This window comes from Netta rufina (genome assembly GCF_964035555.1).
Source record: "Netta rufina genome assembly, chromosome: 1".
In the NCBI taxonomy this organism is placed as follows: Eukaryota; Metazoa; Chordata; class Aves; order Anseriformes; family Anatidae; genus Netta; species Netta rufina.
In genome coordinates, this window is record NC_140123.1 from 169,713,390 (window position 1) to 169,785,231 (window position 71,842).

At 40.6% G+C, this 71,842-nt stretch overlaps 3 protein-coding genes across 3 annotated transcripts in view; all 3 read left to right on the forward strand.

Annotated features, from left to right (window-relative positions):
- The first annotated feature begins 19,481 nt into the window (after positions 1–19,481).
- MDM1 (Mdm1 nuclear protein) lies at positions 19,482–43,329 on the forward strand. The gene is made up of 15 exons (XM_084291908.1): positions 19,482–19,538; positions 19,980–20,085; positions 22,475–22,833; positions 23,267–23,401; positions 25,421–25,564; positions 27,593–27,726; positions 29,688–29,787; positions 33,956–33,994; positions 34,371–34,546; positions 35,825–36,103; positions 37,793–37,938; positions 38,066–38,196; positions 38,603–38,861; positions 39,870–39,938; positions 42,166–43,329. The coding sequence occupies exons 1-15, from the start codon at positions 19,521–19,523 to the stop codon at positions 42,273–42,275; spliced, it is 2,205 nt and encodes a 734-aa protein (XP_084148034.1). The 5' UTR covers positions 19,482–19,520; the 3' UTR covers positions 42,276–43,329.
- An 11,254-nt stretch (positions 43,330–54,583) lies between these two features.
- On the forward strand, positions 54,584–56,684 carry IL22 (interleukin 22; the record flags this gene model as incomplete). Its single annotated transcript, XM_084303228.1, has 5 exons — positions 54,584–54,787; positions 55,529–55,594; positions 55,690–55,833; positions 56,092–56,157; positions 56,571–56,684. The coding sequence occupies 5 exons, from the start codon at positions 54,584–54,586 to the stop codon at positions 56,682–56,684; spliced, it is 594 nt and encodes a 197-aa protein (XP_084159354.1).
- Positions 56,685–71,790: 15,106 nt separating this feature from the next.
- IL26 (interleukin 26) overlaps positions 71,791–71,842 on the forward strand; it is a gene marked incomplete at both ends in the record, with an annotated part of 6,952 nt that continues 6,900 nt past the window's right edge. Inside the window, one exon of the mRNA XM_084306114.1 lies at positions 71,791–71,842. This exon is cut by the window's right edge and continues 119 nt beyond it. Coding sequence (XP_084162240.1) covers positions 71,791–71,842 — 52 coding nt within the window.

Below are 71,842 nucleotides of genomic sequence, written 5' to 3' on the forward strand. Positions count from 1 at the left end.
CACGGCGTGCCCTTGGGGGAGTCAAGGGAGCATCAGGGGGCTCCGTGCTGCGTTTTGCCTAGGACAGCACTTTGCCATAGCCCAGCTGCGCTCCTGCATAATGCAGACACAAGGTGTGTTAGCCTCCCGTGCACCGGTGTCTTGTGTTCTCCCCCTCTATTGGCAATGCACCATGTGGACAAAAACTGTTTTGCAGCTTCATAATAAAATATTGGAGAAACTGATAATGGAGTTTCCTCTCCCCTGAAGCAAAGTGATGAAGAAATGAGTATCCCAACCTCATTTAAATATTTGCTGGCTCTGTTGACACTGGAACATGGAGCTAAGTCCCTAATTAAATGAGAAAACAATAAACACAACTAGAAAGCTATTGGTTTTCATTAATTCTCATCTAGAATATCCTCAAACAGTGTCTAACAAAATGAGCATCATATTTTAGAAATTCACTCTCCAGATCTCTCAAGCATAATCAGTGGTGTTTATCATGTCCTCTCCCTTTCTCCACTGCAGGAGCAGAGGAAGGCAGGGATGCTGTTCCTAGGATGTGGGCAAGGTGCAACAGGGATTTCTAGCATGTGTGCACTGGAAACACGTGGAAGTCAGGAGGGTGGACCCTTGTGCACGGGGTCCACAGACAAGCTCCATCCAGCACAGCTGGTCCTGGCACCAGGAGCAGAGCTCATGAGACACCAGCTCTAGTTAGGAGGGACATCGATGCATCATCCATCCCTGAAGATCACCATCCCTGGAGGTCTTTAAAAGACGTTTAGATGTTGAACTTAGCGATATGGGTTAGTGGAGGACTGGTTAGTGTTAGGTCAGAGGTTGGACTCGGTGATCTTGGAGGTCTCTTCCAACCTAGATGATTCTGTGATTCTGTGATCACTGTGTTATCACCACTGTGTTATGTTTTATTCTGTATTAAAACTTGACTGACTCCTCCCATTATGTATTTTAATTTTACCTTGCACTGGCTCACACATGATAGCAGAGCTTTTTCTCATTTTCATGTTGTCTTCAAGCCTGCATTGGCAACTGGGTACCTACCTCTCCTTGGTTAATGTTCATGAATTTAGATCTAAGGTTGAAGTGTTAATGATTCCCAGACGCATTGGCCAACATTTTAACACTATCAGACGAAGATTCATACTTGAAGTTTATCAGAGCTGGTGACCAAAATGGAAGGGAGTGGTGAAGTATTGCTAAATCATCTCCAGAAAGTATCCATTTTGTGAATGCCTGAGGTTTTTTTTTTTGTTTTTTTTTTTTTGTTTGTTTTTTTTTTTTAAATTGATATTTGACATTTCAACCAAGTCTGAAAGATTCAGAACTTAATTGCAGTAAAATCAATGGTGCACCAGAATTAATGAAGTGTGCCTGAATTATTCTGACATAGATTTAATTGCCATAAAACTCCCCCAGCAGGTCCCTGTCCCCCCATCACAGTCAGCGTCTCGCTGTTTGCCAAGAGTGAAGATGTCAAGAGCCAGAGGGACAGACTGCAATTAGCCAGGGTGATCTCACTGCCTGCTTCTCTGCTTTTGAATGACATGTAGCAAACAGCATCTGTGAAGAGGAAAGGGTGCTGGAAGAAGGAGTTGTCTTGCTGGTGTCCTGAGGATGCTTCACCCTCCAGTGGTGGGGAAGATGAGCACAGAGGTGTGAGGCAGGGGTGGAGCAAGCACTGGTGCAGAGGGCTTTGCTCAGCTGAGAGGTCTGGGTAGAAAAAATTGGTGTTCTCCATTAGGACTGAGTTTTGACTGTCACTGCAGTATGGAAAAATGCCCGCTATAGCCCAGGATGAAATGCTCTGTAAAGGATCAGCTGTCACCTATTAGAGCCATGGCATTGTGCAGACCTGGGGGGGAATAAGGCACCGGGCCAGGGGAGTGATAAAAGCCACTGCGACTGGGGAGTCTGTCCTCCTAAGGGACTCTGTGGTGACAGTGTCCCTGCTCAGGCTTTCTGCTGCATTATCTCTGCTGCCTGGAGAGAAACCTGCCCGAGACATGGTGACGGCAGGCTGAAAGTCTTCCCTGGCCTGAGGGTGCTTGACTCCACACCTCCTCTGCTGGAGACAAGCAAGGCACCGGCTTTCAACTCATTTCACAGCATGAGGGTTTTTTTCAGCCTCTCCTATTGCAGAGGCTCCCTTATACAGGGGATAATGATGCCTTAATTAAGAGCACTCGGCTGGGGAGGCAGGACGAGAAGGTGGGATGTGGTGTAGGCCTGCCTTCTGCTGCAACCACTGAGCTACAGGGGCAGCTGCTGCGGCCCCTCAGTGTTCGGCTACAACGTGGATGAAACACATTTTAGAAAGATAATTTGATAAATTTCTATTAAGCCTTCCTTTTCTCTTGTTTTACAAATAGATCATTTACAAGCCCAGGGAGATGTAATGGGGATACACAGTCATCTGGACTTTTACTAAAAATAATACCGGATAAATTTAGTTAATGAGTTCAGCATGTATATGTTTTAATGACTTTCCTCTGCTGCAGTCTCATACTGGCTCCTATCGTACATCACTGCTTCTTTCAGCACGCGTAAATAATACACAGAGCACAATTCAGATTCCCACAGAAAACAACTTGCTTTTAGTTGCAAACAAAAACAAATGCAGAAGCAATCACACAGAACCACTCAGGCAGTATATAAAAAGTCGGGCCAAATTCTGCACGTTTTATTCATGAAAATAATCCTCACTGTCTTCCTAACGCCAGTGTGTTAAACAGGGCTACATTTTCTGAAGGAGCTTTATGTTGCAATATATTTCATATTAGCTCCCAATGCCAAAGGCACTTTTAAAACCTTGTTGTTTAAAACCTATGCCTAGCTAAAACATAGTGGATGAGCTCCCTATAATAGAGAACATAACCAATCAATTAGTATAAGGACTCTCTCTCCCTAATCACCCCTGACTTGCTCATACGTCATCTAACTACAGTGCTGCTAATGCAAGACTTTTTTAATAGCCTGCATTTGTCAACGAGATCAACATTTGCAAGCAAGTTCCCTGTATCTATCAGGATAAGTTACACGTACAGCTTGCCCAAAGTTCTCAATGTTGGATAAAACCTTGAGATGTAAGTTAAATTACCTCCAAGGTGTGAGCTGGGTCCACTCTTTGCACCTGTGTCTGCTTATTAGAGAGGGTCATACCTGCATTGCTCGAAGAACCAGAGCACGGTGTGTTATTCCTGGCCATGTGCAATATTTGTTCCCTGCAGGGACCATCCTAACTCACAAGAGTCACTGGGCACCATCAGGTACCAACAGTCTCCACTCCGCTAGAGTTATCGCCAATCTAAACCTAAACTTACTCTGTGGTCATGTTCTTGTTTGCACTTCCAAGTTGTGCTTGCAAAAATGTGTGAAGAAAATAACTTTCAGGCAGGCCTTCTTGAATATTGGTGGTTAGGCTCATGAGAGTATCAGTAATAGTGTAACCCTTTGCTTCTACCTTTGGATCTAAGTGTTGTGAGGTGTGTTTCCTTTCTTTCCACAGGACCATTATTTTGTTTCATCGTGTTTTCTGTTTCTATGATGATGCCCCACTTTTTAATCCAGGAATCAGCTGAGAATGAGCTGGTAGGGGTAAAGGGTGGAGTACAGAAGTTTGCTGTCCAATCTTTTGCAACAGCATCGCTTCTTCCAAAGCATTTTCCCCTTGATGAAGCAATTTATCATACATTTGCTACTGGAAAGAGGCTTCCAATATGAAGCTGTGAAGCTGAAGTTTATGTCTCTCTCCTTCACCTTGATCTTAATCTACTTCTTCAAAGTTTGATCTTGTCCACATGAAGATGGCTGCTGTTGACTTCAGTGGGATTAGGTATTAGAAACGTTTCACAGCCAGTCTGCACAGAAAGAACTGAAAATGCCAGGTGCAAGTTCAGGACAAAGATGCAGATGTTGCTTTTGCTGTGTTTAGAAATACATGGCCAAAAATCAATATTCTTTATACATAGCTCTGAAATATGCTGCCTAAGGTGACTTGGGCTCTGCAGTGATGTGTGTCCTAGAAGTCTGATCGATACAACATCTGCTCCAAAGGTCTACCTTGGTGAAAACAGGTGTAACTCCCGACCCTCAGAACGTGGGCAACTCCTGCAGAAAGCAAGCACAGATGCACTCTCTAATCAAATGTGATTATTGGGAATAACACTTCAGATACAATTCGCCATTCAGATAACCCACTTATTGCAGTAAGTTCTGCAAAGACCAGACTTATATGGGAGATATTTCGTAAAATGTAGAAAATACTCAGTGCAGGAAGCCTGGCTGATAAACATATTGCTTCATTCAAATGCATATATTTGTTCTTTTTCTCCTCCAAACCTAGGCTCATTGTATAGGTATATGTCATAAATACACCAGTTTCATGTGGCATCTTTCCTAGTACTTCTTGTCTTCTGCTATGACCTTAGAAGTCTTTCAAATTGAAATATGGTGGGAAGCAGCAAGGCAGAGATTACAGATGATGAGCTTGGAGGGCAATGGAAAATCCCTCAGGCATTCCCAAAATATTTCCACGTTCAAAGGAATTCCTTTTATCTTGAGGCTGATACTGTACCAGAACATTTTCCATTTTATGCCATTTTTATTCGTGTTCATCCAATCACCAGCTTTCCTAGGAAACCCACACATAAAACCTGGGGCTAGATTTGCCAGAACTGCAGAAACCATGGAGACTGAATGTGTAGGAGGACTCTAGTGTGTAAGGCTTTTCCGGCCTCTTGCGTATTGGGTGAGGTCCACTAAGATAGATATTCACATCTTCCTACTTCATAGAAAATAAAATATGCTAGAATTTCCGATCCTTAACACAATCATCAGGGAGAAGTAGAATAACAATCCCAAAATTCACCATTGCTCCCCAATGGCAGTGCACAGAACCCAATCTTTTCTGCATACAACTGCTTCCTTTCTAAAAAATATTCGCAGTGCAACTCTCTGAACTCAATTAAAAACAAATCTGATAGGAACAATGACTTCAAAGGCAGAATTCCCCCACCATCAGCTGTGTTTAGGGGCAGTGGTTAGAAATGTTCTGTGCATGTTTGGGGTCTTCTTTCAGTTAAATACCTGCTTTCTTTAGCTCAGATGAAAGGTCTTGGCACTACAAGAACCCTGTGTAGTGGCAACCCTAGCCAGAAAATGTCAAGCCTTGGTACTGGAGTGGATGAATGATACAAAGAAAGCCATTTCCATTCAAAAAGATTTTTTTAGGTGATTGTTTTTTTGGTGGGGATGGAGAGAGAGCCTGTCCAAATGCACCACCCAAACAAAGCACGGTGCTATCTAGTCCGTTTACTTAATACATTGGCAAGATGCTGCAGTTTCAAAGGGGTATTAGAAAAAAATGAGAATATGCCATTTGAAAGAGCCACTCTGCTCTCAGGAGCTGAGGCAAATGCATTTTTTTTTTTTTTAAATGAGGCTGTGGGGAAACGCTTTCTGAGAGGGGCATATTTGAGTGCAGCACTATTATTCCTAACAAATTAGTCATATTGTATCACCAAAATGCAAAACAATGAAACTAAGGAGCCAGGGCCTTAATTTGCTTTCATGCATGCTGGTGTAACTCCACGGGGCCTGATTTTCTGGCACGCCTGAGCTGGGACGAGCTGTATCAGAACAGCTACTTGCAGCCTGGAGGCTTCTCCATCCTCCCAAGGCTGGGAGGACCACGAGCAGCCACCTTCCTCCTGCCTTTCCCCTCTCTGTAGGGGGACACGGAAGTTCCTCAGGGGAGGGCAGCGAGCCCAGGAGGCCACCTTCCACCTCCCTGTGGGCTAGTGGAGTGATGCAAAGCAGGGAGGCAGATGGGCACTGCTGCATCACTGCAATCAGTTGAAACTCCCCTTCCTGGAGCTGCATCGTTTCTTATGCCTGCTGAAAAGTAAGAAAGAAATCAGTCTGTTATGGTAGAGTGTGTTGAAAGATACCCTCCTGCTCTGTTCAAGTAACGTAGTGATCTGTGTCCTGATTGACCTTTGTGGTATTAACATCTTTAACACGCATGTTTTAATTAAAATGGGCTGGAACCAATTTCCATTCTCAGTCCCAGATTGCGCCAGAGTTCACGAGCGGGTCTCTGCTGCAACCTGAATCAATACGCTGAAGACCAAAGACTCACGCTTGGACTGGAACCTCAGTGAGATTTCCAACAAAGCAGGACATTCGACAAAGCATGGCATCACTTCAGAGAAGTGAGATGAAAATTTGCCCTTGACATCTGAGCCTGTCCCTAGTTTAGACCAGGAGTTTTGACTCTGCCAGATTCAAGACCAGCATTTCATTCTATTTCTGCTCTCAAAAAAAACGTCCTCTAAGCTCTTTTTTATCGTCTTTGCAGTGTCATGCCTGTGTATAAACTATAGAGTAAAAAGTAAAGCTAGTAACTAAATTAGCAGGGACATGATATACTAAGCATCGTCATCATCTGAGCAGTTCTTCTCCCTTCCCCCACTTGCCTGCTTGTTGCAGAGTATTAAATCACTCGGAGAGCACTGCCCTACAAAAAGCTCCCCAGGAAAGCAGCTGTAGTAAGCTAGGGCTGGCTTCTTCTTTCCGTGTGTATTTGTAACCATGGTGGATGAGGGTGAGGGAGCTACGTGGGCAGGGAAATAATTGGAAGCAATCACAAAACAGACTTACATAAGTGAAATGATGCACACAAGTAGTCTTTGGAGATTAAAGATATTTGGGTTGGGAAAGGAGCTTTAATTGGAACTGACCTTGTAAAACATGCTCCCTTATGCTCAGCCTTATAATCATGGGTGGGCTGGATGATCTATTTTAAAAATGCCTGGTTCACATTAACCACCCAGTTTTTAGAGAGTTTTTAGATGCTTGTCGCTATCGTGGAGAGCAAGTGACCCTGTTTGAATATCGATCTGGCACGCGAGCAATTAATGGGAACACATACAGATGTTTTGTGTAGCACCTCAGACAGCACTCCCATGCAATGTTTTGACACAAGAAAAGGCTTTCCTTCAGAAAATAATATATTAATAATAGAAGGGCTGCTACTAGGACAGCAGATTTCCAGTTGCTGATCTGTATTTATTTTTAGAAGGAACAGAAATCAGAGAAAAAGAAGATCTAATAAGCAGGGAGATTCTCCCAGGAAGATTTGGTCGAAATTAGTTCCTTTGATTATAGCACAAACCTGAATCTGATCAGCCCTTCAATAACAGACAGGCTGTTTTGCTCAGGAAAGTTGTGCAGCAAAATGCTGCGTCGTTCTGAACTTTGGGTGGAGGCAAAGGGTTGGGCTGGAAAGGGGCAAAGCAGACTTGATGAGGAAGTCCAGGGCTGTGCTTTTTGGGCTCTGGCTGCAACAGCGAGTGCCTCTCCCTGGATTTCTTTGGTGCTCTGAAATAGCACAGACCGACTGCATGTGGAATAGCCCAGATTCCAGCCTCTCTTTCTAAAGGAAGAGCATGAATAGTGGATATTTTGAATTTTTTCAGGTTTTGATTAGGCATCCCTGATGTGAGCATTTATGCTTTTCTTTTTTTTTCTCCTTTCTTTTTTGGCAACTACCGACTCCCAGCAATCACTCTGTGCCTTTGCTCCAGGCATAAGTTGTGCAGGTGTACGGTTCTGCTTCCTGCAGATGAGCTGGACTCTGAGCCTGAGCTCAGATTCAGGGCTATGCCCTATAGCCCAGCCTTTTAAACCACAGTGGTCCTTCTCAGGCAAGGCACGTGCAGTGTGACAATTCATCTACATGCTTTAGAAATGTTTGTTGCTGAATAAAACTTATGCTGACAAAAAAAAAAAAAAAAAAAAAAAAATCAGTTTTGGGAAAAATGAAAAATTTCTCAAAAATAGTTTGGTTTCCTCTGTGATTCACAAAACAAGAATATTTTACCCTGCCCTGCCCCCCCCTCATTTTTTTTTTTTGGAAAAAACTCTTCGACCAAAATTGAGACCATGGTGAGTTTTCTGGCAAAAATCAAGTTTCCTGTAAGGAACCTCTTTCTTACTCCTGCACGCAACTTCTGACTGTGTTCATGTATATAACCTTCGTCACCGTAGTGTCTGAATGTAGCATCACACTTCCAGGAAACCAACCCAAATTCACATTTGACACAGATGACTCAGGAACTTACATAAGAGCAATGTATTAAAACACGCTGTCTCTATAAGAAATAGGTATTGTTAAAAGTGTTTCCAGAGGACCAGTCTCTGATCTCTTGCTTCCTGCAACCTCAGACTCCCTTAAAATCCTTTGCTGTGACTCAGATTTTTTTTTTTTTCAGCCACTCTTCTATTGCTAACCTCTACACAGGCTTTCAAAGTGGATGCTGTCCAGAAATCCTATTACAATAAATTTACTGTATTAAAAAAAATCTAAAGAGGAAATAAGATATGGTCATATTATTAAGTCTGACTGTTTCCCATTGCCAGCCTTTCATCTAGCCCTTTGTTTATTGTCATTTTATCCTGCGCTTAATCTCATTTAAAGTATAGGTGCTTTGGTACAAGGACCTTCCATTTGCTTACTTTCAAGTGCCTCCTGCATATATGATACCACATTTAAAGCACAGTTATTTTAGAAAAAGGGCCTGCAGTATTTATTCTTGAAGGTGCTCTCCACATCTGCGATACTGAAGAAATAAAATTTTATTACAACAGCTTAACCAACAGTTGTAAGCCTAACGAGAACTTATTTCTGTAGCTGTCTCCTGCATTGTAAGCGGCGTGGCCAACCTTGTGTTTTAGGGGAGACTGATCATCATAATCACCTACAAATGCTGTGTGAAGTAATGGATTAGGTACCAGCGAATCTGAATAAAAGATAAGTTGTGTAAGATATGAGGAGTGCGTATCCCTGAAGAAATGGGGGTTGCTTGGAGGCACTGAGGGATCTGCCCAGCCTAAAAGCGGTGCTGTGAGGCTGGTGTGTACAACCTCGAGGCTGAAAGCAAGCCTGGAGCCAACCAGAGGTGTGGCTGTGGCTGCGGGGAACGGGACAGCAGTGTCGGTCAGCTGGGCGAGCTTTTATGGTGCTGCCGTGCTCTGCACATCGCTCCAACTCCAAGCCGGAAAAAGAAAAAAAAGTGCGCTTCAAAGGCCTGGCTGCGGCGACATGCAGAAAACTTCAGTCACAGCAGTGACTTTTCACGCAGTCCTGTCGCGAACACACTCCTCCTTCCCCTGCTATGCAGCAAACCGCGGATCACATCGCAGCCCAGCGGGCTCTCCTCAGCAGCCCGGCCCTGCCGGTGTGGCGGCCGCGGGCTCCCCCCCGCCGGCCGCCCGCCGCATGGCGCCCCGCGGCCCTCCCGCCGCATCGGCTTCGTGCCACCTAGCGGCGGCGCCGCCATTTTGCCGCGTCCCGGCCGTGGCGCAGAGCCCGGCTCTCAAATCTAATGAGAAATAATCGCGCTCCCAATGCGCTTTCACTCGCTTAAGTCCGAGGTTACCGGTCCGTGCCCTGTATGCCCAAGTCAAGTTTTGGCTTTTCGCTGTCAAACTGCACGTTAGCCCGCAGACAACCGCGGGTAATAACCTCTTTGAAAGAAAATGCCGGAGGCAAGCGTTAATATCTGTCAATTTGCCTGCCCACTACAGCTGGCCTCTGCCTGGGCCTGAAAGCCAGAGGCGGTGTGGTAATAAAAAAGCAAAATACAGACTCATGCTGTCCTCCCTCGTTGCCACTTCTGCAGCTTTCTTCATTTGCCCAAGTCATAACACAGCTGTCAACAGTCCATATATTGCCTGGGAACCCTGGAAGGTATAGCTTAAAACGAAATGTTTCTAAACATCTTTATTTAACGGAGCTTGTATTTCGCTTTGATTTATGATTATTGTCTAAACTCCACTCTGAAGAGATCTGCTTAACAACCAGTTGTCAGCAAATCCTCAGCAAATTTTAAATTAAAATTTTTCCATTTGTCTTTGTTCAGTGACATTTCCAGCAGAATACTTTTGAAGGTTTGTCATCTTTTTGGTTGTACAATTTTACTCAGGGAGTGAGAAAAAAACATTGCAGCATTGGAGTTACACCAGGAATGAATCTGGACCAGGATATTTATTGACCAAAACTCAACACAAGGAATTGTTGACTTCAATCTCTCTGCACTGAACAAGCCAGAAAACAGACTGTAGTTATAATGAATTGGCTGCAGTGGAAAATTTCTGGTATTGTACATTCATGCACAGTTTAGTGGATGCAGGCCAATACTGAAAAGAAAGTCAGCACTCAAGTCTTCAGAGAAGCTGTTGTGCCATAAAATCTGCATTGTCCCCACACAGAGATTAAATATTTGATTTACCCTGGTGAGGAAGTAGGAGCCATCCAAAACCCCAGGCTGCTTTAGAAGCCTGGTGGACAGGAAAGCATGGCACTGCTTCCATTCTTTTCTGGAAACTGCTATTTTATAATCTTATATATTATGAGATTAGCTTTAAATTAAACCTAGGATCTCTTATGACTTTCTCTGAGAGAAACTGCTGATAAAAGGTCTTGTTGGACCTAACCCTTACTCCATCACCTCAGTTCCTGCACCCTGTGGGATGTGTGGGCCTTCATTTCCTTCTTCCAGCAAGCCTTTATGCCACTGGGATTAGCCAAAGTTCCCAGGAAAAACGATTAGGCAAAGTGTCCAGGAAAAACAAGTACGACTTCTTTGTCTGTTAGAAGTGATATCATACCAATAAAGGTTTTCAGGCATTTTCTCAGTACTTCTTAAATAATCCAATTCAAAACACAACCAGAAGTATGCCTGAGAGATGAGCAATGGCTCTCAATAAATGTAAAAAAAAAAAAAAAAAAAAAAAAAGATTAGAAAAGCATCATTTATTGAGGATTAAGCATCGAATAGACAGAAGAAATGTGAGAAATATGCCTTCTTTAAGCTGTCTTAATACCATGCTTTCAGTGTTCAGTGAGTATTGGGTGGAGTAAGTGCAGATGTAGAAAGAGTAGGAGGAAAATCACTTGGAAGAGCTGCTGCATTACAGTTACATTTTAAAGTTATAGTTAGGAGGACAGATGCAGTGTGTTATGACAGGAACTAATGTAACACCTTCAACAGCAAATTGTTGATTTGAGGTTGACTGTGTCTGGGAGGAAGATAAGGCTGTGAGTTGAAATAAAAAATCAAACATATTAACTCTCAAATAATTCTTCTAAGCTTGAAAAGGCAACAATTTCATGGAGACTGCCAGCCTGACCCATGCTTAAAGGAGAGATCCAAAATGGAGAGGAAAACAAAAACACCCATTTTCTCAAGCAAGACCAAAACACCAGCTGTGATAATGGAGTCAAGCTGGATTGCCTTCTTGGATCCTGTTGCTATTGTTCAATTAACACGTCAAATGATTTTCAAACTTTTTTCCTTATACTATTTCTACTAAGTCCAATTTCTGATAAGAACAGAGCAGCTGGATACTTTCCAATTCCTTTCTTCCTTTCCTTTCCTTTCCTTTCCTTTCCTTTCCTTTCCTTTCCTTTCCTTTCCTTTCCTTTCCTTTCCTTTCCTTTCCTTTCCTTTCCTTTCCTTTCCTTTCCTTTCCTTTCCTTTCCTTTCCTTTCCTTTCCTTTCCTTTCCTTTCCTTTCCTTTCCTTTCCTTTCCTTTCCTTTCCTTTCCTTTCTTTCCCTCAACACAGATTAAAGTTTTTGGAAAATTTGAAGCTTTTTAAATTGGAAAATTGTGATTTTTTTTTTTTTTTAATCAGGTGATTGCACATGAAATACTTAACTTCCAATTGTTTCTACACAGCACTGTATCTACCAGACAAAATACTCTGAGGGAGGTTAATGTCACACTGGAGGCTATGTGTGGACAGATAGATAGCTAAGTATTTTACTACTGTTCAGCAGTCCTGAACAGTAAAAGTTCAGTAAAACAGTTTAAAAAAGTAAAAAAGTAAAACAGTAAAAAAGTAAAACAGTAAAAAAGTTCAGTAAAGCTGTGCTAACAGTAAAAGTGTTGCCCTGAACACTTTTCTCCAAATATAAGGTGGGATATAGGTTTTCGGCTTGGTGTGGTGGCCCCAACAGTTTCACAAATGGGTGTTAATTAGTCACAATTAGCCTGTCATTACCATGCTGCTACACTAGAGAAAGTGCAGATTGGGAGTTGAAAAAAAAAAGAGAGAATATTCTGAAAAAGTTGACCCTATTTTTTTGGATGTGCAAATCCAAAACCAAATGGAAACTTCCATCGTAAGTCAACCAAGACAACGAGTTTTTCCTATGCATTTGTATTTTAAAACTGGCATTTAAAAATCTACCTAATGTTCACATGGCTTCTTTCCTGCAACTTTTACACCCCTGTTGGGATGAAGAACCAATTTCAACTTGTTCATGCTACCAGGAGTGGTGGAACATCTGCCTGAACTATGCTTTAAAAACAGTAGGTATCACCACCATTGCTAGTTTTAACTTACTGCAATATTGCTCCTTACATGAATGCTTTCATCATCCCTGTCTTCATGATATCTCCAGGGATGGGGCATCCAGAGCTTCTGTGGGCAACCTGTTCTAGTGCCTCACCAACCTCTGAGGGAAGAATTTCATCCAAGACTTAGTGATATCTTTCTGGACACAACTTAGAACTGTTCTTGGAAATTCGAGATATCTTTTCATGGATATTATAATCAAATGGGCTGGATTTTGACACCTTACCTCCAACTGGTGATAGTGAGACCCAGCAGTTCTGCAGGTGGGGAGATCTACATTTTGTTCACAAACTTTTTACAGATACTCCAGAAACTAAAAAGCTATTTTTTTTCCCTTCCAAATTTTACATAGGACAACCTATTTACTTGAGGAAAAGTTTTACTAGAATTTACAACTGCAGAGTGATCCCGTAAATGACATCAAGCCATTGCTCACGCAGACCAAGTTCCAGCCAGTGACAGGAAGACAAAAGGTTATCATACATAATCCTTTTTAGATCTCTTAGTGAGGTGATGAGCCAGTGATGCTGTGGCTAGATCTGGCCTGCAAAGCAGCTAATCAGGTCTGTGGAAAGAAGAGATACCTTCAGTAGACTGTGCCACTGAGGTCACTCCATTGATTTTAGCAGAAACTACGCAAGAGAAGAAAATTGCAGATTTTTTTTTCAAGGTCCTGTTATGGAAAGAAAAACCCAAATGAAATTATCTTTGGAACTGTACTGCTGCAAGTCAGGTATTTTGAAATGAATCTAATGTACCATAGTTAATGGCATATATTTTCTCAAAAGTACTGAAAGCTCTGGTACGTCTGAAATTGAAAAGGCCTGCAGGATTAAGTTGACTGAAACTTGCCTTGTGGACACTGAGACTGAGCAGGTGCGATAAGGACCAGCCTGCTGGTTGGGTGGCGTTTTCCTTTCCAATAGTAAATGGGAGCTTTAGATTTTGCTACAAATACAAAGAAAATACTAGAAAGCATCATGTTTGTGCAGACCAGCTGCAAACAAGGCCATGCCCAATGTGCCTGTTTTGTGAAGGCCCTGAGAGCTTCCCCCCACTGGGAGCTCTGGACAAGGCACAGCCATGGATGAGGCCCTCCGGGAACACCCTCATCTTGCTCAGTTTCTCTGGTGGGCATTATCTTGAGGAAATAATTTTCTCAAGAAAGTCGAGATAACGTGTCACAGTGATGTCGTATTTGCCTTTGAAGGGACTTTAGGATTTTTGCCAAGTGCTGTTTACACAGAACTCTATTAGGATGGTGTCCCGGGGGGCTACAGGCGGGGAAGGAGGTAGGAAACAGCTGCTCTGGTAAATATTAGATTTCTTTGTGTTCACATGTGTGCCAGACAGAAGAGAGGCCGAGACAATTAAGAAATCCCAGTTACAGTAAAGACATACTGACAGGACCACTAAGGTTTGATTTGTGTGGTACTGGATCACCTAGCAGTCTGAATGGCTTGTGCAGGAGCACACGATTGCACTGCTGCTGAATTATCCACAATATGGTATTTGTACTGACTTTACGTTGTCTGTGGGGGACTGGCAGTATCTAGTCTGACATAAAACCAGAGCGGTATGGACAGAATATACTCAAACTAATACAAAAGTGAACTTTTTTTAGCACATACAAGTCACACGCCTGTGGCACTTCGCACCTGCAGTGTTTTAGTGCAGCATTAAGTGCCCTAAAACTTGTTGATTACCTAACGTAATCCCAACTGAAACGCTGAACTGCGGTAACCAGAAGCTTACATAGCCTTCAAAAGCTCTTGACCTTGTGAACGGCCCATCAGAAACAGGTACACAGTAAAACAGACTCCTTGCAATAGCTAAAGGAGGCTGAGACGTGTTTACCTGACCTGCTGTGTGTACCTAGCGCAGACGAGCACCAGGAGAACAAAGGCTTGTGGTTGGTAGTCCAGGACTACGGGATCCTCGGTAGCTGCAGGTTTGAGCTGGGCTAGCTAAAGGTTGCTAAAGCTCATTCAGATGCCCTGGTTACCCTCTTTGAGGGGAAAGAAATTTCTAAATGTGGCTGTCACAAACTTTTAAAGCAAGGTATCGCCTCTGGTGGTTATGCTGGTGGCAGGGACCGCCACCAGCAGCAGTGGCGGTGGCCACAGGTAATGAAAGCAACTCCTATACTGTCCTGCAAACCATGCGTGCTTGGGGAGAATGCATGAACAGTTTGGGAACCCCTCTTCTAAGCTACTGTAATCAGTGTCTTCAGATAACCTGATTAGATTACACTGGAGCTAATCGAGTAATTGTGCACAGCAAATCTAGTTTCGCTAAGACATGTTGTAGCTGGCACAGTAATATTTATCAATTTGTGTAGTTTATGGATAGATGTAGGATTGTGTAGCTAACTGCTGGAGCATTATTCTTAATCCTGTGTGCTGGTAGGAGTCAGGAAGAGGCACCCATTGAAAAAGGCTGAAGAATCAAAGTCTGGCCTGTGTTTGGTACAGGTAAATTGTTGAGCTGTACCAGTGAAGGCTGGCCAGCTGCTGATGGTTTGCTTAACCAAAAGTGAAAACAAGAATAAGGACATTTGCACTACAGTTACTGCAGGGTTAATGGATAAAATGGTAGGTAAATAAAAAAGCTGATCTGACTTCAGGATCTTACCACAAAATAATTCTGTGCGTCTCTGCCACAGAAAACCATCACCACAAACTGGTGTGGTGACCTAAGAAGTTGGCACAGGCCAGATGCATACTACAGCGGAATAATCAGCTTCTCCAGATCCCATCTGTAAAGCAGAAAGTGGGTAATGAGCTGTCTGTCTGGAGGCAGGTACCCTTGGTACCTAGAGAGAAGCAGCTCATGATAATGAAGGGAAATACATGATCTACACAAATGCCACTAATGGCTTTTCCTGCAGCTGGGTGCCCAAGTTCTTTCCCCTTTGATAATATTGTCCTCTTCCCAATCTGGGGAAATCATGCTCCTGAACACCATTACAACTACTGGTACAGTGTATTTTAAGATATTAATGCAATCTCTTTCAGTATTTACTCTTGTAAAAAAGAGTTTCACATACATTTTATTCAGAACATTACCTCTGTTCCTTACATTCTTTTTTTATAGATAACAGGTAAGATACAGATATTAGCACGGATAACAGGCACTAGCAAATTGCACTGATAGATCATTACTAGCAGAGCAAAAACAATTTTGTACTAGTGTTACAGTGGATTATTGTTACAGAGGGCATACAGAGCAGAGTGAGACATAACTAAAGTTTAATTCTACCGAAACTTCAGCAGGTCTCTTGTAAAAGCTTTTCTAGATATAGCATAGGGAGTTTGGGTCATCTAGCAGCTGGCTACCTCTGCAGTGACCACTAGCCACTTCTTCTGTTTTGGTGTTGAGCTGCACTGCCTTGCCAACAGCTGAGCCCGCCAAGCCAAGCCATGCGACACCCGAGGCCACGCTCACGTTTCCATTGTTACCGTGCCGTTACCAGTGCAGCAGGCCAGCCAGGGATTACACGCACACTGCCAACAGGAGTTGCTCCCTGAGGGGTTGTCATAACACATTATTCATGCCAGCATTGCACAATTTTGCTACTGTGGTGTGTAAATCTCACGCACTTTTAGAAACGGAAAGGAGATTATTACTGCATTATGAACAGCCATGGAGACTGGCAATGCCGCCACACAAATACAACAAAGTGATGCCCTGTGCTGCCCACAGGAACAGATCTCTATTGCTTATAGCCACAAGTTGGGTATGTGCATCTTCACTGCAGGATGAGCAGCTGTGGGTGTGTTGTGCTCTCAAGGCAAACATTAGATCAAAATTAGATCACAATTACACACGCTTTCCTACTTTTCCTACTTTGCGCTTTCTTCTGAACTGAAGTTGGTCACTGTCACCCTTTCATCAGCCACACACATTTGAGATTGTTCTGTTTCTGAACTTGAATTCTATGTATGTATTTATTTTTTTAACCTTTTACTTCTATAATCAAAATAAGCTCATGATTAGCAGATACCAAACTATAACTAGGAATTTCATATTATTCTCATTTTAGTGAGGGGAGAATTACAGAAAGGCTAAGGATGCCGATTTCAAGAGTGGTCTGATCTGAGGCACTGTGGAGTTTCAAGATCACCCAGGGTTGCCATGAAGGCTGGTGGCTCCTGGCTATGGGAAGCTCTGCAGTATGTGCCTGCCCTTGGGTGGCTAAAAAATTAAGTTCTCAAAGGCAGCAGTCACTTTTGACAGTGTTTTGCCTTGAGAGAGCTCAAAGTGTACAAAAAAGTGGATGGTGGGCCCAGAGTTGAACCTGCTTTCCATGTTTTATATTCACTTTATGACCTCTTGCTGCTAAAAAGATGAACTGTGTAGGCTTGTCAGCTATTCAGAATGAAATTGTATCAGACTGACAGACTAGTTTAAGGTAACAGTTAACGCATTTACTAGCGCTCAAGAACCATTATTGAGGCACAAATCCAGGATCTTTGAATCCAGATCTCTGTAAGCAACAGAACGCTACCCTTTAATGACTGCTGGATCAGCTCTATAACTTGAAAAGTGGATTGAAATGAGTAGTGAAGCTAGAGTAGTTTTAACACTGCAGTTTCTAAATGAGTTGTAAAATAAGCTGGAACAAGTTTGCACTAGAAACATTTGCTATTAAGACTAAAACCATGGGACTGGAGCCAGGCCAGCTGTGCTACTCCTCCTTTGCTTATGTACCAGTAGGTGCTAGAGGCTACAGGCACTGGAGGTAGAAGACATGTTTCATTGCTCTCATTTGATTCCCTCAGGCTGACACATGGAGTTGACAGGCTCCACGGCAAGCTGCGTCTAGCCTTCTTTGGCTGCAGGGAGGATTGCTGACAAATCGTGCGTTTTGGCAGGAGAGACCATCAACGCTAAAGCAAAAGAAAGGAAAAAGACTTCAGGTTACCGATTCTTTAAGGCAGGGTTGCTTGTAGTATGCAAGTTTACAAGCAGCGTGAGCAACAGGTCATGAAGAGGTCCTCATTTACTTAGATGTAATAGAAAGCTTTTCACAGGCTGATGTTCAAGTGACAGGTTCTCAGGGAAAATCTAATCAAACACTTGAAGTCAGGACTCCAGAGAGCTTGGGTCAAGAGACAGAGAAGGTCAGAGATAAGGGTCACAATATGCAGCAAGAGGCAGTCAAGCTAACTGGCAAACAATTTGAAAAGAAAAATACATGGCTCACAAATTATCCACTTAAAATTACATATGTAAAAATTAAAGAGAATTTTCATGTGTGATTTAGCAAATTACATCTGTTAAGTCATTTGAAGAACAGCAACAGCAAGATCTAAATCTAGAATGAATATCAGTAAAGCAAAATAAAATACTTGCATGTTTTATGGGCAACAACGGAGGAAAACAGTCACCCTCCCAAGTGTTGAGGAAATCTGAAATGACTTGAATCACGCTTAAAACTGTTTAACTGTGTTGTGTAGAAACACAAGCCTTAATTTATTATTATTTATTTATTTATTTATTTTAAGCAATAGGATCCAATAAATAATACAGACCAGTTACCAATGGACTTATGTTTGTGTCAGTCCCAGCTAATTTATTTTCCAGAAAACTCTATAGGCTTTGGGACACAATATTTTCTTTCTTTTCAGTGCAATGAGTTTGTGCATATGCTGTAACTTTTCCTGCATGTGGATTCATTTTCATGATTGCATTATTTATTTGGCACTGACACGAAAATATTCTTAGCAGCCTAAGCATTTTAGCATTCTTGCATCATATTGTCTTGACTAACTGTGTGTTCAGTAATGCATATACATTGAACTTGAAGTAGCTAATATGCATCAGCAGTGGTAAAGGGCATCAAGTAGCTCAGTGGTTGACATATTTACTGAAATACTTCCTCCACATCAGCTAAAGCTATCTCTTAGCTATAAGGAGATTTAAAACACAATTTAAAGGAATCAATGCATATAGATGAATATGTATTCCATCGTTTCAGGATAACGTATTTTGCTTTATCTTAAAAAAGATAGGGAAGACATTGTTAAGAAATATAATACCCAGCATTTCAGGATGGTGTGGTGTCATGTTATGTTTTTGGATTAAAAATTCAAACCCACCTCTGAATCCAGACAGCCCCAAACCATCTATAAATGTATTATTACAGCTTGGCTAATTGGAAAACACCCTATAAATATACTGAAATTATGTTTGGCTTGGTTTCCATACATATCAAAGAAGAAGGATTCCTGGCAAACCTGGAATCTATGTTGAAAGACTTTGCCAGCTGGATTTTCATATTCTATAAGAAGTTTAGCATTATTTTAGAAAACGTAAACTAGACCTGCCTGAAAACAAACCACTGTAATAACAAAACAAACCAGTTGATTTGGGGGAACCTAATGGTTTCAAGGGTAATCGATCAGTAACTTCTAACAGAATGGTTGTCTTGACATTTGTTAACAAAGAGGTGCGTAAAGAGATGGCAAAGCCCTTGCTCAAGCAGCTTAGGCTGTGCTGGAGAACAGCAACAGGCTGCACCCAGCAGTCAGAGGGAGAGCCAGCAGCCAAGGGCAGAGGGAGTACAGACTGCCTAAGCCATTTTGCTTAATATTTCTGTTTTATTTTTTAAAATCTTTTCTTCTTGTTAATTCAGCGTAGCCAAAGAGAGGGTGTCGGCGGGAGACCAGCAGCGGGCAGCCAGCCGGAGGAGGACGCGGCCCTGAAGATGGATTAGGGTCTGAGGGCGGGCGGTGCGCCGGGAGGGCGGCTGAGGCGAAGGACCTTATTTTTCCGCCACCAGAAGCCCTCGGCAGCCTCTGCCAGAGCTCCCGGGGCCAAACCAGCAGCAGCAAAACGACGCCGTGCCGCTTTCGGGGCTCGGTGGGCAGCGCGCAGGCCTCCGTGAGGCGCGGGGCCAACATGGCCCCTGCGGGCAGCGCCCTGAAGGGAGGGAGGGAGGTGGCGGCGGCCGCCCGGCCCCGGGCCATGGCGCTCCCCGCCCCCGTGCTGCAGCCGCCGCGCAGGCGCCCGGGGAAGGGGGCCGGCGGCTCTGCCGGGGCAGCGGCGGCGGTGGAGGCCGGGGGCCGGCACCCAGCGCTCCGCCATGCCCGTGCGCTTCAGGGTGAGGCGGAGAGGGGGTCCCGGGGGCGGCCGGGGGCGGCGGTGGGGGGCCCGGCCCGGGAGAGGGGGAGCCTTGTGCTGAGGGGAAGCGGCCCCAAACGGCAGAAGGAGCGCCGTGGTGGGCGTGGAAGAGGTTGTTTAAAGCGTGATTTTGTATGCTTTTTGTGTGCGTGACGCTATTCCACGCTTATGGTTTTTTTTTTTTTTTTTTTTTTTTTTTTTTTTTTGTTTTTGTTTTTGTTTGTTTTTTTTTTCCTCATGCAGTTCGGAGGGTAGTTTTTTGTCTCTGTGGGGTTTGGCTTGGGACGTGGAGAGCAGCCTCCTACTCTAAGTGCTTCGTGCAGGCGTCTTGTGAGGTGTTTCCTCGCAGATCGCGTCCCCACAGGTGCTAGAAGCACGGCAGGCAGCACTCCCTTGACAGACACCTCTCTGTTTGCTGCAGGGCTTGAGCGAATATAAGAGAAACTTCAGGTGGAAAACCCCAGAGTTGTGTAGCCCAGACCAAGAGCAGAAATCCCAGTGGGCAGGACTTCGGTCGGATCAGCTAGGTAAGCATCCCCAAAACTGCCCCTCGATTGCAAAACCCAGCGCCACCTGAGTCAGCCCTGGCCAAAATCAGCCTTACCTGCCCTGGGTCTTGAGAGGTTCGCTGTGGTGGGGTGTGTGACCACAGCAAACCAGTAATGTTGGTAGCTTGGACTCTTTACACAATTGAACGTGTATTCCCAGTTACCATTTGTAGGAATGCGTGTTTGAATGCCATATTCCTTCAGGCTACGATGAAACTTTCTTTTAATGTTAGTTCTGTTTATACAAAACCTGAAAAACGTGGTTTCTGTCGTGCAGCATAACCTAAATCCCAAACGTGAAGCACAGGTGCAGTGTTAACCCATACAGAGCGAGTTGACGGATGCATTGGTTTACCTGTGGTGTATAGAAACACTAAGTAAAACTTTGTATTAAGAAAAGACTAATTTGATCAAAGTCTAATACAAAGTAAAATTGTTAAGAAGAGTTATCAGGGCAGTTGGGTGGGACAAACAAAAAAGACGGACATTAAATGCGATTTAGTGTTATAGATGTTATCATGACAGGGAAATGTGGGATTGGAAAGCAGGGGAGAAAGGAAATAGCATCTGGATTGGAAGACCCATAGGTAGTTGAGGAAAAGGAGCAAGCTGTAGAGTGATGACAACTCAGTGCTTTGAAAAGGAGCATTAAAACAATATGAATTATGGTAGTGGCACAAAGCAGATTAACAAAGTTGTGCAATTGCACTGCACAGTCTGTGTAATTGGAGTCCAATATATTCATTAGACAATACAATAAGTGATCTCTGTTATGGCCTAGTAATTAAGAACCAACTGTTGGGAGTATGGTTTGTTTTCATCTGAGATTCTAGACATTTCAGTAAATAATTTAATCTTGTCAAAGATTTTACTTGAATATTACCGCTTTCTTCGTTACTTCAAGATACGTCTTTCTTTAACCTTGCTTTCCTTGCACATGCCTGGAGGTGCGAGTACCTGTATTTAAGAGAGTAACTTCCACAAATTCTGAAACAGGGGCATATCCACACATATTAATCTCTTTCGAAAATTGTGAGCTATGCATTGCCTCCTCTCACGTGTAGGATGGTGAAACTTCATACAACAAATATTGTAAGACTCGCAATAAAGTCATGAGTTAGCAGTACAGCAATTTCTCCTTTTCACATTGTAGCTGTGATTTTGTGTGTGCTTGCTGTAGTTTTCCTACATTTTTGTATTCATTTGCACTCACACATATTTTGTGGCCATTTAACAGCGTGCATCTTTGAATGTCACTCTTGACACCTTGTAGGACTTTGTCATCTGTGCAGTTCGCTGTTGTTAATGCACTTACTGTTCTTCCTGTTGAAATGCACAATTGACAGTTTTAAGAATGACTTGGAATACTGGCAGAAAAAGTTAAGAGGTGCTCTGAGTTCTTTCCTGTTACTTTTCCAGTGTCTCTCCACTGGAATTATTTCCTAATACCTGTATATACAGTTGGGCATACAGACGTTCTATATAGATCTTTCACTGAAGTTTATATCTTTTTTTTTTTTTTTTTTTCATGAGACAGGAGTTTCTTTCTCCTAGAAATCGTTTCTTTCAGCCAGTTATAGGCCTTCAATTATTTTTCTATCACATATGCACACTTAATGTTTGGATTGTGGTTTTCCAATTTAACTGCATTCAGCCTTGTCTTAAAATGGTAGGGTAATTCTATTTGCATCTGCATGTGTAAATGTTAGCAATTTTTAAAAATAACTTTATACCTTGTTTTGTTAGGAGGTCTCTTTAGAATTTTGGAATTTATTTCATGGTTGTACTATAAAGAGTTACCAGCTATCTGAGATAATACAGTCTTTAAGATACTTAAAAGTGGAAGTTGGTTCAAGTATCTCTTCTTTAATGGCCCACAATTGTATTAGGGGTCTGTCATGGTCCATGCACAATAAATGAGAACCTGTCTAGCAAGGTAAATAGCGCACGTGTAATTCAAAGTGCTCATGATATTCTTTATCACTATAGGCTGGTTATTCTTTACCTGTGTTAACATCATTCTCTTCACTGGCTCTGTTAATTTTGTTGTTGTTTTCCTTTTCCCAGAATCAACTTGCAAAAGATTGTTCTGTGGCCATGTTTTCTTTACAGGGTTTTACCCAACATGGTCCTGGGGCACGGTTTTGCTGTCCCTCTTGAGTAGAAAGGAAAGGCATTTGCAGACGTGAAAAAAGCCATAATTACGTGGTTGTGCCCATAACTAATAGGTTGTCATTGCTCAAAGATACTAGAATATTTTTTGTCTAACAGTCTGTTGTATAATATGCTTTCTGTTTCTTCTTGTGGTAGAGTGTTATTATGTATTCAGGATAAAGTTTTAGTTCAACCTTGTATGTCTTTTTATTAGGAATCACAAGAGAACCAAACTTCATTTCCAAGAGAAGGGTACCATACCATAATCCACAAATTTCAAAGTCCTTTGAGTGGACAGCAGATTGTGATTTAGATGACCCACTTGAAACTGAGGCTCTTAAGACTGCAGAGTTGCACGCAGACCATAATAATGATGTGAATCAGGAAAAAATTGAAACACCGGAAGGACCAAGGCTCCCCCCAAAAGTTCGGTCACATTCTGCAGATTCTAGAGTTGAAACTGCTCCTGCCCTTCCAGAAAACAAAATGAAGAGATCACCAACTGTAGCTCCACCAAATAAAAACGAAGCATTGGTGTCTTCAAAAAAGGAATCAGAAAAAATGGATAATGGGGTAAGGGAAGATTATTTTTTAATTGACTGGTATAAAAATTGCTAATCTGATATTTACAGAAACTTAGCACACATACATCACCTCTGTTGTCTAGCTTTTCTTGGTTCTGTGTTTTGATGTTGTTCTACGTTGTAGCTTCTCTGGTGGGAGAACAGTACTTTTGAGACCAGCCTTTGGTTCCATGTAGGTTGATACAAATTTTTCCCTTCACATGCCATCTTAATGGATCTCACTTAAACGACGATTTAGCCAGTGATTTATAGACTTCTGGGGGTTGTTTGCTATTATGAGAAAATGTACTTTGCTTTCATAGAATTCCTATAACAAAAAGAACCAAAATTGTTTTGAAGATGTGCATTGAAAGATTTCTGACCTGCAAAACATTGTAGGGGAGGAAACAATTGGTGCTAATTTTTTGTTTGTTTGTTGTCAGCTTCACAGAGTCCTTCAGAGGAAAGCAGGCATGAATATTCCACGTTTAAATACTTTCCCCAGAAATTCTGAATATCAAAGCCAGTTTGTTTGGAAGAGTCCTCATGAAAAGTCCCCAATACTTGCAGCTGAAGAGGTAACTTTCAAAAAGTAAATGAATAATTTCTTTTATGTCTAAGGAAAATTTCTTAATTTTCAAGATTTTCTTTTTTTTTTTTCTTTTTCATAAACTGACATGCTATTACATATATTTTTTTTTTTCTTCTAGTATAAAGAAAGTGCAGGATAATTAGATGTGTTTCCCTGTGATTCTTCATTGTAGTCAAGTCTAATCACTTGATCTCCTCCACCCTGGTTTTATTCAGTTCTTTCTAACAGGACCATTTTCTTTAATTTGCATTAATTTTATCTGAGGAGCTCAAAGGTCCCACTCAGTACTGCCCTTTATTTTCATAATTGTTATGTTGTCTTGTATATAGCTGATCAACAGAGGAATGTTCAGGTGTTTATTGTAATAACATGTCTTGCCACTGGAATCAAGCAGGTTTCAGTATTTATTTTCAGGGTCTTTTATGTGCTACCATGTTTTCTTACTCTCAGTCTCCATCTCTGTGCACATAAAATTCTAGGCCCTAAAGTGCATCTCTGTAGTTTGTCAGCTGTGTTTTTTCTTTCATGAGAACTGCTTATATGTCAGAGTGGAATTTCCTGATGTTAAGACACTCCTGTGGGATTTTGATGCATTTTAGGAGTTTTTGGACTTCATAGTATTGGAAATGCTGCTAATCAGACCTGGAAGAATAATTGTGCTTGCGAGACTGCTTTGTGTTTTCAATATGTTGTTACTGAGGTTGGAACAAAGAGACCCACTCTGTCTTTTGGTCCTTTTACAGTATAGGCTTTTCTGCAGAATCTGGAATTTTAAACTTTGCTGTAAAAGAGAGCTTTTGTTTTGTCTTGTTTGTTCACTAGGGGCATACGCATTAATGGGATTACTACAGATGATGCTATCTCTTTTGCTATCTGCAGGTAGCTGATTTGTTCCCTAATGGCTTTCAGAGGTGATAGCAGTTAATAACTAGGGTCAATCACTATAAACCTGGTCCTGTATTTTTCTTGTTGCACTGCCAAGCAGGTAGATGTACTTTGAGATACCAGTTTCCCAGCAGTCCCTTGTGCAAGGAGAACTCACTGAAAAGTGTGACAGTAGCATAGAAACCAAAGGACCATTTCAGCAAGAGGCCTGTCCCTGTCACCTTACAGAAAATTTCATATGGAATTCCATTTGATATTATTAGAAATCAGTTTGGTTTCTGAACATAACTGTTTGCAGTTTCTAAGCTTAAGCTTAAGAAGCCTCTTAAGCTTCTAAGCTTAAGAATTCCATGATAAAAATGAAAGATATTAAAAATATTTTACTTCTGATTCTTATTGATATGCTTGAGAACGTACCTGAATACTGAGCAATGACAATACCTGTCCCTTGAAGAAATGCAGTGAAAATGACCAAGTTACCCAAGTTAGGTTGTAAGTCTCACCTAAACTCACATAACAAAGCTGAGGAAAACGTATGCCACATGTGACATATGGCCTGGTCTTCAACTCTCAACACCCCATGAGGAAATGATACCAGATCACATATTAGGTAAATTCTGTACCTTGGCTTATAATGCAGTAGCGAGTGGAAAATGGTTAGATCAAATTACCAAGCCCTAAGCACCGAGTTAGAAAATAGAGAACAGTCGTCTGTTGTTTCTTAAGGACAGGACTCCTAGAGAAGTTTCATGGCAGCTGTTTTAAAAATAAATAAATCCTACATGTAAGCCTGAAGCTGAACTGCAGCATTCCCCACTGTCTTCCCAATTAATAATAATAATAATAATAATAAATCAAACAACTTTGATAGTGAACTTCAGTAAGAACAGGATTTGAACGCAGGTTCATCTGTGCCTGAATTGGTCTCCTTCAAATGTATTTTTTTGAAAGTAAGTTTCTTTTCAATTTGTCCTAGATGTTAATTAGCCTGCACATACTGTATTTTTATGCATAACCGGCTCTCTGTTGGTATGTTGAATTGGTTAACTGATTTTGAAAATTTAGCCTTAAGGTAAGCAAATCACCATACTATTTTTTCATCTCTTTTCCTTACCTAAAGGTTATTTGCAATATGAGTAAATCCATACCTCCGTTCAAATCTCCTGCAATTACTTCTGAAACAGAACATGAGAGAAATTTCAAAGGTTCTCCTCCTGCTAAGAGCCCACAAGAGAGATGCTGTTCAGAAGAGAAAGAATTTCTGGTTTGTGAGCAAGTAAATATTTCCCTAAATGAAAGGCACTAAGTATGCGTTAATAGTTTTGATTGTTCTTTTCAATAATGTGGGTGTGAGGTTTTCTAAAAGCTTGTTTTAGTTACATTTTATAGCTGTTATTAATGACACTGGACTGGACTCAGTACTTGTTTTGCTGTAAAAGACTGAAAATAGCACTGTATGGCTTTATTTGCTCTTTGTGGTTTCTGCAGTGCATTTGTTCGGTTTACGAAGTCATTCCACATGTTTTTTCCTGAACTGTCACCTTAATTTGATTATAAGCTTTCAAGTTCTTTTTTGAGTTCTTAGTTTGAGTTTCATTCTTTTTTTTTTTTTTTTTTTTTCATGTAAACATTTTTAGTGATTGGAATAGTTTCTGAAATCTAAGTCTCCAGTTTATGCTCCCATTGCTAGCAGTGCAGTTTATTAGGGTGCAGGACAACTGGATGGGAAGGCTTGTGCTTCTACTACTGTTTAGGCCTGGAATTTTTTAGGTAAGTCAGGTAGCGTGTGAATTAAAAACAAAGAAATCACGCTGTCACAGTTGGAACTGACTTTGAGACAATATTTTTTTTAGAAAAGAGATATGGAGGAAGGGTTATCGTTGATTTACCTGTACCTTGAAAGGTAAATGCAGGACATTGTATAGCCCATGTAAGTTCTGTTGCCCAGAGCAAAATGCCTTTTACAAAAGTCATTCAGCTGTGTGAGGCCTTGCATTTCCTTGTCTTGCTGTTGGCTTGGACAGACGTTGGTGGAATTGTAGTAAATGTGGTTGTAGTTTTACCAAATGCATTTAATAACAAGGAATTACTTCAGACTAAGACCTTCTGAAAATAGGAGAGAGCAATTTAGATTGCATGACATTTTGCAAGGTGGAAAGATTAATTTCTTATAGCAAGGTGCTGAGAGTAGCATTGTCTAAACGTCTGGTAGCTAACTTTCCTTCAGGTAGAAGGACCACGTGTGAGTCGCTTCAATGCCCATCTCTGTTTCTTGATAAACAGAAACAGCCATTGTAAGACAACACGTTCCTTAGGACTGGCACTGAGCAAAATGCATCCTTAACGTGGAGTGCCTGTGGCTCGGTTTAAGCTGTTGGTACTTTAGAGGTTCTTAAAGACGATTGTTGACTTGGAGGCGTTATGATTTAGAACCTAGACCTGCCTGGTGTTTTAAGTCTCATTTGAGACTGACAAACATTATGCCCCTTCCTGCCTCTTCTAGCAAATGTGAAGAAAGCCTAAAAGTCACGAGGCTTTCAGGAAGTGTTTCTTTGTTTCTTGTATCAGAAATTCATGTTATGTTTTCCCATGAGAACTAATAAGGAAAGGAAAAGGCATGAGAAGGGAATTTTTGGTGAAAGTGTTCAAAATGCTTTTTGTCTATACCCACATACCTTCTCTGAATTTCTGTAAAGAAACATTTGGGAGTTTGTGTGTGCTATTTTTCTTGCTTTACAGTCTTGTTTTCTTGAATTTGAACAATTTCTGTAAAGGTCTCCAGCAGAAACAGAAATAATGTTTGAGATTTCCAAGAAGATGAAATAAAGTGGAAAAAAAATGTTAGATGTGGAAGCTGAGCAAGTCAATCTGACCCTTTCAAAACCAGAAGGACAGCAAATTAAAAAATCACATTTTGGTTTATTATAAATTGGTTTATATTGCTTTACTATAAGGCTAACAGTATTTATTTTAATTATAAATTCCAGAAATACACATGTTGAGTCTGGTTAGAATGCACAGGTATGGTACTCTTTTGTTATTTCTTTTTTGTGTTAAATTCATTTTGTGAAGTGTACGGAATAGATCATCTAACTAAGTGAATGTTGCACTTGGAATTGTAGCTTTGGCATTTTGCTGGTTGACTTTTGCATTAACAAAATGTAATATGTTAAGTATGCAAAGCAGCTAACATTTTAAACTTAACTTTTTGCAAAAGTTTGATGTCAAAAGGAACATGAGGGTTTTCAGTTTGTTAGCTAATACAGTATTTTTAAAATTTTCTTTGCCTTAGAGGAAGAGGGAAGAACCACTTCACAAGCCAGCAGAAGATGCATCAAAACGAGGGAAAGCAGAGCAGAAACATCCTAAACAAAAAAATAAGCAGCATATCAATCAAAAACCTCTCTCTTTACGTACAAATCGTGGGTATGTATAAAATGGGAAAACCTAGCTTAGCAAGTAGCTGTACAGCTGCCTATTTAGAATGGTTTATGATGGTCTTTATCCGTATGATCCTAGAGTCACAAGAGCAACTGTGATGTCTGTATGACCCAGCACTTAGTCTGAGCTTCCTGTGGGGACATCTAAACCTGATGTTAATTTGTATCCCTTTCTCCAGGCAGTGGAAGCTTTGTAAACACACTGGTTCAGATGAACCTCCTGATGCAATAACATTATTATTAATAAATTAAAAAGGATTGAAATTAAATCGATGCAGTGCTGCTACTAAACTCTCAGAAAGTGCTTTGGAAGTTGTAGTCACCTTTCAAACTGCTTTCCTATGCTTGTTCCACATGTCTTAAAGCTGTGTTGATTGTACTTGATGTCTTGTTTTTCTAGACCATACAAGACAAAAGGGAAATAAAAAAAAATATTATAGGGCAGTATAGGGTAATCTGACAAACATTGAAATAAAATGACGTTGTATGTTACTGAGAGAGAGCCACATATCTTCTCCTGCCACATGCCTACATTGTAGAAACTGAACTCATGTTTCCATTTTCCACACATCTGAGATAAGTCAGAGAAATAAAAGCCCAGAATAGAAGTAAGGTTAAAAATGGCTAAATCTATTCCATCTCTGCTGTCTTCACGCTTCGTATATCTCCAAGTGATTGCTTTCCTTCACATGGCTTTCTGTCAGTGTTAAGGTATTAGATTGAAGATGGGAGAGGAGACTTACCAAGGCCTGAATGCTTTCAGATATTGGCAGATAATGACAAAATCATCTCCCCAAATACTATGAAATAAAACTGCTTTATGAAAAAGTGAGCGGATGTAAGGTAGTTGAAGCCTTTAAATCTTTAGATTTTATAGTTCCTTGATGTCATAGATTGTAGTCATTTTTTCAGTGTAAAATTCTGTATAAAATTCTTGATTGTCCTTAAATTGGTAGAAAACAGATTTCTGCCTCTTATGCCTTCAGTATGGTAGCACAAACAAAAGTTTCCAAAAGTCATTGTGCAAATAATTGTGAAAATGTGCAGAGCAAAAGTTGTCAGTAAGTAGACAGGACTTGCACTTTGTATGCAACCTGCATTGCATGGCCTGCTTTTGCAACAGAATGACAGACTGAGGCACAGTAGTGATGTGTTTTTGAGATAATCCATTAGTTTTGCAAGTAAAACTGAAAAAGATCTGAGCCTTAAAAAAGGAGCCATATGGAAAGAAGTTCTGAATAAAACATTTTTTTTTTCACCCTGATACTTTTTGTTTTAAAAGATGTGTTGTATTCTCTGACTTTGGGCTTCTATGATCTACTTCTGAAGGACTGAAAAAGTATATTTATTTTAATATATTAAATATCAGGTGAAAAAAAATAGCAATGCTCTAAAGCAAAAAAAAACCCCACACAACCAAAACCCACACAACTGTTTAGATTTAAGCTAATACAGCCACAGTTCAGTGTTTAAAGGGCTTGTAGTATTGCTTATTGCCTGCTTTAGGTTGGGTTATGCTAATTTTTCTGTTTACATGTGTGTGGCTGAAGGGAAAATGAATCTGTCTTTAAGAGTACCGAGTGCTTTTGAAGATCAAAGACAGTAGGCCATAGTTAGATGAATTATTACTGAACATTGTTCTGCTTGTCAGATGTTTCTGCCCCCAAGATCCCACCCCAGCCACATGCAGAGCATATTGCCTTTACAGCGGAGCTCATGGAAAGAAACATCTTGGGCGCCTTAGTGCCAGACCAGGCAATTTTACTTAAATGCACCTTCATATCTTAGTCCTGGAATTTAAGTGCAAGAATACTTTTTACTGGTAATATAAATTTAAAAATGTTCTTAAAGAGTCTCCTGGGTATCAAGCTTTATTCTTTCTGTTTTTTTTTTTTTTTTTTTTTTTTTTCCCTCCCCCCCCCCACATCCTCATTCTTGATATCTTAGGAAGATGAACACTGAATATAGGTCAAAATTTTTGTCTCCAGCCCAGTATTTCTACAAAGATGGAGCTTGGTCTCGTATTAGGAGTAAAGTTCCCAATCAGGTGAGTATTCTTTAAAAAAAAAATATCTGAAACCTGAGTATGCTTTGTATTATCATTTTTTACATGCAAAAAACTTTGAATTGTTATCTTCATAAAATACAGTTTTGAGATCGCAGTGCTAACAAAGGTGACTACGAAGAAGATTAAGGTCTGACAAGCCAGTATAATATGTAGTAAGAAAAAGTAAGATGCAGTGCGATTTTAAAAATAAATTAATTAATGTGACATGGAAAGTAAGAGAGGAACTTTGTTTCCCGTACAAATCAGAATTGTCCAGAACAGCGTCTTTTCAACCAGTTAATTGTAGTGTTGGATGTTCAGCCCAGTTTTAAAATGTAGAAGTTTCAAGGGAATAACAAGAAAAGGCCAACACGTGTACCGGCCTAGGTCAGTCTGACAGTCAGACTCGGTGTGTTAGCCTGCCAACATAAATCCATTCAAAGCAGTCAGCTGCGTTCAGTCGCATACACTGTAAGATTCAGAATTTCTCTGTCCAATTTTAGCAAACCTAAGTATTTTCTTGTAGTTTATTTAGCAACCACCATCAGTGTTATACCCCATAGGAACTCATTTGCAAACTCTGAAAATACTCAGCAGCTTCAGGAGCGTAGTATTCTGTAGCGATTCTTGAGTAAGGTTCCCTGAATTACCCAAGTACATCAAAACCTTCAGCAGTGTGCTACAAAACTGCCAGAGGTAGTTCTGCAGCAGTCAGATTTCACTGAAGTGGCCTAGGCTTCTCTCATGTGATGGAGGGAGCCTTCCTGAGACACTGAGTGCTGCTAAATACATGGTAGGTGCTTGGCAAATGAAAGTTGTCTCCTTGGTCAAGACCAAGCTGCTGTGGAAGGCAGAACTGGAGGGGATGGCTCTAGGCCATTGGGCTTTGAGCTTCAGCAAATAGTTCTATGTTTTCTTACTGGATCTAAAATGTCATTCTATTCTTCTTCTTAGGTAAAAAGAAATTTATATTGAATATAGGTAAGAATGAGAAATACGTCTCAAAGTTGAAATTATATTGTAGTTCGTGATGACTCAAATTATTGTATCCATCATCAGATAATCCGTTCTGCAAAAACTGTCTGCTGAGGAGGTTAGGGGACTAAAAATGTGCAGTATTTTCTTTTTGATAAATACTGATGTATGTATTCGATTTACACTAACCATTCCTAAGGCTGTAGAATGATCTAAGCTACTGCTTGCAGCCTGACTGTAAGTCTACAGAATGTTTCTGTGGAATATCACCTCAGTTGTCTGGCATCTAAGGCTTTTGTCTGGAGACTGGATGTTGTGTCAGAAGCATTCAAAACTGCAGCAGGCGGCAGTCCAGAGCAGCGTCTGCTTCAACAGTGGCTGCCCAGCAGGCAAGTAGAGGGACAGGGACGCATTGCCATGGAGTGTGTTTTGTTTGCTACACGGCCAGCTGAGAGGAGTCTCTGCAGTACAATCAAGGAGAGGAATGAGGAGACTGCAGGTGGAGGGCGGGCGTTCAGCTTTACCAGGCAGGATCCTTTTTAGGATGTGTTTGGGAGAAGCTGGAAGGAAATACCTCTGGAGGTTAATTGGAGTGCACAAGAAATTGCCACGCGGTAGATAGGTGGTTTGGATGGGTCTGACTCTTGTGTGGAGGTTTTGTTGCTGACGAGGGATTTGCAGAGGAAACCTGATAAAAAGTCACTTCATGAAGAATTCAACAAAGAATTATTAGGATATTTAGGGCCTTCTAAGTGAAGGAGTTGTGCCAGGTAGCTAGAAGAGCCAATTTTAAGACAATAATAACACGTTCTATTGACTATAAATATGCTTATATGACATGCACGGTTTTGAATATATCTATGTTAGATCTTAGTATGACTTCATACAGAAGAGGTTTTTAGAATTGGAATTCCCTGACTTTCTCCTCTGTTAGACTTGGAATCACACGCCTGTGAGAGTATCAAACTAATTTGTCTAAGAGACAAAGAAAACGATTTAGCTTGTGCGAATGTGTTAGTGTGATTTTCTGTGTATTTTTTTTTTAAGTTGTTAGCGTCTTGTTAGTATTTCCTTATAAATCTTACAGGATTATGACTCTTTAAAATTAAGTTTTTGTGGGTGTAGTGCAAGTTTAAAGCTTGAAATTTTTCCAGTCTTCTCTTCTGGATAGGTTGGAAGGAAACCAAGATTAATTAAATTAATTCGTAAAACCTCAGGTAGTATAAGAAAAAAAAAACAACAGCAACCTTATCTTTTGCTAGGCTTTATTTTTTTTCTGAGTTCATTAATATTTGTGTTCTAATGAATAAGAATCCAGTACATCTGAATTAACAGAACTGAATAAAATGCTTCATTCACAGTTGAGACCTAAGAAAGAATTTAGCCATTCAAGAAATACATTACTGCAGATTAATAAAGGGATGTAAAACTTGGAAAAAGCATCAAGCAGTTTCATTTGTAAAGCAACAAAGGTACTTTGGCCATTCACAATTTCCTTACCAGTTTCTCTACAGTCCTTTTGTTTTGTAAATGATTCCCTACCTGTTCCCCTGCTAATAATGCACTGACACGACTGCTCTGCAGAGCTGTATCTAACTGCTGCTTCTGGCTGCTCTTTGAGACTCCCCCCTGCTGAGGGTGCCTACAGAACATCTCTCTTTAGTGTAAGTGATTAGATGATGAGCTCTGACTGCTCCAGTCGGGTTTCCCCCTTAGTTGAGACCATGCGTAGACAGCTTTGGGTCTAAAATGGACCTTCTGAAATTCTGAGCCCAACAGCAAAGATTGTAAGAGAGTCCTGGTCTGACCTTTGCTGTAGTGATTACTGCTAGACTGCTGCCTAAAATACGTATCATTAAGGTTTTCTTTTGAGCGGTAGAATGAAAAGACCTCTTTGAATTACGCTTTTGAAAAATTAATGCGGACAATTCATAATCACAGCAGGACTCTTTGGGGCCTGTGTCCTGCTGAGATAATGCTGCCTGCTGAGTCACTGAAGGAGACGCTTGTCCTTTGTACTTCTTCACAATTCACTGGAGACATAGTATTCTTCCTCCCCCTGCAGCATCCTGTTGCTCTGGGTTTATATTCCTTCTGTTGTGGCTATCATAATTAATTTTTCATTCTTCTTAAAGTGAATAATCCAGTAAATCACTCGCACCTCAAACTTTAAACTCTCCTCTTAAAATGACAAGCATATATTTTTAACGGGCTATTCTTTGGAAGTTTAGTGGGGCAACTTGTGGGGTATTAGCTGGTGTAGGCTAAGTGGATTTCTATCTGCTGCATCTGTGTGCTTTTAGTGGGATTTGTGGAATTTGGCCCACTTATCCCTGTTCCTTACAGGAAGAACTATGTTAAGCCTATTGTGAAATAAATAACAATAATAATAGTAACGTAAAAATGTACTAAGGGTAGTGTCAGTATTGCTTTTTTGCTCTTTGACAAAGTGCTTATTTCCTCTGAACCATTTTTTAGTGAGACAGGATAACAGGATACATACAGAACTATCAAGAACTTACTTTTAATCATTTGAAAAATAAAAGTTTTGTTGTTGCTTTTTAGTCATGTGCTTTAAATTGTGTTTGTGTGAAAGACACAAGGCGATGAGTATTGCAACACTTTTAACCATAAAAATGGCAGTGCTAAATCAGCAGCATAACATCTAAAGAGAGGGTTTGCAACGCTTATTTTTGAAACTAAAACTGACATTTTAGCAGTTTTGCGTCTCATTCTTACAGTTAGTGATAGCCTAGAAGGAATGATTTTGATATTATGACTTACACAAAATAGCACTAAGCGATCTCATGTAGTCATCAGCTCCTTGCTGAGATAAAATCAGTGTAGCAATAGACAGGAGCAGTGCTCACAAACTATTAACTCAGTAGTACACTTGCATACAGATCTGTCGACTAGAAATACTCTGAAATTAATGTGTACTGATTGAATTTTGGAGTGTTAAGGCTTAGAAATCTAAATTAATTTCCTTAACCTTGACAAAAATTGTCAAAATACCAGTGTTGATGTGTTTGTGTTACAACTTGTTACTGAATCTCAGGGAGGCAGCATAGAGCTGTATTGACAGGTTTTCAGTCTTTAGTTACTTACTTAGACTGTAATAAAGTTAGAACAGTGATACAGCGTTGGGAGGAGATTAAGAAATGTAAAAATAATTCTGTATTCCTCTTCTTAGGCATCTCAAAACCCCCTAAATTCCATGTGGTATATGGAGGTTGGTTGCATCTAAGTTCTTGTGTTAATGCTTGGAGCATTGTGCTGTGCCTAAACCCTGATGAAAAAAAAATAGAATCCAACACTAAACTTATTTATAGCTGCTGCATAACTTTTTGTGCTCATTGAATAAGTAATTGATAATTTTGCTTTGGCTTAATGGCTGGAACATGCTTACTAAATGTAAACTTGTTATTTTTGCTTTCCTTTTTTTTTTTTTGCACTTACTGTAGCATGCAATATTTGTGCTGTGGGTGGCCCTGTTATGAGTAACTTGCCTTTCTCCCTTAGCAGCCATTAGCAAATGCAAGTACTTTGTAGTAATATATAAGGGAACTTTAAAGAGATGTGCAACTTAACGAAACTTTGATGTGCAGGTGAGAGAACTTCGAGCAAGAGCAAAGGCTTACAGACAGAGAATAGAGGGAACACACTTCTCCCGATACCATCTCAACCAGATCCTGTCTGATAATAACAGTCTTTGGGATGTGTCCTCCAGTTCCAGTTCAGAAGAAGGCATCAGCAATGACATTAGAGCACTAGATCTTGCTGGGTAAGACAGGTATTCCTGCATGTTATTCTGCAGCTCTGAAACAGAGCAAAATGCTGAATATTGGCTTAGCATAGCTTTAAGATCTTTGATGTTTGACTATAAATTTTCTGGAACAGATGTAGGCATTTACCATTTCACAGATGTATCAGTTGATTTGTTCTCTGATTTAAAATGAGACATTGTCAAATCTTCTGAAAGAAGAGAAATGCTTCTCCGTTACAGTTATCCACAAATGTATATTTAGTGTGACAACCTTAATTTCATCAAGGATGGGAGAATTTATCACTGAGTCATACTGAAGTAATATTCCTCTTTGCATTGGAATGATGTGAAATATATTCTGCCTGCTTGGAATTCATCCATGTTCTTGTCAGGGTTAATTAGTAACCCAGTGGTTAAGTCTTAGACACTGCTTACTTCTGAGATGAAGATTTAGGATCTGGCATGGTGTGCATCCATTTTTTCCTTCCTTAGAGTGCCATCAGAATTGGCAGATATTTAATATTTTGCTAGGAAAATTCAGAAATAGTGTTTTAGTGAAATGCACAGACATATTCAAAAGAAGAGGGAAGAAAAGTCATCTGTGTCTTTGCTGGGATCTGATGTTTGAAAACAAAATCTTGGATGCTTCTGTGTATGCTCCACTTAGATTGCTGTTTCTGTGGTGTGGGGAGATCCATGCATTTGTATGACTGTCTCTGTTGTAAGGGTTGAGGGATGACTCAATACAACTGTATTTATTACAGTGATGTCAAGTATGGGGTGGTAATTTGGGGGATTTGTTAGCTTATTTTTTTTGCCCATGAGATACAGACCCTCTTACTGATCTTATTTCTGTGCCCTGTGTTGATTTCTGTGAGCAACTGAGAGTTTAAGACTTTGAAAAGTTGTGCCAAGAAAGTAGTTTTCTAAACTGCTTGGCTTTCAAAATTGTGCCATCAGACAGTTCCTACACATGGAATTAGGTAGTTATTTTTTGAGCACTTCTGATAATCCAAATTGTTGTTTTATATTTCAAAATACAGAGCTAATTTTACAGTCCATTTCTGGAAATAGAAGTTCAAAAAGAGTTTTTACAGAACCTAGTTTGAAAATGGGTTGTGCTTGAACATCAGTTAAAGTTGCAATGGGAGTTTAATCATACATCATGTTAACTGTACCACTTAATATCTGAGCTGTACTTTTGATGAAGGACTGAAGCTAATGAGCACGCTCTGTATAGGCACACGTATTTCATGCAAATCGATGGTAAGAGATGCTGCTTTCTTTGTTGCCTAGTGTTTCTGAAAAAGAGACTGCACCAAGGCCAAAAATGCTGCAGGAGCCTGACGCCAGAGAAGAGTCACACGAGAATGGCCCTGAGAAAAAAGACATGTCAAATGCTTCAACTGTTCCAGTCAAAAGGCGTTTAGTTTGGGGTGAGCAAGAAGCTACTGAGGAAAAGGAGAATCAGCAATCAACAGAAGAGGAAGAAAAAGAAAATGAAAAAGCTGCAGTTGTGGTGCAGAATTTAGAAGAAAACAATAAGGAAAACAATGAAGATAACAAAGTTGAAGGGTAAAACTGAACATGTTTGTCATATATTTAATTTTTTCCTCTAACATCTCAGAAATTGTATGTTAACTAGTTTTTGTTCTTATAAGAATATAATTTAGTGTGTCTACTTCTGTTTTTTAATCGTACAACAAGGACTAAGAAATTTCAAGACATTGAGCTGGTTGATAGAAGAATACTGGTTTTCTAGCTTGTCAGGCTGAAGCTGTAATATCAATAGAAGCATGACAACCTGTAATGCATTTTTCCAAAAACTTTAAAAATTGTGGTATAGGCCTATCAGAACAGGCTGTTCATTGCACAGCAGCAAAGTACAGTGAAAATTAAAGCTCACAATTTGCTTCAGGTTGATAGTATAGGATTGATAAGATTCAAAGGACAGAATCCATGCTAATCTTGTTCTTAAGTGCCTGTTTTTCTGAATAAAACTCATGGGCAGAGATAGAGGACTTGGGAGAAAAAAAAATTTACTAGCATCCAGTAATCACCAGTGATTATGTTACTGAGCCCAGGTGGGAAAAAAGTGTGGGGATATTTAGAACAATGTGAATTGTACAGTGCATAGCACTGTGTTTGGCAGTTGAAAGATCCATGTTATATCTACTTACAGAAGTCTCTGGCTTTTTACTGTGCAACTTTTGCAGGCTTTTTTGGTAGAACAGTATTTTAGTTTGGTATATATTTAAAGCTGAATAGCTCTGGCCCTTGTTACCATACTATCTAAGCTTTTTGTATTCCCTATTGTGTTTTATCTTTGGTGTCACCCCACAAATATAAGGTAAGGAAAGGTAATGATCTCCTTTGGGGATTATATCCTGTATGCAAAACCAGGCAAGGAAAGGTTGAGATGCTAGACCCAGACAGAAATGAAACGCAGGCCTCAACATTCAAAACTGTCACCTGAAAACTTCAAGTTTCTAAGGTTCTAGAGATGATGCAGCTCATTGATGTTTCTTGGATTGACATCGAAGATTCTCTGTCATCTTGCAATGTGGTTGTGTGTGCACTGAGACCTGCTCTAGGTGTGGCCATGCAGCTTAAAAACTGCATGCTATCCAAGCCTGCTTGAGAGCTAGAAACGAGGCACTCCTTGCCTAGAGGTCCTCAGAGCGTGTCTAGCATGGTAGTAGGGTCAGGTTCCTCACACAGTGTGGGCATGCTGCCACCCTATTTTGCGATGCATCTGGAGGAAGAAGACAGAAGTGGTAGTGCTGATTTATATAATAACCTGGGGGCTGGAGTGGTTGCATAAATGTGGGATACTTGGTTTCGGTTCCACCACATTGACTGAAAAGAGACAAACCCACATTCCCACCTCCGAGGTGACTATTGGCAACGTCAGGTTCAAAGTTACGCTGGGCGAGGACTTCTTCCAGCCCTCAGGTTGAGTCTGTGCTACTGTGCTGCAAAGCATTCAAGGTTTATTGGGACACAGGGAGTCTGAATGTGTAGCTTCAAACTGTTTATGTATTTTATCCAGTGACGTTACAAAAAAAAAAATTACAGAAACCGAGACTTAGGAGCTGGAGTTCAGGATTTGCTGTTGCAAACAGGTGTTGTAGCTACAGGCTGTTGGTATTTTATAGCCCTCACTGACTTACCTTCATTGTAGGGATGTGTTAGAAATCAAAAGTTTGAATGCAAGATGCCTGAGTCCTTAGCTAACCTGGTAATCATTTCTCATTTTTGCAGTGAGAATGCCTTACTGCCGAATTCTGCAGCTGTGTCAGATTCTTCTTCTGTATCCTCAGAGCCAGGCGGCAGACTTCCTACTCCAAAGCTGAGAGCACTTGGTAGAGCACAGAGGACTCATCATGATCTCACTACCCCTGCTGTTGGTAAAAAGACTTTTAAATGCAAAAATGTATTTCAAGAACTAAAGAAAAAAAAAAGACATGTATGAATTAATTCAGTGTTTTTTTTTTTATGGTAATAATTTATTTTTCGTTTTCTCCACTACACTAGGAGGTGCAGTTCTAGTGTCTCCTCCTAAACTGAGGTCTTCATCTTCACAGCCGAGAGTGCGAGGTTTAGGAACAGACCCTTCTTCAGCTAAGCAAAGTATAAGAGAAGCTACAAAAAAAGGGTCCTTCCGGGTAAGTAAGTAAGGAAACTTAGCTTTTTGCATTTCAGGAAAATGCTTTTAAAGTAATTTGAGTACTTTACTCGATAATTCTTTTTCTTGTGTGATATTTTATCCTAAAGTTATCAGCATCTGTGACTAAAAGGGATGATATCTGAATAAATATGTATTTTTTTATCAAGTAAAAGAGAGAGATTAGATGAGCTCCATTTTGGCTTTTTCTGCTACATGTATGTTTTTTAAAACAAAAACACAAGTTGCAATAAGGAGCCCTTAATTTTTTTCCTATTAAAAACATTTGTTGTATACGTGAGGGTCTGTACTTGAAGGCTGGTGTGCGTATACTTAAAACAGTATATATGAGCTGCTTTTTTTTGTTGTTGCTTTTCTCCCTCCCCACCTTCCACCTTCTGTTTTAGCCTGATGTGGAAATGAAAGCTGTTTCACTCCTTACCTCTCCACCTGCTGGGCTGGGAACTCTGGATCCTCTGCCGCTTAGGCAGGATCAGTGGCCTCCTAACGCTGTTTCTGATAAGCGAGTTTCTCATAACTCAGCACATGAAGAGCATTCCTCTGTACCTCCTCTGCTGAAGTCAGCCAGAAGCTGCCCTGTGTCTTGTTGGAGTCCCTCTCCCCGTATTCAGGGAACTCTCAAGGATCCTGAATTCCAGCATAATGGTGGGTTTTGCTTATTAACTGGCTGTGTTAGTGTCAGGGGATGGAAATGGTTACCTTGCAGTATTCTGGCCTTAATGACCATAAAGAATGTGGTGTTTGTAAATGGAAGCTTTTCTACCATGGCTTGCTGAGAGGGTGTGCACAGCTGTCCACCCTGGTTTCAGATTCCACCAACATCATTGTGTTCTAGTGGTCCGTTGTCTAATTTTTCTATGTTAATTTCAATAAGTACTTACTCATTATGAGAATAATTTGGTTTAGCATGAACAGTTGTTACGTTTAATCTTGAGGCCACAACTGGTATGTATATGTGGAGTGATGTGTAACTGGACCTCTAAAACATGGTATTATTTTGCAGAAGTTGTGGATTTCTGAGAAATAAGCTCCTTAAATAGTTCTGCAGAACATGGAAACAAAAAATAATTAAAAAAAACATAAAGATTTAGTGGATATTGAGAAAAGACACTGAAGTTGTTTTTTTGGTTTCGTTTTTTGTTTTAATTCCCTGTGAAAATTTTTTTTCGAGGAGGAATTTGTGCTGGAGCATTTCAAGAGATTTTTGACAACTGTTAAGGGCACTGAGGGCATAAATCTGATAATGAAGAATCCCTCACTGCTTAGTCAAAATAAAGTTTATGTACTTGCATTGCCATTCCAGAAAGGCTTTCAATAGCTGCCCAAAATGATCCCACAATTTTTGGTTCTTGCGTTATAATTGTTAGGTAATAATAAGGTAATAATTTCGTTTGAGAAAGGAGCAAGTACTGCACAGGTTAAGAGGATTAGTGAAATCCAGAGAATCTCATTGGAAAGAAGTTAGAATTGGTGCTGTGTTCTAGCTCAGCATCAGCTTAGGGTAAAGGAGTCACATGGAGTTCTTGGCATGTTTAGTTTGAAAGACTCGTGTTGATGGAAATAATGCAACATTTTAAAATGTTGTACAATTAAATATTATGCTTTGTCTCTTTTGACATGATTCCAAAATGTGCTTTGACTTTTTTCTCTTAGGAAACATTGGGAATCCAAAACTGAGATCTTTCCAGTTACCCCTTCAGGAAAGAAACTATAACGATGAAGGTATTTCTCATCACAAAATATTCCTGTATATCATATGTGTGTTATCTAGATTAATTTTTTACTTCTGCAGTCAAAACTGATACTGGTTTATGCGTTTGCATGAATAACCACCCCACTATTTGTTTTATCAAAAGAAACTAAAAATGTTCACCCCGTTAATGTGAAGTAGGAATATGAAGGAATATTCCAGAATAAATAAACCATTAAATGCAGCTGAAAATTAACCAGCCCATTGTGGTTCAATATGTTTAATATAGCTTACTCAACTCCATACCTAAAATCATTTCCTCCCCACAAATTTTTTTAAGCCTTTGTGTTGGTAGCAACAGAAGCAAACTGCAAAATGATCACAGCTCAGGTTGCAGCTTCAGTAATTATGGATGCAACTTAGAAAGTACCACGTATCTTCAGATAAAGATTTTGCTTGAGTGTTCACCACCAGATACGTAGCATAAAATGTTTCCTCTGACTTCAATTTTCAACCTGCTCCTCTGCTACGTGTGCTAGGGAGCAGAGGCATCCTGTTATTCTGATTTCTGTTTTGGCTTTTTCTTCCATTTACTGTAAATTTACTTGGGGGGAGCAGCCAGTGCGTGCATGGGCCACCAGTGTGTCTTCTTGGCCCTTTTGTGGGCAGCCACAAAAAAAACTCTTCTGGTCGTGTGAGTCAACCAAAGGCACTGTAGCCTCATTAGGTTTGGGCTGATACACATCATTTCTTAGCTTGACGTATAGGGTTGACCTTGGTGTGGTGCTGTGCAACTTGCAATCCCTTGTGTTTGGTTCAGATTAGAGTATGGGCAGCGTGAGGTTGTATCTGACAGCGGTTTATTTATAGATATACCCCAGAATAACCAAAGCCCTTTCTGGTACCCCTTATGCTTGTTGGCTCCTTGGTTTTAACCAAGGTTCAGACTGATTCTCTATTTCACTCATTGCAGTTGGCTGGAAAATGTGTGGGCTGTGCAGATGGCTCAGCCAAGCATCTGTGTATCTACGTAAACCATGCAAAATCCTATAGTACTCTGCAGCTTCCCACAAGCTTGCAGCTCTCAGATGAAGTGCAGTAATTGCTGTTTCTTTTTCTTTCTTTTTACTATGAGCTGAGTGATGGTGTATGAGCTTTCAGAAACAGGTGCAACGTGCCAGCTCACAGATATTTCGTTAGCCCATAGTTGTTCATGTGCATACAAAACTGGGAGTTACTCCAAGGACACGTCTGATTACACAAGTGTAGTTAGCAGCTTTCTCATACGTGGGAATACAGTTGTTATGCACAGCGTGTGAGTCTGGTGTGAGCTGTTTGGATCACTGCATTTCAGGGATGTAGAAATGCTGCTGAATAGATGGTTGAAACACTGACAAAGTACAGGTCAGGTAGAACGTAGATGCAGAATCTTCGTTGTTTTGGTGGTAGGGGGCCTGGAAAGCAGTGACATATATACATATTTTTAATCCATTGCAGAAGAATGGGTGTAATTTTTCATAGAAAGCATCTTGACAGGGCTGTAGCAACATGTTAATAATGATGTTGCAGAAGTAAAACGTTGTGCTTCACCAGAGAAGCAGCATCCAGGCTGTTTAATTTTCAAAGTTCTGTTGGGTGTGAAGTGGATCCTGTATTCAAAAAGAAGACCTTTCAGAAGTACATTTATAAAGTGTGCTTGTTGCTGTTGTGTTAAACTTCCTGTTTTGTTCAGAAGATACATTTCTTTTAACAGCTTGTGGCACACTAACTGCTTTTGGCACAAAAGAGCTCTTTTGGCAGCATAGGTTGTGATATTTTAGTTGTGGCATTCAAAGGTTGTCCTGTTTGCTTGAAGTGGTTTGCTTTCATGAATGTTTTTGTCGGAGTCTAGTCTCTACACAGGAGCAATTTCTGAGGTCCCTGACAGGAGAGTAAATGTAAAGACGACTTGGAAAATCAGGCAGTACTTTCAAAATTCCCCAGGTGACAGTGGGGATCTCATTCTTGAGTTTAGGTGCTGGGCATGTAGCTCTCTTAAGCTTTACATGGTCTCATAGTAGCTTTCTAGTGAAATTCTTCTCCTGTGTGTAAGTTACCAAGTAATAGAATCAAAGTATATTGTGATACTATTTTATTATCTACCCTTATAGAGGGTATAAAAATACCTGTACTTTCCAAGTCTGCCATGAATGTGACTGTGTTTTAAATGCATATTTAATCTTTGTGTTTATTTTTTTTCCTTGTTGCTTTCCCCAACAGATGACAGGCTGTCTCAGATTTCTGCTCGCTCGGCAGCATCTAGCTCACTTGCATCTCAGATACTGGAACGAGCTCAGAAGAGGAAAGAGGACTTCTGGGGCAAGACATAGGCTCTCCCACCTGTTTTATAGAAACTGTAAAAATATTTATTTTTATAGGTTACAGTGTAAATTTTTAAAAATGATTGTAGGTGCCATGTAGCATCCTTTCACTTGTCACTACTATGGCTCAACTTTAGGACTTGCCATCCCAATTTAAAATTTTGACATTTAAACCAGTGTTGAAAATACAGGTCCTTCATATTTGAGAATTATGTTACACAGCCATGTTTCTTTTGTTCTTTGTTTTGTTTTTAATAGCACCTCTTGAAACCCAGACAATTACTATACCCAGTAACCTGTGTATTACTTTTCAGGGTATCCTGCTGCAGTCTGGCAGTATGATGTGGGACAGTATTCAGGGGGAGCAATACCATTCACCAAACATCTCAGTTGCTTGAATTTAACCAGGTATTTTAAAGGCAACTGTGGTGTATTTGATTCTGTTACTGTATGAAGTGTGAGTGCAACACAGCACTATCGCAAAACTTGTTGCTTTTGCTACTTAATACTTTTAGCCTGTTACCAAAAAGCTCTTACTACTTCTTAGGGAAGCTAAGACGGAACATACAAGAGTTTCAGAAAAGGGCATTAAGCTTCAGGGTTTGTTGATTGCCCACAGTTTTTTGGCCAGGATGACTGTTAAAGATCAACGTGTACAGTTCTGCAGCTTGTCAGATGTAGTGAAATGTTTTGTGGGCAAGACCCATATTTAGTGTTAATGTCAACTTACCTAGAAAAAGCAACCTTAGCCGCTTTAAACAATAGTCTTTCCCACCCCTCTTCAACCTCAGGTACTTAGGGGTAGTTGATATCTTAGAATAAAAGAAGAATGTTTTCTTGACTTTGACATTTTAATTACCTCTTTCTAGTTGCGTGTTTATGGGAGACTTGACTACTGTTACGGTTGTCACAGCAAAAAATATTTGTGATTTATGCTGACAGCCTGATTTCTCTTTGCAACTGATGCAAACAAATTAACATGAAATAGAAGAAGTAGATGGCTAGCAGCCAACTCTTACGGTGGTTTGTTTCTTCTCACGCGGCTTCAAGTTTTAATAATATTTAATTTGGAAATTTTGTACTAGAACAGTTTGAATTTTGTACACATTTGTATGCATTCTGATTTTGTACACAATTACGTCTGTGTAATACTTAAAATAAAAAAGGTCAAGTTGGCTTTGTTTCTATTCAAATTATGCCAGATAAACTGGTAGAGTCTATTATGTTGACACTTCTTTGTTTAGTAGAACAGCTGTTCAGCTGGAGCATCGATGGACTTTTGAAAGACAAGACCTCAGAACAAGTCTTTAGAAAGAATAACTTAGTAAAGCTATGCGGATATGTTGATATTTGGAGTCCTGAGCAGATGGGTGCTACACAAGCTGAAAGGCTGCAGTGCCCAAAAGGATAGTCCCCAACAAATGAGGTGTTGATACACAAAATGAACGGTTTCCAGCACTGATCATGATGGAAACCAGTGTCCACTTCCAGAATTTCTGTATTGCAGTAACTTCCTACCAGCAGAGTTTGGCATTTTATTTTGTCTCAAAGAATTCTGGACTTACACCTAATACTGAAGTTGTAATTGGTCAGAAAGTTTCTAATGAAGAAGATTCCCTATTTTTGTGTGAAACATATTTTATGAAAACTGACAGCTTTCCTGTAAAATAATAGTTTTACAGTGGGAGACTTAATGGCTAAAGCTGGAAATCTTTTTGTTAAGATGGAAACATTGCTGCGATATGTTGTGGCAGGTTTAATTTGGTTGTCTTCTGTCCATGTTCTTCATATTGTTTAATGCTTGTCATAGCCAAGAGCTCTCATCTTCCAATACTTCCCTGTGGTAAACCAGCATGAGTTTTATGAGCGGTGTCCTCTTCTTAAAAAACTTTATTTTTTACTTTTCTAGAGTTGCCTGGGTTTTCTGGTTATCTGGCAGCTCAATCAGTTTTTGTGCAGGCCTGATTTTAAGGCCTGGAAGTAAAAAAAAAAAAAAAAAAAAAAAAAAAGTTTTAATAGCATATATATCAGCTCTGCTTCAAGTCCTGCACTGTGAGTCTGGTGTTTTCTGGCAGGGAGACAACAGAAGTGGTAGAGGAGGGAGATGATTTTGTTGCACAAGGGTACAGACCAGTTTAGAGATGAAAATGGAAACCCCTGGCATGCCATACTTCATCGTGATATTTCCCATGTGAACACTTTAGCTTTTGTCTGAAATGTTCTAATTGAAGTTACTTTGGGACAGAAATAGGTGAAATGTAGATAAAATACCCTTTTTGCACTAGCATAAGTGCAAAGCTTCTGAAGGATGCTCTTCTGCAGTCTTTGAGGCAGACACAATTTTTTGGGCCTGCTTTCTGCTATTGTTGTTTATCTAGTTCTTCAAGAAAGTTTTTTAATTTTGTTTTTCTGACTCAGTCCAGCTTTCAAACATGTTTCCTGTTGTGTTTTCCAGTAATCTGAGCATGGAAAAAGTTCAAAAGTGCACCCTTTATTAATAAGCACAAATGCGTGCTGTACAGTGACTGTGTATTGTTTTCAGTCAAGGAAATCTTAAAAACCTTGAAGTGGGGAGACAAAAAAGTTAAACAAGGAGGAAGTCAGTTGCCAGTAGGAGATGCATCTGTAAGGAAGAAACAGCTTTGGGAGCTTGTCAAGGACAAGATTTACAAAACCAGCACATTAACAATGGATCCAGTCAATAGTTGGTTGAATTGCAGGTCTTCTGCTCCAGTACTGGGTGAATCTCACTGCTGTGGGTTCACAGCTCTCAACCACCTATCAGTCAGCCAGTTTCTCCTCACAGACCACTGCCACTGGGGAAAAGCCCTTCCCATACCTTACACTTCTACTGAATCTTCTCTACTTTGCATATAAACAGTTGCTGGACTAGGGACTGGAGCAAAGCTGTGCTCACTATTCCCCAAGCTGTGCTCGCTTCTAGCATCCTCCTCCTCCTGGCTGAATTGCTCACAGTGGCTTGGCTTCAGTGGGAGGCATGAAACAACTTTATAAGTGCTTAGGCAATTTCTCCAGGAAAGTTTGGATGCGCCCTGAGAATGAAGAGAGTTTTGAGGATTTACCTTATGCTTACAGTAGCAGCAAGGTAGTATTTAGGCACTTGCATCATTTTATGGCACTGGGCTTTTGTTTCTTTCCAGTGTCTCAATTTCCAGTGCCTTTCATGGTGTGTCAGCCTTAAAATGCTGAGTGTATCCCTGAAACCCTGGACTGAACAGTTTGGGAAGGATCAGTTAGGGCTTTACAGCTATGGAGAAAAGGGTTTTGAGAAAATGTTGGGTTGTGGGTAATTCCATCCAATAAAAGTCCTGCTAAAATGCAGTGATTTTGCAGTAATATTTAGTTGTTACTTTAAAATTTTAATGCCCATATGAAGTGTATGAATGTCATTAACCTTCCAAATGTGAGCAGTCGGTTTCTTTAGCCACCAGTGCTAGATTACTTTTAATGACAAGTAATTGGTAGACAAGAAGGAATGTTTACGTCTGGATTAAGTCCTAAGGCTGCCCAGTGCTCTTCCAGTGATGCCTAAGTCACTATGGGTGTGCTGTTACATAGGGATTCTCAGCCTTTTTGATTAATAGACCCATGTGTTGCTCATGTGGATCCCTGTGTAGTGATTAACAGCCTCCTGAAAACAGATGCGCTTTTCACTGATGTCTTACAGGTAGTCTGAATCTGCCCTGCACCTAAGGGCCACAGGTTGAAAACCAGCCTGTCTTACAGAAGGGTGAAGGGAAGGGAAGTTACCAGTCACCACATCTATCCTTCACTCCAATTCTTCATGTTACCAAGATGTTTCCTTCATCTGATTCTCGGCATCATTGCTGACAGCACTGGGAAATTCATTTTTCTTCCTCTGCTAGCTGTAATAGTTGCCCAGCAATTTTGTATTATTTGAAGAGGGGCAGGAAGCACAGTTTCTTTGAAAAACTTCGCGTGCTTTTATTTGCATAACGCCATGCTGCTTCATTACAGCTGCCTGTTCCTGCAAGGCTGGGCTGGCAGCTGGTGCTGTGGTGTCAGAGCAGTTGTTACTGGGTGGTAAATTTTGTCTGCAAAGAGCCCGGTCACCATCTGATGCAAGTGGAAGTTCTGCTATGCACTAGTTGACTGATTTTCAGCAGAGCCTGTAACAAAATAGTTCCATTACCCAGACACATACAAATGAGAGATAATGAAAACTTCTCATTAGTATTTAAATGGTTCTAATAAAAACAAAACAACAAAACTTTCATTTGAAGCCACCTAAATTATACTCCCAATTCCTGCAGTTACCCAAACCTCCACAGACCTGTGTCTCCTGAAGTGTTTGGAGCTACAGTTAACTCCCTGGGGTGCTGCCAGGTCTTTGGTGCAGATTCATCTGGCTTTGAAAGCTGGCAGGAAAGTGATGCTGGTAAGCAATGATTGCAGCAGAAGCTGTAGAGAGGACAGTGGGTAGTAGCTAACCCCAAAACCCCAATTTCCTACATATCCAAGTTCTATTTTGCTTTTTGTTCTGAGTTTGCTGGTATGATGAAGGGACACCTGGAGTGCCATGTGAACAATGTAAAGGAGTTGCCTAAATACTCAGATATTGACTACAGCTCATCTGTGTCAATGTGAGCTGACCCTGGGGGGTGTCTGTTTCACAGGCTGAGCCATGTTGGCAGGCTGTGTTCTGGAGAAGCGTGTGGGGTGACTGAGCCTAGTGCTGAAGGCATGAACCCAGCATGCCCTATGTGATATAGGAAGAGCCCCGAGAAGCACCAAGGGACAGCGCTCAGTGGTCCTTCCGTGTCCTGTTGGTGTGGAGGACCGAGAACAGCACAAGGTTCACCTGTAGGCTGGCAGCCCTTTGGGAAGCCAAATAACACATGATAGTGTTGGAAGGTTATTTACCTTTTGTAGGATCAGATTAGTTCATTCATGGGGCTGGAACAAAGGCACGAGAACAAAAGAACTCCTTTGGTGGTATGAGCTTCCCCTTGGTCGTACAGTCATGGCAGTAAATGCGGAGTGCAGGCAGTTCTTTGGATGGAGGGAAAAAGGATGGCTGAAGTTTCTTACTCCCCATTGCCTTCAGAGGTTTCAATCAAGTTTTCTAGTAAAGCACGTGAGTTTGTAAATGTGACTAATCTATGTTGATGCTAGTTTGCCTTTCCTGAAGTAACTGAGGTCGTAACCTATGCAGATTTTTGAGCGGGCCTCAAAGCTTTTACTTTTAACTGTGTTTAAGTCTGATACCTATGCATGTTGTGTGTGTATGTGTTTATAAACATGTTTTTTGCTCAGGATGGCTTTGTTTAACACTGTCATGTCCTGGGGTGTCTCCATGTCCTGGGGTGACTTCAAGTTGAACAGTAGTGGCTGACAGGATCCAGGAAGCACACACTTCTGGGATTACCCTTCCCAGGTCCCTTTCTAGCCAGTAAATTGTCACACACACGCACACAGAGGCATTGGTGATGCTCCTTGTTCTGGGGCATCGCATGCCCAGCTCTCATCCCCGAGGGCTGTAGTGAGGCCTGGTGGGAACATGCAGAAGCTCGGTGTCCTCCTGGGCTGAGGTGTTCCCAGAGGAGTGCTCTCGTGAGGAGTGTGCTCTTTGTGCTTCCAGGGGGAAGCTGGCTCCAGCCTGCTTACGTATTTTAGCTTACACGACATGTGGCTAAAAACAGATAACCCAGGAAAACAGCATCCTAATTGCTAGGCTGTAGTTACTTTGTTTGGCCTCCCTTTGGCCCCATAAATCTCATGCTCTTGACAATAGCCCTACTCCAACAGGAAACTTGCTGACTAAGATACTCCCTTGGGAGATGGGCAGTAGTGTAACTATTGGAGGTTGGAGAAGGGCTGGAGTGGGGAATGATGACTTCCTAGAGACCAATGCTAACTGGAAGACTACTGCCAGCACCACGGGGACTGACACCTCCTTCTCCAGCAGCCCCCTCACACAGAATGATCGAGCAGCCAGGGGCTCGCCGTCAGGAGATGCTGCTGAACTCAGGCCCTCAGTGGGCGGTATCTGGGTAGAAGTACTCCACCTTAAACAACATTGCTCCTCTTCAGAACAATTTTAATAACTGTTGATGCTGTGGATTTGTTACGTGGTAAAACTGATTGTACTTGGTAAATTAAGGTCCGTGATGCTGAGGCTATTTCTTAACCCGAGTAAGCATATACCGCTGAATTTTGGGTTATAAACCAGCTTGCAAAATGGTGTTCCCAGTTAGAGTGGTTTGCTTTGAGATGCACTATGTCAGTAATTCCACTTTGCCATGCCACTGAGTCACTGCTGTGCAAGCACACCACATTAACAGGAAGCACAGAAGTTTCACTTCACCTGATCTGACTATTTGCAAGACACAGTTGGATATATGTAGGTCACTAAATAAAGTGACAGAGTCGCATAATAGATGCTTGATTTTACGCTCCAAATTAGGAGAACTAGCTGTATGGTGGAGAGGCAAATAGAGGTACTTCTGGTGGCACGAAGCTGTGTGCCCTGATATGGTCTAAATTCTCTTTTCTCCCATCCGCGTGAGCTAGGTGATGGCTCCGATCGGCAAGTCCGACTAAAACTTATCTTTATGTTTCACCCATGTCAGCAGCAGTTGTGCAGAGGCAGGGCCACTGTACTAACATCTGGTGCACTTCCACTGACTGTTAATTTTTGGTTTTGTATTAATCACTGATTCCTCCTGACACTGCAATAGAAGTTACCGCATCAGTGGTCCCAGGGCAGCAGTAGTAATATCAGTAGCAGCTGCATGTTGTCGTCCCACGTTGTCTCTGGGGACTCTCTTGGAACTCCACTACATCAGTGTTTCTGAGGTGAAAATAAAGCTGTTTACACCAAGAACGCAACTGCAGTTTGGGACTACAACAAACTACTAGTTCCCACCCATGTAGACTTTTCATGATATGAAATACTGATTTTATGATGTTTATAATGTAGCATCTTTTATTTAATAGACCCAGAAATTATGTAACAGAACCCAACAGAGGTCAGAAAAAAATGGTTTTGATGGGATAGCAGATATATAAGCAAAAGTGTTACTGTCAGAGGAAATATGGTACTTACCCTGTAACAAAAGTGTTACTGTCAGGAGAGGTAGGTGAATCTAACATCCTCCACTAAAAGCCTGAGTCAGCAGTGTCGGCACCGAAGTCTGGCACTTGTTTGTGCTGAGGTATTTTCTGAATTCATTTAACGGTCTCAGGCTAAGCAATTTTAATAAAATAATCCTCCTTCCAACAAATTCTCAGTGTTTTACACATCATTAAACCTATCATGAAGAAGGCAAAAATGTAAAGGTCAAATGCTATATGTACTCTCCTAGTCTTTGTGTTAATATCGTTTCTTCCATAGAAAACAAATCCCTTCTGCCATTGCTAACGATCATGCCCAGAAATGTGTTAGGATATCTTCATAATGAATAGCTGAATGAAAAGCTTATTTTCAAGTTCTGTAAAGAAGAATCAATTTCCATTACTGATGTTTTCATTGCTGGGCACAGAGCTGACTGAAATAAGACTCCTGTGGAGCTTGATCACTTCAAAAGAGGTGATCCTTCCCCTCTTCTCGGTGCTGGTGAGGCTGCACTTGCAGTGCTGGGTCCAGTTCTGGGCCCCCCAGTACAAGAGAGACCTGGGCATACTGGTGAGGGTCTAATGCAGGGTCACCAAGATGGTGAGGGCCTGGAGCACCTCCCCTGTGAGGAGAGGCTGAGAGCTTGGCCTGGTCAGCCTGGGGAAGAGGAGGCTCGGGGGGGATCTTGTCAATGTCTATGAACACACAAAGGGAAGGTGCAAGGAATATGGAGCCAGGCTCTTTCCAGTGCTGCTCAGTGCTGGGAAAAGAGGCAAAGGGTACAAACTGGAGCAGAGGAGGTTCCCTCTGAACACCAGGAGCACGTCTGTGCTGTGCGGGTGCCTGAGCATGGCCCAGGCTGCTCACAGAGGCTGTGGAGTCTCCTCCTTGGGGATCTTTAAAAACCCACCTGGTCGTGGTCCTGGAAAGCCTGCTCTGGGTGTCCCTGCTTTGGGCCCTGCCAGCCACAGCCATCCTAGGACTCTGTCATCTGTCTGGAACATTTTTAATGTCTGCTTTCATCTTTTCAAGCATGAAAGTCTAGGAAAGAAACGTAGTGTAGAAGAACTGAGATAAAATGCAATGAATTGCACAGTCACACATGAGCTAATAGACATTTTTAAACATTTATTTTAATAAAATAAAATTGTTATTCAAAATTAATTAAATATTAATAATAATGGAGCAAAAACAAGGCCATGAGAAAGCTGGGGATGTCTCCAGATGAATTGCCTGTTCAGTTTTAAGTGCTATGTTATCTGTGGTCTATTTGTACAGGTATTTAAGAGAATTCTATTTGTCAGGTGAAAGACCCCAGAGGACAATACACAGACTCTTTCTTCCACTTGCCTACTCCTGACAATGTTTCCAGTCCAGTGCTTGATCCTGAGGATGTTTCTAATAAAGCAATATAATCCCAGCTAACTGAAAATGTATTAAAGCTGAAGAAAATTCCTGCATGCCAGTGTGCTAGTAATACACAGCGGATGAGCACTGAAGTACAGTACTGGTTATTCACCTGTGGCCTCATTCAAAGAAGGAAGTGTTTGTGGCTTTTGAGGCAGACGTGATGCAGAGTTCCAGACCTCCTCAAAAAATCCTGTGATCAATATGGGTCAAGAAGTCATTGTCGAGAATATTCAACCACTATGGTTTCTTAATGAAGTAGGGAAACTCCATGCAATTACACTTCAAAAGTTTATTGATAAAGTCAGCAATAGGATAGATGTTTAACTCTCGGGGCATCACTGTGGAGAAAAGGTGATCTGTGAAAAATCTCAAAATTAATTTTTGAAGTAATTATACTTAAAAAGCAATGCAGGGGCTACTTTAGAAAAGTTCAGAGATCTTTGTAAGTTTTAATTAAAATAGAACAAGAGCAGGTATGTTTTCTCATAATATTTTTTAAAACTGTACTACTAGCCTAAAAAATTAAAATAGCATTAAACCTACAAAACCTCATACACTTAAAAATGAAAATTGATTTTTGAATTTTGCTTGTTTGATTCCCCCTTCCCTGCTTTCCCCAAGCCCAAAGAGTTCAGGGCATTTATTTATTTATTTTCAGAGAGAACACTTTAAAAATAAAAGCTTATGACTATAGTATATCATGAGACATCAGTAGTTCAGGCCCTTGGGAAATGCTCATTACCATATTACTTGCTAGAATACTTGGCAATGTTAACAGAGGAAGAAAGCTGGATGTGTATCTCCTGTGTAGGGATCAGTGAGCTAGTCAGTGATAGCGGTGACCGGTTGCATCCTTGTTCAGTGCAGTCTCAGAACAGAAATAGAAGACCATGGGAAAGGAGGGCATAGCCTCATTTCCAAAGATTTTCTCTTGACAAGCTACAGGGAATAACTACAACCATGCCCGTGGCTACACTGTAGCTCAGGGGTACATCAAGAACCACCGGTCACCTGATGAAAGGTGATTAGGAAACAGACAAGAGTTTTGTTATAACTCACAAAAACAAAAGGTGAATTAATGCAAAGGCTTTAGAAATGTCATGAAAAGGTAATTTGTGAAGTATGAATTAATGAACTTACAATGGTCATTTAAGTGTCTGGAAAATAAAGGTGAATATCAGAGGCAGGAAGGTAAATTAAACAAATGAAACAAGCTCTTTTGAAAGCCTCAGGAGGAAGACATCTTGGCACAGCCAGTGATGTATGACTGAGAGAGGACTAAAAGCATAGGAGAGAGAAAGAAAGACCTACATAGTCTAACTTAATTTATGAAAATAGGTATGTCCCTGTCTATGATTTGCACTACTCGAGAAGCCAGATAGGAGAGAACCTATAATCATTGCATAAAAGAAGGCAGAAGAAAGATTCAGCATTTAATTCCTCATCCCTCTGCCTGATGTTATTTAGTTATCCACTAGGGCAGGAAGCTTGGGAGCATGTGGGCTCCTCACAGTAGTTTGAACAGACACGAGTGCCACAGCACTTGCATGCGCAAGTCACAAACTGTTTCCATGAGCTCTGAACCACAAGAAGAGGTCAGGCAAAACTGCATTCTCCTCTGATGAGAGTGACTGACCAAAGGGATGGTGGGGTGGGATCCAGAAGGTCAGGAGGACAGGGATTCTGGAGCAGGAGGAGGGCTCCTGCTCCCTTCAGGAAAGGTTTAAATGCCTGTTCACAGCTTTGTTTCGGTCTTAGTACATCTGGTCTGCTGGATGAGCTGGTGGAAAAGTAAGAGAAACCAAACTTAGAAACAGACTGTGGTTGTCAGACTATGTAACACCCAGAGAGGAGTTCATGGGAGTGCACTTCAGAGGAGGTCAATCCTTTGAAACAGCCTCTCTGTCTATATTTCTCCTGGTTTGGTCACAAATGCCTGTCTTTTGGCTAAGTATAGCTCACCCTCATGTCTTCTCATTGACCTGCTCCCCAACTGGACCTATTAGCCTGGCAAATGAAAAATTCATAGAAAAGAGTTTATAAACATGTTCTTGAATAGTCTTTTGGTACATCTGGGGCAGGAACTGAGTCATCAGCACCCTGGGTCCAGGCTTGCTCTCTCTTTCTTCTGCCCACTGCAGTCAGGATGCTGTTGAAGGCCAGACATGGGAATGGGTGGGATATCTTTATGAGGCATGGAAAAGGACATGGTGATGATGGCTCTGCTGGGACCAGTTCCAAAGTGGGGGTGTGCAGCTTCAAGGGCACAGGGTTGTGCAGAGCAGAGCCGAGAGGTAATGGAGGGTGATTGAGGCATAGAGAGGTGAAGGATGTGGATATGGATGTGGATAAGGATGTGGATTAGAGGAAGCTAAAGTGTAAACCTGGTGCCAGCTGGCCTTAAACTGCTTCTGTTTAGGAGGTATAAGAAAAGAGATGGGCATTTCAGCTCAGAGGGTAATAGTGACTATAGGTAAGGGCCAAATTCTCCCCACCTCATTTTGCCCTTCCCTGGGGATTTTTTTCCCCATCTTGTAACTCTAAGTTGCTCCAGTAGTGGTCCTCCTGCTCTATCCTTCCGCACATAATAAGGCAAGCTCCAGATGAGCTATGCTTGCCCCGAGAGCCTCAGCCACAGGGGGTGAAGGTCAGCCCTAGGGTCACTCCTCTTTGCTCTCAGATGCAGAGCTGGAGCTTTGGCTTGCTGGGTCCAATTTCTCGTATTTGTCACCTTCATGCCCTGTGGGTGTTAGGCAACCAGGAGCTTGCATTTGTACCAGTTCTGCATCCTCATGTATTGTGATCTCAGCTGGGTTGCAAGTTGCTCTCTAAAAAGAGTACAGTTTCCCTCTAGCACCCTGCATAATATTTCAGGCTCAAGGTGCAGTACTGCACCTTTACATCAGCAGAACAGGATGAGGAACATGGAAATCACCTGGACAAATAAGTTCATGACCGTGGCTCTCATCATCACCCCTGGTTACAGCCTGGAACACAGATCCTTTTTTTTTTTTTTTTTTTTTTTTGAAAATGGGAATTTGGGAGATAAGGGATATGAGAAATACAGTGTTGGTCCCAGAGTTTCTGATCTTTCAGAGGGAATTATGCAGTGATGGGCAGACAGCTGGTGACTCCACTGGGGTGCAGCATGGGAAGGGTGTTTGCAGGATGAGAACCACAGGTGGTCAGTTGGTCAGTCCTTTGGGTCTGGAGCAGACTGACCATTTGTGTACCCCCATCAGCTCCAGTGGGGCACGGGTCCTTTACAACAGAAGATGAACAGAAATAAATATAGATGATATTACCTGCCATCAAATTGCCGATATAATTAGTGTGGTGCAATCAGAACAGAAGGCACACACTCACACGTTTCTCAAATGTTTTTATGTGAAAAGGATTCAGGATTCTTGCCCCAGTAAAACCCCCTGTTTTGTCCCTGCATTAAATGTTGGTTTGCTTTATAAGAACCTAAGGACTACAATGGCCTTGAAGTTGTATTTGTGGGTTTTATAGTGGTTAGGTAGTTCTCAGAAGAGGATACTGGAAAGTAAGAGACTTGCTGATGTCATTTTTAATTCACCACCAATACCAAAAAAAAAGCTGAGAGAGATGTTGATGGCCCTATATAAGGTGCACCTCACCTCCTTCAGAGCACATCTAGAATCACAGCAAAGGTAAGACTAGCAGCCTTTGTGCCTGTCCTGTTCTGCCCTTGCCTATTCTCCCTGATGCTAACATTACTCTCTCTCATCAGTGCTGACCTCTGTAACTGCAGCCTGCTGGGACGGACGACTTTGGATCGTGAACCATGGCCTCCCTGCAGACCTTGACCAAGAGCTTCTCAGTATGGGTCTTCTTCTGCTGCTGTTGCTGTCTCCCTCTTCTTCTCACCAGCCCTCTGCCTCCAAAAGGGGCAGGGTTGGGTTCTACCAGCCACCAAACCTGCAGGCTCAGGAAGACCAACTTTCAGCAGCACTACATCAGGAATCGCACCTACACCTTGGCTAAAATGGTACAGTAACCCATCTGCCCTTCATGGCAGGATATGGGGACCTCCTCCTCTGCCGGTTCCCTGGCTTCTAGCCTTTAGTGTTTCTCTCTCTTTCTCATGCCTTTCCATAGAGCAACGCATACTTGCAGTGAGGTGGTTCTTGACATGTGGAGTAGGTCTGTTGCCCACTGGTGGTGTGGTCAGGGGAAGATGCTGCCTGTCCTGCAGCCCTGGTGCAGCTCAGCTCCTCTGGAGTGGCTGCTGTGATAATTGTGAGGCATGAGCTTACATTTCTCTTGTTCCCCAGCCCATTCAGAGCTGGGTCTGTTTGGGATTCCAGCCTTGGCCAGGCAGCTCCTGGGGTTCTCTGTTTGGACGGGTTTTTGGCCTGCCCTTGCCATGTGTGGGTCCCCCTGTTGCACACCACTGAGAGCTGCAGCACCTCCCTGCAGCACTGTGGGCCACGCTGAGGATGGCCACCCACAGTATCTGCTTTAGTCATTGTAACCACTATGACATCTAATGTTTAAGAGAGGGACACGAATTCAGATTTCTGCTTATTTATTTTCCAATGATCTTGATTCTTAGACAGTTAAGGGAAGAAACAACCACAATGTCTGAGCTTATCTACCCTGAACAAGATATCTATAGTGTCCATTTCCTTGTGTCACCTGGACTGTTATTGATAAAAACCTTAGGGTTTACTGTCAACTTATAGGTAAGGCTCCCACCCTCACCTGACATTTCCTTTTTTTCTGTCAGGCCAGGGCCTCAGACCAGGACACTGACAACAGGCTCATTGGGCAGCAGCTCTACATCAACATCAAGGTAAGTCCTACACCAGGTGGACGATTTGACATCCTTCTGCAGCACTCTTTGACCTCTCACCATGATTTAACGTGACCTTCTACTTGTGTGCATAGGAAAACAACCGCTGTTACATGATGAAGAGAATTGTGGAGATTATAGTGAAAGACGTCCTTCTCACCGAGGCCAGGGAGAAGTACCCATACACTGAGGAGGTGGCGCAGTTCCTGGCATCCCTGACCTCGGAGCTGAGCAGATGTGTAAGTTGTGTCGGGCTTCTTTCCCGTTGCTGACTCATGAATCTCATCACTGCTCCTGAATCTCAGAAAGCTGCACAAAGAGCGGCGAAAGACAGTGATATGAAAGGAAACCTCAGATTTAAGATACCAAACTGGAGGTTGATAGGAAAGTGTGAAAAAAAAAAGTAGAAAAAGCAGCAGCATACTGTCACATACAGATGACAATGTTACCTCTGAATTTTAATTTTAATTTAATTTTATTATTATTATTTTTAATAGAAATTCTCAGGAAACAGAGAGCACATTGAAAAGAATCTGGAAGAGATGAAGAGCAAAATGAAACAGGTACATGTTTTCCCAACATTTAAATGGAACAGTTCAAAAACCCAATTATTTAGCTGAATTAAGGCTGACCTAGTTATGAAACAAGCTCTGGAGTTTATTTAAGATGTGAAGTTTGGAGGGGCATAAAAGAAGGGATTAGTGATGTTTCTACTTCCAGCCCTCCTTCATTGGTGCTATTAACTCTCTGCATGTGTTATAGTAATTTAAAATTGTCCCTCAGAAGTCAGTCTGCAGATCATTGTGTATCCTAGACTGGATTTGAAAGAGCTAATTTGTATCTTATGGTATAATGTCTTTAATAGAACTGCTTGTGAGAACAAGGAGAGTAAGTTCCCAAGTCAATTTCTGTGACAAGCTTAATTTAAATTTGAGAAATGGTGAGATGCTAAAACTAGTATTCTGCTCTTTTCTAGTTGGGAGAGAATGGAAAGAATAAAGCCATCGGAGAACTGGATTTACTGTTTGACTACGTAGAAAATGCTTGTACTGATGCCCCAAAGAAGGGAGGGAATAAGAAGAAAAACTGAAAAAAATATCAGATCAGTCTTGAAGAGATGTCTCCAAAAAACTCATGCTATTATTCAAATTGATTAACTACTGAGGAAAAAAGTCACATCTGTAGATGCAGTATATGTTTTTTTAACCTGTACTGAAAATAGCCAACTAATTAGGCAGAGACAGGGTGCATACTGCTGTCTTCTTTGCAAATGAAAACTCCAGAACAGTGTGTGTGGCTACATTTCAACACAGCACACGAGTTATTTTCAAAGGCATGCTCCTACTCTGCTCATCTGCATCGGAATAAGGCAACTATTTCTGTATTTAATAGGCTGAGATTTGACACCTGTGTCAGCTTTGGTCAAGGTAGGCAGTGCTCTGTGGCCAGGAAGTTTTGAGTCTTTTATTGGAAATCTCTCTTGTGTATGTTGCCCTCTTCTGACCCTTACCTGAAGTGTTGTTATTTTGGACATTCAGAAATTATTTTTTTCACTTATATTTAATAGTAACTTATTTTAAGGTAATAATTATACATAGTTTTATTTATATAAATTGAAACATAGCCAAGAAAATGTATTTATGAAGCTGTACTAGAGGCTTTTACATGAACTATGAAATTAAAACAGCTGTGTAATATTTATATGCAGATGTATTGTTTTATAAATGCCTATTCAGTAATTTATTATAATAAATATTTTGAGTCATCAAATATTGCTGTTTTATAGAGCTTTTCTCTTTTACTCAAATGCAAGGGAGGTGACACATACCATGCATGTAGGGCTGCTGGGCCAGTGGCTATATCCTTGTATACAGAAAGGATGCAAGCTTAGGAAAACTTGGGGAAATGCTTCTTCACCCTAATGCTGAAAATTCCACTTGTCACAGGCTGGGGCTTAGTGAGGAGCACGTGAATCAGCCTTTCTTGTGGGTGGGTTGGGAAAAATAGCAACACTCCTGAGAGTCACTGGTAAGGTTCATTGGTTCTGCCTCAGCACCTCCCTAGGAAAGATCTGGTCCCGTTGGCAAAAAAAAAAAATATCTCAAACTGTCTCCCACTTCTCAGGTCAGATGAGATGAAAACAGTCAAGCAGTAGCAATTAATTGAAAATTCAAAGCACTGAGTTCTCACTGACCCATAGGCATGCTGAGCCCAGACAGTGCTCTGCAGCATCATGGATTGAGAGCACTTCATAAGGGAATTGCTTGGTGCCTCCTCTTGACACAAGCTCCTAGACATATAAATGTGAAATCACTGAAGAACACTTTACACACTTTTTTTCATTATCAGGTTTTTCAGATGATCTGTTTGGACCAGATGATCTTGGAGGTCTTTTCCAACCTTTATGATTCTGTGATTCTTCTGAGATTCAACAATGTCCCCTGGGTGGAGACAAAAGAGTTGCTCTGGTACAGCCAAAGTCATTAGTGGCTGGATAAAGGTTGAAGAGGTCAGAAGTATCCAAATAGTCAGAAAATCAGAGTAAATATAATTGTGGATAGTCAGCAACTGGTAAAGACTTATTGAACAAGGCTTTATTGTTTATTCATCCAGTCAGCAGTATTCTGTCCACATCTTAAAAAAAAAAAAGTCATGATGAAGTTCCTCAGAATAAAAGATCCAGTTGAGTTGGCAGTGCAGGTGAAGTCTTGTAAACATGGCATCTCAGGGAAATTAAAATTAAAAAATGATTGCTAAAGAGACATCTAGAGGAATTCCCATGAATAGGTATTGTAAATTGTAAAAATATTTGGGGGAAATGATTTCTGTCTTGATAGTTTCATAATTAGATTCAAAGAGGAATCAAAGCTAGTCCAGATCTAGTTAGTTTCAATGCGTCTTACATCAGCTGTTGTAATGAACTGTCATTAAAGCAAGATTAAGCTATGCCATGCCAGTCCTGAATCAGAGTGTTCTCAGGACAAAAAACATCCACCCACACCCAATTTGAAAAAGGTTTATGTTAACCGATATAGCACTTCCTTGTGGGAACTCACATACTGAGCTGATATATGATGCATCTGGGTGATAGATGTCCATTGCCTGTCAACCTAGATGCAATCAATGTGGTTTGCTTTGCTCCACACTCTGCTGTGTGTCTCTCAACAAATGAATTACATCCCTGCTCACAGTCAAGGCAGAAGTGACCCAATGGTGACAGCCAGACAGGCTTTGATAACATATGACCGCGTTAGAGATTTAACCTTTTACTATACTGAAGAGGATATTTATTTTCTTACTTATGGGATAAGCAATGACATTATCAAGAGCTGTTGTCCAACACCTATTCTCTTTGTCTGACATCCTTTCTCTTATCATTCAAACTTGCAACAGCTGACAGTAAAAGTTAAAGAAAGGAAGTTAAACACCAGCTGGAGAATTCATCTCACTGACCTTTCATAGACAAGCCTATCCCAAAGTTATACTTGGCTCAATTTACATGTGATGAAGGGTAATAGGAATTATTCAGGTGTGATTCATCTGATCTACATTAGAGGTTTATAAAGACTGTGACTCTGAACAGAATGAGAGGGATTTTCTCTAGAAGTACCTGTTTTCTTCCTTGGTTATAGAGGCTAGACCTAGAACCATTTGTGCTGTTCCTCATTGATAGCATCGCTTCACAAATGGATAATTAATTTATTTCTCTCTTCTACTTCCTCTAGACCCCTTCCACATCATCCTTTTTGAGCTGTCCTACCCTGACACGTCAAATCAATCTCTCAAGCTTTCCACCCTGGGACAAACCCAAATAAACCATTTGTTCACCAGTGTAAATGATAGTAATTTATGTATCAACTTCCTCAACCTGGAAAACCACCAGATGGAAGACTCTGCCATGGTAACCTAATGCGCTGGAGCCCTGAAAATGGCACACGGCAAATTTTGCAGAGTTTCCTACATAGATTTTCTTGCAGGGTATGTGTGGCTTGTGGGTGTGTGAAGGATGCTGAGTAATGGTCAGTTTTGAATAGACAAAGGAAGTAGAAGTTGGAGATTTCCCTTATAACCAAGGAAATGTCTGGGACAAACAATTACTGAAAAAAAAAAGAAAATAAAGAAGTAATTTGAGTCAGACAAGCTTGGTTTCATTTCGGTCAATAGTTACAGCTCGGAAAAGGGAAATCATACTGAAGTATTGAATTTTGACATTTTCCAAATAAAATATTTCAGTTTTATATTTCAAAATACTGTTTTGGTTTAGAATTTTATCTACATTTTCTCTCAAACGATGAAAAGAGGTACGAAAGCGAAATGAGCTCTTTCATTTTGAGTTTGACAAGTACTTTGGGCTGACCCAAAATGATTTTTTTTTTTTTTTGGTTTAATTTTTCGGTCACCAAACAGAAACCCTGCTGTTTGCACAATTCTAATTTCCGTTGCCCTATTTTCCTTTCCTCATCGCTACCCTGCGAGTTATGGACTATTTGTAATTCCCAGAAGTTCTTGACTTAGTGTTATTAGGGAGGACATTTGCTCCACATCCTTTGTCGAGGACACCTCTGTTGTAGAGGCTGGAGGACCTTTTAAAAGGAAAAAAAAAAAAGGACAGATTTACTTTCTGTGGATTTTTCCTCCCCTTCACTTACATTAGGGGACCGGAACAGGCACTTTCTTGCTACATAGATAATTATAAAACATTTAAGCTAACTCTGAAACTTCATGTAGAGAAGAGAGGGGAACCCAAAGCATGAAGAGAAGTTTCCACATCCTGCTGAGTAAGTATTGGTGACAGTTTAAGAAACCTCTGTTAAATATATTATATTGAGTTTTACTCAGTTATGAGATTTGCATGCTCAGTGTCTGAATATATACTCTTTAAGTGACCTAGAATAAGAAAGCGTTGATATTTCCAGTTTGCTGCTGGAACTATATTTTAGAGGTTGCAAAGAGCTGGAGCTATCCCAACAGTTAACCAGCAGCATGTGACTATATCAGCCTGTGCTTTAAAACACAATCAGCTAAACTCTGCTTTGAAGGAGGTACAGACTGCATTGAATAACCATACATTCCTGATAGGCTGTGCCTTTTCAGTCATAGCAATCATCGGTAGCCGATGGATGTTTGTAAAACTGGCCTGCTAACATGAAGCAGGATGGGTAAAGACATTAAAGTCAACCTCAGGCTTATTACTGATGCTACCAGGAAGAAGATAGAGGCCATGGAAAGAAGGAAAACCTATAGTGCAGTCTCATGGGACTCCAGGGATTTTTGGTGGGCGGTTACCTACGACATGGTGCATAAACCAGCACATGTAGGTAGGAAAGTCATGCAACCTTTCATGGGATCCAAGCCAGGATTCAATGTTGTTCAAGAATTTGTTAGGAAGTTTTATTTGAGTGAGGTGAATGACTAAATACGAACTGTGTTAAGGCTGATGGCATCTCTGGGACCACACGTGGTTCTAAACTCATATCCATTTTTAACAACTTTTTCTGGGCTTACACATAGACAGACCTTATCAGATGAACTGTATGAATTTCAACACTAGCAAAAGTATTGAATTACTGTGTCAGTGAAATGATTTATTCTGAAGTATAGGAAATCCCTCTCTCTGCTTAACCATTAAATTCCAAATCTCTGGCCAAATTCACAGATATTGATTGCTGTCTTTTCGTTTGGAATACACCCATGAATGGTTTGGGAAAGAAAGTATTCCTACAGCTTTCCAACTCTAAGGAGAAATTTAGAAAATTCTCCTGAGAAGTACTGCCCATTTATCTTCAACAAATTAATTCATAAGACCCAAATATACATATCTTTTGATTTTGGAAGAGTAAGGCACAACATAAATATTTACAAGATCAGGCCATTTTTGTTCTGTAGGGCTGTATAAAGAGAAATGGCAATAAAACCTTTTTTCTGCTTTATTCAGTACAACATACATTGAAAAATTTTGAGAAAAAAACAGAGAGAAAAATGTGTCTTTGACTAACTGACTGAAACGATGGTATGTTTGTTTCTGCAAGAACCATTAAGGCATATCAGTGCAATTTGTAGCACTAGTTTCAAATGACTGAATGCAATATTGTCTTCCAAAAATTACCAACTTGGACCAATTTAAAGAGTTTTCCAAAAGAGAAGCACTTCCAAACCCAACAGTACATTTAAGGAGTGGTGATGGTATTCTGTTTGGTTGATTCCAACTGTGAAAGGAATGGGCAGTTTTCTCTCTGGCAGTCTAAAAGTTATGCATTCTTGAAGACTAACTTTCTGATTTGTCTTTTGCATTAGGCCATGATGTGTAAGATCTCCCCAATGGAAAGGTCATCATGTATATTGTCTTGCTCCACAGAATATAGAAAGAAACTTCCTATTGACTTCAAGATAAGGCTTGTTGTTTGTATGTGTATCAACTGAACTGTATTACACAGAAAAGGCGAAAGATTTCAGCGCAAGTGTTAGATAGACGTGAGAAATTGGACTGTGCCAGGGAAAGACTTGTTCCAGAAAGTCCACAATAATGACACTTATTTGGGAAACAAAGGCTCCAAAATAAAGATTATGCACTGTTTGTCATTGCAGAGATCTTTCTTTTGTTTGTTTGTTGGTCTAAAACTATCCAGACTTTGTTTTGGGTTAATACTTGTTATCAAACATGTCTCTGAAATTTCTGGTTTGACCAATTCCTATAGTTTTCCTTTATAATGTAAACTCTGTCAGTCTTGAACAGCAGAAGTAAATTCAGATTTTCTCTCCCCTTGTCATGTTTAATCATAAACAATTTGAATAACTGACATTTTAGGTAGATAATCCCAGATTTAGAATTTAACAGACTTGAAGTTCATTCTTCTTCAAGTAACACAAAAATGGACAACACGTGTTTGTCAAGCACACAATTTGGCAAACAATACGATTCATTTGTAGGCGTGAATTTCTTAACTTCAACACAATGATCATTAGTCTTGTATGTAATAGAAGTTGCATAACAATCAGAAAAGTATCTTGGTTTGTTGGGACCCCTGTGTGCCTCAGAAAATGGAAGTCAGTTCCTTACACACCAACCCTCTCATTTAACTTGATGGGTGAGGCTGAAGCCTTCAAAACAGGGAGCTTCTCAACTGTGGCATCATGCTCTCATTTTGACTCTGCCAATGATTCAGTTGTTAAGTGACAAGGTCTTCTGGGCAGTGACTGGGAATGCAAAACAAAGCAGTGAGCATCCCTCTGATCCAACAAGCTTGTAAAACACCACATGGTTTCCTCATTTTGATAATGGCCTTATATCAGTCCTCTCCTCTACCTTGGGTGCCAGAAAACTAGCCAACAAACTCTCAGTTGGTGCCTACTGGTCTCCACAGAGCCTGTGATGTAGACTGACATCTCCAGCTCCTTCAGCAGCAAGGATGTCAGGCAGATGAGGTGAGGCATCCTCTGAGGGCCCATTCCCCTCCACCAGCCACAGAGGGAACCCTGGGTGATGAGAGATCCATCCTCCGCTCAGAGATCCAACCTCCAGAGGTCTATGGCCAGGCATGACAAATGTCAGCTGTGAACTGCAGGGAGTTATGTTGCTCCAAGGTCAAGCTACTGGCAAGAGAGAGAACCAGAAACAAACAGCTTCATCTATTGTATTTTACTTTGGAAACATTTTGGCAATAAATTTAGATTTTGTTTTTCATTTTGTAACTGTTTTCCATTGCTATTTTAATGTCACTTGCAGTTACAAACTTCAGTTTATGCAATGTTTCCAATGATGCTGGAAACGAACAATTAATAATAAAGAATGTGTTTTAGGTGAGATGAACATGAGAGGTTTCTCTGAAAATAGGAAGAAGGGAGCAACTCATCTTTTCTACATTTCCGAAAAGTAAAACAGAGAATTTCTTAGAGCCACAATCTGAAGTTTTGGCCAAGAAAGTTAGGTTTATTCTGTAACCCCGTTATCAGAACTGAGATAAAAGAGAGGTTGTGGATTGATAAAGTATCTCCTGTTCTTTGCTGCGATAAATAAAATGTTTGTTTTCAGAAGTGACAGATGAGTAAGAGCAAACCTCAGTAGAATTCAAAGGTTTGATCAAATGTTTCAGACCTGGTATTCTTTTCAGGGCTTGTCTGAAAGTTTTGAAGCAGCATGGTTGAATACCAAAGCAAAAGAAATCTGATTTTTATGGACCTTTTAATTGCAGTGAAGGTAAATTTACTGGGAAAATACTCCTTTTCAAGGGAAGGAATTCTTCTGTGAAAAATTTGCTTTCAAATAATCTAATCTAATCTGGAAATGTGAGGAAAGGTTTAATAGTCCCAGAGGCGTTTATCTGGTGTTTGGTATTGGGCCAACATACACTGACATTTTCAGTGAGACTGACAAAAGCTTATTCCCAATTGGTTAAAAATACTGAAAGATTTAATTAGAGCTGGAAAAAAGACACTAAAATCAAGGTTGTTTTGAAATTTTCCCAGCCCATGAGGAGAGGTATAGATTTAGCCTTTTTTTGCTGATGTAACAAATTCGAATAATAAGAATGATGAGAAAGGATTTCTCTCTCTCTCTCTTTGGAGGCCTTTTCCACTGGAATCTTTTATTGTTTTCTTCTGACAGAAGATGAGTTTTGTGAAGAAGAGAATGTTTTTGCTGCTTTTCTACATAAGTATTGACTTTCTCCTGGAATTCAAAAAGCCCAGTATGGTTTTTTAGAAATGGGAAAAAAAGAATCAGTATTTATTGATTGTTCACTGGATGGTATGAATCTATCTATCTTTATATACATAAAATAGTAGTTATTTCCATATGAGGACATCAACAATTTTCTAATTAGTTTCAAATTCAGTCCAATGAACATACTAGATACTTTAAACTTCTCTTACAGGTACAAAGTTAATGGAATATATGGGAGTTTTTAAGGTCAATGCTCAGGTCTGTAATTATAATTTTGCACCTAAGCATTCCATAAAAGCTTTACTAAATTTGCAAAAATTTAAAGTTGATATATTTATGTTTTCTTAAATAAGTTATTCATTAAACATATCTTTTGTAATTTAAAATATTGTGCATGATTTTACATATTGGCTCCAGACTAATGAGGAATAAAGCCTAAAAATAAGCAAAAGAGTAAAACGTCAGACAAGTAAGTTATCCAAAGTTAGATATAATCAGTATTTTATTTTCTCTTAAGTTTTTAAAAAAGACTTTAAAATGATGCAGGAAATGTGAACTTCATTGTTTTCTCCTGGGTTTCTAGATCTAATTACTGTCATAATTAATAATTAAATACTAACTGTAATAAGCAATGATATTTTAGATGGTAGCAAAGGTGTTTTTTTTTTTTTTTTTTTTTTTTTTTAATTGGAAAAGCAAACAAACAAACTTACAATTTCCCTAATCTTAAGTCAAAATGTCAATTCATATTTTAACATTTGGCACATCTGTCTACGTGCTACCCCTATTTTGTGTTTTTTCATTTTTACTTTTTCTTTTTTCCCTATAACTTTTAAAGTCTTTACAATGCAGTCTCTTTTATATAAATACTGCCAACAAGAAATGTAGATTTTACTCCACCCTCAAGTACTTCACTGGTGTTTATTTATGTGGCCTGTGCCGGCAGGAAAATGAAAAATTTTGGAAAAAGTTGGAAAATGAACCCTGTGTGAGTAATTCGTTATTCAGCTCCTATATCTTCAGTAGCAAAAAAGCGTGAAATGTGATCTTATCTGACAATTACATTTTCCACAAAAAAAGGCCCCTACTAATGAGATTGAAAGCAGCACTTCACAAAGAAAGCAGATACACAGTGGGAACTGGAGAAATCCGGAGATTTTAAGTGGCTGTTGAACAAAAGCTGAAGAGATGCCACCACAGCAGCAATCTCTGACTTTGGGTCACAGACCAAATGGGGACTATTTCCAAGGGAAATGTAACTGAAGGAACCACATCCATTACTTATAGGTTTAAGTTCACCAGAGGGAGGATGGTACCTCCACTGGAAAAATGCTCTAGAAAATCTTGTTGTTGCCTACTGTGCCATTGCTTCCCTTGCTGTTTTTTTCTGATGCTACTGTTGGAGAACCAAGTTTGCAGACATCCTGTGGCAGTCAGTCCAGCAGCAGCCAGGATACAATGTTCATTTCCAACACCAAGAAATCAGCTTCTGCAGCTTCACAGTCTTCTAGCCCAGCTCCCAGTCGACATTATTCACAGAGCCATCTGAGCACCCTCTGTTGGTATTGCCAAGCTGCTCAGGGATGTACTAGGATAAGAGAATGGAGGGGAAAAAGCTTTAAAAATTAGAATTTAAAACTGTAAAAAAATAGAATACAAGACAAGAAGGGTAAGAAAAAATGAAGGAAAGAGGAGAAGCTGAAAAGTGGGGTACAAAGATGGAAGGAAACAGAAGCTCTTAGGTGTAAAAGTGGTGCCGTGCAAAATGACCCACTTCTACCAGCCTAGATGTAGGCACCCTCCTCCCCCAGAACCGTGCCCAGGTTTCCACATGGTTTGCTTTTTCCTTTTACAATTTTAGTGTAACTGTTTTATAAAGCCATAATGAAATTTCAAGAGAAAGCAGGTCACAGGCTTCTGAATACTCTTCTATGTGCAAGAGAAAGTCAAGAGTTTGGAACAGCTGTCTGTCTACAAGGGGAAGCTGAGCTGTTTCTGCCAAGCATCTCTGTAAACTGTGCAATAATACCTCTGTACAGGAATTTTCTTAAAGAGTATGGTGGGGATTAAACTCACATTTTCTAAAGAGTATAGGAACTGAATCACTGTAATTAAGTGAGAGCATGTAATGGGTTGATTGGGACAATGTGAATATATTTTCATATTCAATAATCATTCCTCTCAAATAGCAATCTCCCCAACAGACTACAATGATGTGACTAGTAAAGGATATCTGTATAAAGGTTTTATGTCAAACACAAATCCTTGTCTAGTCATGAAGTGATTACTGATTTTTAATTACACAGCTGGAGATATTTGAACAGTGTCTTGAGATATTCAGGGAGTGCTTTGCATTCTTCCGAGACAGCTAATTGTTGGCCATAATGATTCACTACTGCTTTGAAAACTTAAACTGCTGCTTATTTTCTGTGCATGGAGGGAAATTTTAGGTTTAGTACCTTAATGATTTCAAAATGGACTATGAGCACACTCTGTAAACTGTCTCTGGAGTGACAGCATGCTGAGACCTTCTTATCAGGCAGCTGAAGTAAGACTAGCTTGGCAGACTGTTACAGGGCATCTGTCACCACAGTGAAACAGAGAACCAGACCAGTAGCCCAGGGACACCCACTACCTGAAACGGTTTGTGCCTTTCCTTGAAAATGAGAGGGCATTACGAGTACGTTTTATAGCAATTCACATTTGAGGCTTAATCACAAGATGTTACTCATAATGTGCAAAGAAATGCAAATGCCCAGAGGAAATGTAATTGTGGTTGTTCTTTTTCTTTTAGTTGGTTCTTTTTTTTTTTTTTTTTTTTTTTTTTTTTTGCCTATATTTGAGTCTGATTTCTGCTTTACTTAATGCCTTAAAATTTTTATGAAGTTCATCTAAGGCGTAAAGTGAAAAAATTGTGAGTGCATTAGACATGTGGTCCTGCTGGTGCAGGGCCACAAATAAGATTAAGAAGCTGGAGCATCTTTCATCTGAAGAGAGGCTGAGAGACCTGGGATGGCTTATCCTGGAGAAGAGGAAGTTTGTGGAGGGGGAAGGGAGAGGAGGATGGGGAATCTTTCTTATTGAAATATCTGATGTGAGAGTGTAAAGAGGATGGAGATAGACTCTTCTGTGGTGTCCAGTGTCAGGACAAGAGGCAATGGTCACAAAACATAACACAAGAGGTTCCATCTAAACGCCAGGAAGCAATTCTTTACTGTGTGGGTGCCTGAGCATGGCACAGGCTGCCCAGAGAGGCTGTGGAGTCTCCTTCTTGGAGATCTTCAAAAGCCACCTGGACATAGTCCTGTGCAACTTGCTCTGGATGGCCCTGCTTGAGCAGGGTGTTGGACCAGGTAGTCTTTTCTTCTTCTTTTTTCTTCTTCTCTTCTTCTTCTCTTCTCTTCTCTTCTCTTCTCTTCTCTTCTCTTCTCTTCTCTTCTCTTCTCTTCTCTTCTCTTCTCTTCTCTTCTCTTCTCTTCTCTTCTCTTCTCTTCTCTTCTCTTCTCTTCTCTTCTCTTCTCTTCTCTTCTCTTCTCTTCTCTTCTCTTCTCTTCTCTTCTCTGAAAACTTGGCTCATAATTGTTCATTAATTTTGAAAAAATCTATACCAGCTCCGAAGTTTGCTATTATTTCAGATGGTAAAAGAAGGTTAAAAGGAGCAGTGCTGGGCATTTCTGTGCATATTTCAGAATTAGCTATATGCCTATGTTCATTACAATCCTGTTCAGAAGATTGCAGAATCGTCTCTGGATGATAGGAGCTTCTCCACTCCAAGCTTCTCTCTATGATGGAGGCACTAGAATATTTCTTTTTTTTTTTTGAGTCCTATAGTAGGATAGGTATTATTATCCCCAATTCTCAGTAGACTTCATTATTACTTATCAAGTCAAATTTTTGAGCATAAACACCACAGATCTTCATGTAGACCTACTATTTTTCAGAAGATCAAAGTGAATTGAGTCAGATATCAAAGGAGAAGAGAACAAAAATTATGGGATTAAGAAATAGCATAAGTTAACATTAGCTGCAGGTGAACAAGTGTTATTAATGTTTATAGGAAACATACAGCTAATTTAGTTGTAGTTATACTAACAGGAAATTGAATAAACAGAAAATGTGAAAGGTGAAAAGATTCAGAAGTAAGAAACTAGTTGGGGCTTTTTATGGATGCAGATCAGAAAACCAGATAAGCTGCAAAACAATGAGATGATATGTTTGTTACCTTAAATAGGCTAAGAACTTTGCAGCAATTGTAGATGTGTCTGTGTGTTTTACATAGATAAAGATAACTTAATATTAATAATATCTACTTAACTCATATAGATCAAAAACATTCCATGGTTCAATTTAATGTTTCTCAATAAGTTAGCAAAGAAAAGATCTTCTCATGCATTGGTCCTGCATTTGTAAATTACTTTCAGCCTTCTTTGAAGCTTAGTCCCTAGGCAGGGCAAATCAGGCAAGATTTTCTTCTGATATGTTGGCTGCTCTGTTAGTTTTTCTTATTCTTTTTAAAATTTACACAAGTTGTATTTATGTAATACATGAACTTTTCATGTGTCGTCAGTGTTGTACTGCTCTAAGTATTCACAATAATGTGCATCTAAAAGTTTCCGTGCTGTAAGAGCCCATTTTCACTGGGGTGGTCTCCTTAAATTCCCATGGTTTCTATCTTATGTCTGGAAGTCAACATGCTCTGTTGTGTGTTTTACTACTGTCCTCAGACTGGATCTGGGTATGTCAGTTCCACTATCCACACAAAGCTTTGTAGCTCTTCTCACTGTTCTTTTCTAAAAGGTCTGTGCCCCTGAATTTGTTTCTTCCTCTATTTCATGCAACTTTAAAACATGGTGTAATACCAGTTCTTTATTAATCTATATTATTTATAATCATAATTATGCCTGAGAGCCAAAGTGGCACTAAAATGTAGTGGTACTACAGAGCACTAAATGAGACCCCAAAAGAAAAAAACAATTTTGCTCTGAACAGGGAACAGAAAGTTAATGGATAATGGTTATTCTCTGACTGATAACTAAGTAAGCATTTCAAAAGAGGTGGAGAGTAACTGTACAGGATCTGATATTAAATGGTACCCACCATTCTTCTACATCAGGAATGCTAAGGAATCCCTATATATTATATTATCAAAATGTTATATGGACAGCATACGTCTACACCCATCTGCATTTGTTTACACCACTCAGTTTAAAAGTTAGCCAGATCCATCAAGATGTTTGCTGATTCACCATAGGGGCTCTTTAGAGCCCAATGCAATGTGGTGTTACTACTACAGCCCTCCAAGCATAGGAGCTCACAGAACAGACAAAATGAAACTTGTGGGCTCAAGGGTTTTCCAGCAACAGAAGTTTCAGAGACATTTAAAATTATTGATTTTCTAGTGAAAAGCCATTACAAACTGGCTGTATGACCCATTTAGAGGAAAACTGTTGACCAGGGAGTACCACACGTTGGGGAACCTGAGGCAGTTTTGTATTCTGACTCTTGCAATTGCCTGAGATCCTTTTCTAGGAAGAAATTTGGAGCAAGTGGTTAACGTTCCATCCACATACATTGTATGCTGAGGTTTTGTGTATCTCATCAAGCAAGTCTGACAGCATTTAGAGAGCTTAAGCACGGACCATAGTTCAAATGAGCACTACAATGCATGCAGGGAATCAGGTCTCCATCATCTCCACTTACCAAAATCTAAGCTCTCTTGGCAGCCCTCTTTGGGCCTGGACCCCAAGAGCTCTTCAGCACTGGTGAAGCTAATGGGATGTGTGGGTGGTTGTGTGCTTAAACCCTTTTGCAGGAGCTGTTACAGGTGGGATCATAGAATCACAGAATGGTTTGGGTTGGAAGGGACCTTAAAGATCCCTGTTCCAACCCCCTTCCATGGGCAGGGTCACCTCCCACCAGACCAGGTTGCCCAAAGCCCCATCCAGCCTGGCCTTGAACACCTCCAGGGATGGGGCACCCACAGCTTCTCTGGGTAACCTGTTCCACTGCCTCACCATCCCCTGAGTAAAGAATTTCCTCCTTATATCTAATTTAAACCTACCCTCTTTTTGTTTAAAACATTCGCCCTTGTCCTATCACTACACTGCCTGACAAAGAGTCCCTCTCCAGCCTCTGTCTTCATAAGAGAGATGCTCCAGCCCTCTGACCATCTTCATGGTCTTCCTCTGGACTTGCTCTAATACTTCCATGATCCTTGGATCCCTGGGGCCACATGTGAGTCCAGGTTGGCCTGGAGGCTATGTATATTTGTTTTTATAAAATAGCTAGTGGGATCCAGGCTGGGGTGAGTTTATAATCTAGCTCATCTCATCCTTCTTTCTCCCAGAGCTGGTATCAATGTAGGCTGAAGAATTGCTATGCTGGACCAAAAGCTGCTTTCTCCCATTTCTTGCATACACCTCAGCTAGTCCTAGGCGTCTTGATGGCTGATTTACACCAGTTCTTGTCTTAACAGCATCATACTGCTGGTGCTGCTTCAGGATTTCCAAGTCTATCTTTGATGTGATGTTCCCTGCATTTATTGAGTGGTACTTGAGATGAATTTATCCCATTCTTCCAGCTTCACTTCAGACAGCTCTGAAGCTCTCAGCATTGGCTATCTCAAAAGCAGGCTAGAGATACAGACTTCCCAATCTATGTTTGAGCATGACTGTAGAAAAGTGAGCATCAGACTCTACGGTTTAAATTTTACTGCCTTTGTGGTGGGTATGCTGGGACCCTACATGCCATTTTCCAGCAACCTTTGGTTCTTGGTGGGTTCTTGAAGCAGCCCAATAGCCAGGCATGCTCTGGTCCTTGAGCAGAGCCCTTGCTGGAGCCCTCTCTTTCACAATACATAGCATGCTGCTTCTACAGGTGCAAATCTTGCCCTAGTAGAAGACTAATTCAAGAGATTAAAATAGCAAGATCATTTGCTACTAGCTGCCATACCCCGAAAAGAAAACACTTATTAAAGGCTAGGCAATGAAGTTTTAAAGGCAGGATAGTCCAGCTTCCTTATAGATAACTGATTTTCTAAAATTTCTCGGTTAAGTTAACACATTTTTTTTTTTCCTCTGGGCCATTACCTTTTACAAAACTGCTACCATAAGGTTTTGTGGAAAAATTAAAAAAAAATCACACACTAGGTGTACTTTGCTACAAAACCAAACTAACCAGCTCAACAATTTTTTTCTCACTTGACCACCACTTAAATGAAAGAAAACTTCTCACATGAGAGGGAAGTTCTTCTTTCTTGGAAACCTTGACCCTGCTGCCAGTAAATATGGAGATATCGTTTAGAAAACGTCATAGATGATTGTGGTCAAATTTGTTGAAAGTGGAGCAAGATGTATAAAAAAGCGCAGCAACAATACTGATCAGCCAGCACACAAGCAATAGGTTATCTACATGAGCATCTCAGTGCAGAAGCTGCTTTGAGGGTTAACAAAATTAGGTTAACCTCTGTCGTCTAACCAGTCTTGCTGTATCACATACGCCGCTGTGACTGTAGAGGCTCGAAGATTTGGGAGCGAAGATGAAAGTATATTCTATTTTCAGATCTGGGCATTTTTTAGTTTTACTTTGTC

What these genes read in the sequence shown, in the direction of transcription:
- MDM1 (XM_084291908.1), top strand. An exon ending in GGAGTAAAGTTCCCAATCAG is followed by an intron (nt 29,788 to 33,955) that starts GTGAGTATTCTT and finishes TCCTCTTCTTAG; the next exon opens with GCATCTCAAAACCCCCTAAA. An exon ending in CAAAAAAAGGGTCCTTCCGG is followed by an intron (nt 38,197 to 38,602) that starts GTAAGTAAGTAA and finishes CTTCTGTTTTAG; the next exon opens with CCTGATGTGGAAATGAAAGC.